At 36.8% G+C, this 72,089-nt stretch overlaps 2 protein-coding genes, 6 long non-coding RNA genes and 1 pseudogene across 9 annotated transcripts; 7 read left to right on the top strand and 2 right to left on the bottom strand.

The window, feature by feature from the left end:
• Nucleotides 1-16,831: 16,831 nt before the first annotated feature.
• On the top strand, nt 16,832-18,387 carry LOC142636769 (serine/threonine-protein phosphatase 7 long form homolog). The gene is made up of 5 exons (XM_075811096.1): nt 16,832-16,942; nt 17,046-17,809; nt 17,981-18,071; nt 18,180-18,269; nt 18,367-18,387. The coding sequence occupies exons 1-5, from the start codon at nt 16,832-16,834 to the stop codon at nt 18,385-18,387; spliced, it is 1,077 nt and encodes a 358-aa protein (XP_075667211.1).
• Nucleotides 18,388-22,364: 3,977 nt separating this feature from the next.
• LOC142622586 (uncharacterized) lies at nt 22,365-24,755 on the top strand. The gene is made up of 4 exons (XR_012841929.1): nt 22,365-22,428; nt 22,519-22,695; nt 22,802-22,887; nt 24,205-24,755. It is a non-coding gene; the product is annotated as an uncharacterized LOC142622586 (long non-coding RNA).
• A 10,268-nt stretch (nt 24,756-35,023) lies between these two features.
• LOC142607795 (uncharacterized) lies at nt 35,024-35,567 on the bottom strand. The gene is made up of 3 exons (XR_012839374.1): nt 35,414-35,567; nt 35,191-35,322; nt 35,024-35,108 (listed from the first exon to the last, which is right to left on the bottom strand). It is a non-coding gene; the product is annotated as an uncharacterized LOC142607795 (long non-coding RNA).
• Nucleotides 35,568-37,990: 2,423 nt separating this feature from the next.
• Nucleotides 37,991-38,461, top strand: LOC142608986 (uncharacterized). Its single transcript, XR_012839560.1, has 3 exons — nt 37,991-38,153; nt 38,250-38,340; nt 38,430-38,461. It is a non-coding gene; the product is annotated as an uncharacterized LOC142608986 (long non-coding RNA).
• Nucleotides 38,462-41,787: 3,326 nt separating this feature from the next.
• LOC142640573 (uncharacterized) lies at nt 41,788-42,966 on the top strand. Its single transcript, XR_012845204.1, has 4 exons — nt 41,788-41,853; nt 42,063-42,140; nt 42,710-42,829; nt 42,917-42,966. It is a non-coding gene; the product is annotated as an uncharacterized LOC142640573 (long non-coding RNA).
• Nucleotides 42,967-42,968: 2 nt separating this feature from the next.
• Nucleotides 42,969-45,228, top strand: LOC142640568 (uncharacterized). Its single transcript, XR_012845203.1, has 4 exons — nt 42,969-42,987; nt 43,119-43,211; nt 44,925-44,994; nt 45,197-45,228. It is a non-coding gene; the product is annotated as an uncharacterized LOC142640568 (long non-coding RNA).
• A 3,569-nt stretch (nt 45,229-48,797) lies between these two features.
• Nucleotides 48,798-49,194, bottom strand: LOC142640979 (uncharacterized). The gene is made up of 2 exons (XR_012845284.1): nt 49,061-49,194; nt 48,798-48,954 (listed from the first exon to the last, which is right to left on the bottom strand). It is a non-coding gene; the product is annotated as an uncharacterized LOC142640979 (long non-coding RNA).
• Nucleotides 49,195-62,317: 13,123 nt separating this feature from the next.
• LOC142636680 (mannosylglycoprotein endo-beta-mannosidase-like) lies at nt 62,318-64,822 on the top strand (annotated as a pseudogene).
• A 740-nt stretch (nt 64,823-65,562) lies between these two features.
• LOC142622038 (uncharacterized) lies at nt 65,563-69,850 on the top strand. 2 transcript variants are annotated; one of them, XM_075795447.1, is made up of 2 exons: nt 65,563-65,636; nt 68,102-69,850. In XM_075795447.1, exon 2 carries the CDS (start codon nt 68,105-68,107, stop codon nt 69,767-69,769), a length of 1,665 nt encoding a protein of 554 aa, XP_075651562.1. In that variant the 5' UTR covers nt 65,563-65,636; nt 68,102-68,104; the 3' UTR covers nt 69,770-69,850. The 2 variants fall into 2 exon arrangements, with proteins under 2 accessions (XP_075651562.1, XP_075651563.1); XM_075795448.1 differs by lacking the exon at nt 65,563-65,636 and adding an exon at nt 65,948-67,425.
• The last annotated feature ends 2,239 nt before the right edge of the window (nt 69,851-72,089 follow it).

The following is a 72,089-nucleotide window of genomic DNA, read 5'->3' as shown; positions in this document are numbered from 1 at the left end:
GGGAAACCTGTCTTGAGAGGAATTACCGCTTCGGCCCTATAGGTCATTGAAAAAGGAGTTTCTCCTGTGGACCTACGAGGTGTAATCTTGTAGGTCCACAAAACGTGCGGCAGTTCTTCCACCCATCTTCTCTTAGCATCATCCAACCTCTTCTTAAGCCCATTAACTACCTTGTTAACAACCTCGGCTTGTCCATTCCCTTGCGGATAAGCCGAAGTGGAATATCTGTTTGTAATACCCAAATCGCAACAATATCTTCTAAAGTTCTTACTATCAAATTGAACACTATTATCTGAGATAAGGGTATAAGGAATTCCAAACCGAGTAACTATGTTTTTCCAAACAAACCTTCTTGCGTTCAGATCCCTGATGTTTGATAATGGCTCGGCTTCAACCCATTTAGTGAAGTAATCTGTGCTGACTAGCAAAAATCTGTTATTCCTCGCTGTCGTGGGGAAGGGTCCTACAATATCCAAGCCCCACTAAGCGAAAGGTGAAGGACTGGATAGAGGATTGAGGACTCCCTCTAGTTGATGAATGTTCGAAGCGAACCTCTGGCATTGGTCATATTTCTTCACATATTCCAGCGCTTCCTTCTGCATATTAGGCCACCTATATCCTTGAGTAAGAGCTCTATGGGACAAGGATCTTCCCCCTATATGAGTTCCACAAATCCCTTCATGCAATTCTTCTAGAAGTAGCTCCGTCACTTCTAGGTGTATACATAGCAAGTATGGTTTAGAAAAAGAGCGCTTATATAACTTCTGATCCTCGGACATCCAAAACCAAGGAGCTTTCCTTTGCACTTTGTCAGCTTCAGATTTTTCCTTAGGTAAGACATTCTCTTTAAGATATAACACCACAGGGTCCATCTAGCTGGTTCCCACTTTGATTTGATGAACACGGACTACGTCTACATTTATCTTAGTAAGCGTATACAAATCTTCCGCTAAAATAACTTGAGGTAAACTCTGTGCCGAGCACGTTGCCAAAGTGGCTAGAGAGTTGGCATGAGTGTTCCTATTTCTGGAGATTTGCACTAAAGTGAAAGATTCAAAATTTGATTGCAAACATCTAACCTGACTCAAATATTCCCACATTATCGAGTCTCTAGCTTCTAGCTCTCCTTCCACTTGGCCTACAACCAATCTTGAGTCCAAGAAAATCTCTACATTCTTCCCTCCCATTTTTAGAACCATATTCATTCCTATTAGCAAAGCTTTATACTCAGTTTCATTATTCGTGGCCGAAAAACCCATTCTCAAAGACTTTTCAATGACGATCTTATCTGGAGTTATTATAACCAGCCCTACTCTAAATCCTCTTTGATTTGCTGCATCATCCACGTACACCTTTCACGATGAAGATCCCTTTAGGGAGATCATGCCAACTGATTTTTCATCCATGTCTGATCTCTTCGTATGCTTTTCTAATGAAGGCCCATCAAACTTGGCTACCAAGTTAGCAAGGATTTGACCTTTCATAGAGGTACGTGGCATGTACTGATGGAAAAAAAAACATGTTTGTATCTCATACAAAACATACGTAGCGGAAAAATAACGGATCTACTTCATTCATAAATGTTAACATGTACTATGTAAGTTTTAGAATTTAAGAATAAGAGAGTGTACCTTGGTGCGGTGAATTTCAAAAACGAAGATTAGAAGCACCTTGGAACACTTTTAATCTTCATTCCACTTCCACTAACGCCCAAGAAGTGTGGTATCTCAACCAGTTTTCTAAGGGAGAATTTGAGAGAGTGACTTACACTCACACTTACATACCACTTTGCAATAGTGTTATTACTTAATAAAAATTTTGTATGTTTCTCCCTTTGTATCTAACTGATTATCTAATTGGGCTGCCTTTTAGGCCTTTCCAATTGGGCTTAAGTGTGTGGCTTGGAGTGGGACCAAAAGAGACCTATAATACACTAGCTTCAATGGATCTTGGGATTTTCTGTCAACTCTTGACAAGTCCAATACCACTATATAAATATAGTTGCACTCTAGGCCTTATTAATAAATTATATTCCAAAACTTTATTGTACATGCAACCTCTTCATAAAATATTTGTAGTAACACAAAGTCATAAATGTAGATTGCCGCTTTGTAAATTACTACATCTTAATCCTTGAGTACCTGGTTTAATCCTTTAAGTTATTCATCATATATTTATGAAATCTAATTTCATAAATTTATACTCTAGTAACTATTTACTAAAGTAGTTAGGCCTAACATTCTGAATAACAAACCCATTAAACTTATCTTAAGGGAATATTTTGTATTTTCGTTAAAAGACTATGAATTCTATCTTGAGAATATATGTTCCATCAACACTAAATGTGGTTTCCTAACATATTAAGGTTTTGACCGTAACTTTAGATCTAACTCCTAATATATCAAAGCAACCTACACGTTATGATCAGGTCCATTATTCTCTCAGGATTAAGAGTTTATGCAAATATAAGTCGTGAGATTTATTATTCATTTGACAGTCGTTAGGAGAATAATAAATCTCACAGCTGTCTAGTTCAATATGTCTTAACTCTTAAAACATATCAACATACCAACTAGAAATCTCTATTTTCATCATCAAGATAAATCATCTTAGTTGATATGTTATAGTCTTCACAGATGAAATGCCCAATTTCGTCATTGACTACGAACTACAATTCTAAGTTTACAAAGAACTTGTGATTTATATCTTCTGTGACTCTTCACATAAATCACATATTATGCATCTTATGCACTATAAGATAATGTTTCAATATTCATGTTACCATTATTTTTAGATAATAATAAAACAACTTTATTAATACAACAATAAGTAATACATTAAGTCATATATAATGTCATACATAGTATCATACAATAGGATTTAATGGCACTAATCCTAACAATCTCCCACTTGCCCTAAAGATTATTGCGCACTAATCTAATTCCTATTCCCTTCAAATATGACTCGAAAGTCCTTTGAGGCAAGGTTTTGGTAAAAGGATCTGCTAGATTATTTGCACTTTCGATCTTTGCTACCACTACATCTCCACGAGCAACAATGTCTCGGATGATGTGGTACTTTCTTTTTATGTGCTTTCCTTTCTTGTGATTCCTTGGATCTTTGGATTGTGCAACCGCTCCACTATTGTCGCAGAATAATGTGATAGGAACTTGCTTAATTCTCACAACACCAAGATCAGAAAGGAATTTCTTGAGCTAAACAACTTCCTTTGCTGCCTCACAAGCAGCAACATATTTAGCTTCCATGGTGGAGTCCGCAATACAAGATTGCTTAACATTCCTCCAACTTATGGCTCCGCTTCCCAAGGTGAATACACAACCTGAAGTGGACTTTCTGGAATCAAGATCTGATTGAAAATCTGAATCTGTATTGCCAATAGGAATCAAATCCTTACATCGGTAAACAAGCATATAATCTCTCATTCTCCGTAGATACTTAAGAATATGCTTTACAGCTTGCCAATGTTTTGGTTTTGGATTTGATTGGTATCGGCTGACTATGCCAACTGAATAACAGATATCTAGTCTAGTACAAAGCATGGCATACATAAGATTTCCCACTGCCGAAGCATAGGGAACTTGTCTTATCATATTTTCTTCCTCAAGAGTCTTAGGCCTTTGGTCATTAGATAGAGGAATTCCATGTCTGAAAGGAAGTAACCATTTCTTGGAATTTTGCATGCTAAACCGTTCTAGAATCTTATCTATATATCTAGCTTGTGACAAACCTAGCATCCTATTCTTTTGATCTCGCCAAAGCTTGATCCTTAGAATATAGTTAGCTTCGCCCAAGTCCTTCATATCAAGTTGGTTTGACAACCAAACTTTAACCGATGACATTACCCTTACGTCATTTTCAGTGAGTAGAATATCATCAACATAAAGCACTAGGAACATTACTACTTTGTCTCGATGTCTTTTGTACACACATGGTTCATCAAGATTTTGTTCAAAACCAAATGACTTGATTACTTGATCAAATCTGATGTTCCATGACCTAGATGCTCGCTTAAGTCCATAAATGGACCTTTTCAACTTACATACCATATGCTCTTGGTTCTTTGCAATGAAACCTTCCAGTTACATCATATAGATTTCCTCTTCAAGATTTCCATTAAGAAATGTAGTTTTGACATCCATTTGCCAAACCTCATAATCATAATGAGCAGCAATGGATAAGAAAATTCTAATAGATTTAAGCATTGCTACTGGTGAAAAGGTTTCTTCATAATCAATACCTTCTTTTTTAGTATACTATTTCGCCACTAGCCTTGCTTTAAAGGTTTCAACCTTTCTATCTATCCTCTCTTCCTCTTGTAAACCCATTTGCAACCAACATGTTTAATGCCGTTAGGCGCCTTTACAAGATCCCAAACTTGATTGGAATATATGGAATCTAATTCAGATTTCATAGCTTTGATCCAATGATGAGCATTTATATCATTTATTTCTTCTTCGTAAGTGTAGGGATCCGATTCAGCCTCTTTTGAGATAGCTTTATAGGTTTCTCCCAAACTTATAAATCTTATAGGAGGCCGAACAATTCTCCCACCACAACGAGGCACCTGTGTACTAGACATCTTATGAGTAATATCTTGTGGTGTATCCGATACAACCGCATCTTTCCTAGTTTCATCCATTGGTTGCTCAATTACAGGTTCATTCATTTCAGCCAAAACAACTCTACTTCTAGGAGTATGATCATCTATATAGTCATTTTCTAAGAATTTGACATTTGTACTAACAAACACTTTATTGTCTTTATGACTATAGAAAAAACCTCCAACAGTTCTTTTTGGATACCCTATAAAAAAAATCACTTCTGTTTTAAACTGTAACTTGTCAGACTTTCCTTTTAACACATGTGCTGGACAACCCCAAATATGGAGATGTCTCATACTAGGCTTACGCCTATTCCACAACTTTACAGGTGTTTTAGGAACAGACTTAGAAGGTATCAAATTCAGAAGCTATATTGCAGTATTTAAGGCACATCCCCAAAAATAAATTATAAGAGTCGAATAACTCATCATGGATCTAACCATATCTAAAAGAGTCATTTTCCTTCTTTCTGCTACAACATTTTGTTGTGAAGTTCCAGGTGCAGTCAATTGGGATACAATCTCATTTTCAGTTAAATAATCCTTAAAATCCCCAAGAAGGTATTCGCCAGCATGATTAGATCGAATGGCTTTTATGCGTTTTTCCAATTGATTCTCAACTTCAACCCTAAACTCTTTGAACTTTTCAAAAATTTCGGACTTCCGTTTCATTAGGTACACAACCAAATTTAGAGTAATCATCAGTGAAAGTAATGAAATACTTATAGCCACCTCTTGCTTGGATTGACATAGAATCACATACATTTGAATGTACTAGTTCTAGCAAATCTTGGGCTCTTCTACCTTTTGCATTAAAAGGTCGTTTGGTAATTTTACCTTCCAAACAAGAGTCATAAACTGGAAAACCATCAAAATTCATGGGCCCTAAGAGTTCATCTTTGATAAGTCTTTGAATTCTGTATGAATTAATATGACCCAAACACAAATGCCAAAGATATGTTTCACTAGTAGAAGGAAACTTTCTCTTTAATGATTTCACATGTGAATTATTATCTAATTCAGAATTATATAATTCATGCTTATCAAGAGTTAAAATATAAAGACCATCTACAATATTGTCAGAATAGATAAACACTTTACCCTTCTTTATTACAACATTGTCTTTAAGGATAACTCAATATCCATGTTTACCTAAATAAGTTGCAGAAGTTAAATTCCTACGAATATTAGGTACATAAAGACAGTCTTCTAATATTAAAACCCTAGACTCAAAGCATAAATTAACAACTCCAACAGCTATAACCGGAATCTTGCTCCTATAAGCCAAAGTAAGAAACAATTCCCTTTCATTCAGCTTTCTGGTATCCTAAAACCCTTACAAAGAATTGTAGATATGATTAGTACAACCTGAATCAACACACCAGGAATCCGTGGGATTCTGTACCAAACATATTTCAAGAAGAAAGGAACTTTTCATACCCTTATTCTTGGTAGTTTTGAATTTTGGACAATTCCTCTTCCAATGTCCTTTCTCATCACAATGGAAACACGTTCCTTTGATCTTCTTTCCTTTATCAGCAAACCCTAAGGTAATTTGTTTACCCTCTTGCTTGGTGAAGTTCTTCTTTTTCTTACCATTGTCTTTCGACTTAGGTTGAGAAGTAGAAGTTTCAGCCATATTAGCATCAACACTAGAAGAACAAAGAATGCCTTCTGCTGCTACCAACTCATTCATTAATTCAGACAATGAATAAATCTTTTGGTTCATATTATAATTGAGTCTGAATTTCGAATAATTTTGGTAGTGACTGGAGTATCATATCCATTTGGGATTCTCCATCAATATCGGCACCTAAAACTTCTAGTGTATTCAGATTAGAGATCATTGTAAGACAGTGCTCCCTCACTGAACTGTCTTCAGCCATTTTGGTATTATAAATTTGCCTCATGGTTTCTTGCCTTGCAGAACGGCCTTGCTCACCAAACATCTCCTTCAGACTTAGCATTATATTCAAAACTAGTTCTACATCCTGCATTTGATGTTATAGAACATTTGAAATAGATGCTAGAATATTGCACTTGACCATCTTATTAGATTTTTGCCAATGATCACATCGCTGTTTTTCCTCAAAAGGAGCATCTAATGAAGGATAGTTAGGACACGGTTGAGTAAGCACATATTTGTGCTCTTCATTAGTAAGAACAATGTCCAAATTTCTTTTCCAGTTAACATAGTTGGATCTAGTCAGTTTGTTTTGATTAAGAATAGTAACAAGTGGGCTAAATGATGCCATGTTCAAATCTGAAAATAATAAACATGAATATGATAAGTTAACTGGACATTATTAATTTAGCATATAAACATATAGTATGGAACCTTAATAAAATCATAATATAATATATGCAACGATAACCCAATCCCATATGCAATATCTCTTAGCATAGAGTGAACATTGAATACTATGATTGATTGAAAACTATTCTCATTATTAGTGCTATAATGATAACTCTTATCAAACACTAATAATATGCCGTTTTAAATTTAGTCTTTAAGTAATAATAGTAAGAACTCAGCATAGAGGATACTATAATACTTAGTCTAGTGTATACCATTGTCTAGAATCATGTGTAGCCACATTTTTCATTCTTTTAAAAGGCTTATTTTGTAGTACTATGATAGAAACACCATCCGCATGGAATGCAACGTTCGAAACTAAGACAAGGTGTTTGATCAAACCACTATAAACCAAGAAATTCAATCTTGTAGGACCATGAAATAATACTCTCCGCATGGAATGCTAAGCTCGAGGCAAAGACAAAATATGTATTTCACACTACTATGAACCAATAATGGAGGCTGTGAGATCCAACCCTTATATCTCTCTCCCACTAAATGTTTTAAAATAAAGGTTTTTAATTTTAAAACATGCGTAAACAAATTACACATAGCCTTACTCTTTATATATGTAAAAAACACTTAGAGAGAATTCTGAATCTTGAGTTCTCGATCGATCGAGGATGTACCTCGATCGATTGAGAAAAATTCTGCTAGCTCGATCGAATCAACAGATTCTCGGTCAGTCGAGAAAAATTTTGCCAGCTCGATCGATCGAGCTTCACGAATTTTGACTTTTCTAGAATTTTTCTAAGACAGTTTTTTAACGTTTTTCATGAACAAACAACCATCATGTGAACATAATGGACGGAGATTGATATCTAAACTGAATTACATTGAAGCTATAGCCTTAAAATTCAATTTAACATACTTAAATTCAAATTTAAACAACATCAAAATATCAATATCAGTTTTCATCAAACAATAATTTCAACAACCATGCAGAAAACTAATTTCTAACAACATGAAACTATTGTCAGCCATTCCAAAACTCAAAACATGTTAAACAGATTCGAAAATGAATACTTCTCTGATACCATTTGATGGAAAAAAACATGTTTGTATCGAATACAAAACATATGCAGCGAAAAAATAGCGGATCTACTTCATTCATAAATGTTAGCATGTATCACGTAAGTTTCAGAATTTAAGAACAAGAGAGTATACCTTGGTGCCGTGAATTTCAAAAACGAAGATCAGAAGCATTTGGGAACACTTTTAATCTTCACTCCAATTCCACTGACACCCAAGAAGTGTGGTCTCTCAATCAGTTTTCTAAGGGAGAATTAAAGAGAGTGACTTACACTCACACTTACACACCACTTCTCAACGCTAATTGTAGTGCAACCTTTGCTCACTTCGGCCCATGATTAGAGTTCTCGGATAGTGGCCGAGCCACAGTCATTACCCGGGAGGGACACGAATCCGCCCTTTTAGGGGTTGCAAAGATGACGTTAATAGTGCCCAACGGAGGCCTTGAAGAGGTGTTCCCTTGAGTACCTGAGCCTGTGTGACTGAATTGCCCATTGGGCCTATATAAGAACTGTTGCAACCTTCCCTCCTTAACCAGTTGCTCCAAATAATACCACAAATTTCTGCAGTTCTCGATGGTATGTCCGCGCTCCTAGTGGTATTGATAATGAAGGTACTGATTACATCTTGTGGGGTCTCCATTCATGTTGTTAGGCCATTTGAAGTATGGGTCATTCTTGATTTTCTCCAGAATCTGATGAACTGGCTTTCAGAATACCGTGTTGACGGCCTGTGGCACAATACCAGCCCTAGTAGGCCTGGTGAAGTCTCGTCGAGGATGGTTATCATTGTATTTGTCCGACCTGAAGTCTCTCCTATCTTGAGAGACCACCTTCGCCTTTCCTTTACCTAACTGCTAGTCTTCTTCAACCCACTTATACTTATCAATCCGGTCCATAAGTTGGTGCACACTACTAACTGGTTTCCCAGTTAATGACTTCCTCAACCCATGCTTGGCTGGTAAGCCGACCTAGAAAGTTCTAATGGTCACATCATCAAAATCTCCACCAATCTCATTGAACATCTCCCAATATCTATCTGTGTACGTTTTTAAGGTTTCACTCTCTCACATGATCATGGACAACAAAGAATTCGAAGGCCGAGGGACCCTACTACATGTAATGAAGCGAGATCCAAAAGCCCGAATTCCTTAAAGGAATTAATAGACCCTGATCCTAGGCCATCAAACCACCTCATCGCAACAGGCCCCAAGCTGGAGGGGAAAACCTTGCACATCAACGCTTCATTCTTGGAGTGCATAATCATCCTTTGGTTGAAATGGCTTACGTGTTCCACAGGATCAGTTCGACCATTATACATGGTGAATGTTGGCTAAGCGAAACGTCGAGAAAGTTTTCCCTCTTCAATCTTATGTGTGAAGGGAGACTTAGAAATTTGATTCAGCGCCCTACCCATAGCATCCCCTGGTGGATGAATCCCTATTCTTGTGATTATGGGGGCCATTATCTTCATACGAGCAAGATTGAAGAGTCAGAGACGGACTAAATCTACCTCCGTCGTTCGTGGTGTAACTTTCGCTTCAAACTGTCAATTTCCAACTGCATGGCCCTGGCTTTCTCTTCATGGGAGACTCTGCTTCCACCTCGTGACTGACTCCTGCTCGTATGGGTGGTATGTACACTTCCCTCCCGATCTCCACCTTGTTTGATAGTGTGAAGATCATCTTGACGCTGAGACCTCCTAGACTCTACCTGGTGTGGACTTGAATTTGCCATAAACAGACTTTAGACTCACTAAAAAAATCCAAGATTTCCCACAGACAACGCCAATTGTAAGGACGTAATTTATGTCTAGGCCCAACATGAAGGAGGATATAGGTCCAAAGAGCCCAATACATTAAATTTATAGAGTGTGGGTCAGAAATCTTGACATTCAAATAAGCTTAAACAGTAATAGCAATGGCCCAAGATTATGAAACAATAAAGATGAACAAGTTTATAAGATGAAACTTATCCTCTGACTCAAGCCGAGAACTAAGTACTTATATTTCTCCTTACTTAAAGATTAACAATATTCAGTCTACAGTGTTTTTCTTTCTATCTCTCGATCCCTTCTTCTCCGGGGCCTCCTTCCTTCTTATACTCCATCCCCCTTTCATCCTTGCTCTCCACGTGTAGATCCAGACTGCTAACATGGATACTCGTCACATCAACACCTCCTTGAAGTCTTTAGGTAACAGTTGTAAGGCTGAGAAGCACTGTTCAGATATTACTTCCTCATTAATGCGACCAGAGACTTACGTACAAAGTATTCAATGCGGTGGTAACAACTTTCTGTGAGATATTTCCCACCTACCCTTGCTTTCTGTGCCCTTATGAAACATATCTTCATCCCCACGACCTTCCAAAATATCATTCTAGTCAACATGACATACCACCTGATCATCACTGCATTTAGCCGAGGATGTACTCCTCCTCGGATAATTTACATTCGCTTCGTCCACCATATTTGCTCTTGGGTTTGCAAGTTGGGTATCATTATTACCATCAATCCGTCTTCGGCCAAGTAAGCATCCTTGGACCAAACCTATGGCCCAAAAATGTATCTCAGGCCTTTTACCCCCACAGAAGCCGTAAATGAAAAAGTTGTGCATATAAATATATAAGAATAAACTAAAAATAGAATTATTAGGAAAAAAGATATATATCAAAAAAATTATCACAATTAACGTTTAAAAAAAAAAAACGTAAAACTCATCACTTATGATGCATGTTTATCCAAAAAGCTTGGAAGTTAGGACTTGCAGAGTTCTATTAGATATGGAATTTCAAATTATATTGAAGTTAAATTATAAGAGAAATTATTAGATGGTTTAGAATTAAAGAAACACCTATCTTATGTGAAATTCTAATCAATTATATATTGTTAATGTTTACAAACATTATTAGTGTATTTCGCACAATGCACATAATCCATGTATAAATTCCTCTAGGACATGAAGGATTATGGCAATTTTTTTTTTAAATAAAGAAAAATTATTTAAAGGAGAGAATAAGGTCACACTGCTGATTCACGTGAACACATTCAGTTGGCATACCACTGCAAATGAGCAAAATATTTGAACCTATCCTAATTTTGTGCTTAAAAAAAAAAAAAACTATGATTCACATACTTTGGTGGAGTATTGGGAAAAACAGAGGGAGAAAAATAATAAATTAAAAAAAATCTTTAAAAATAGGTATTTCTTTCTAAAATTATTTTTATCTATAATTTCAAATTTTTTAAATTTTAAATAAAATACTAATGGTTACACGATCCTAATCTAAGTAAATTAGTTTTATTATCCATGTTTCTAATGATTACATGGATAAGATGAAGAATTTAGATTGTAATTGAATTTAATATTTTTATCAACTTAGAAATTATTAGAGAAGAAAATTATCCATGTTTCTAATGTTTTTATTTATTTTTTATTTTTTTATGTGTCTTATCATTTTAACTCTAAAAAAAATGCAATATTGATTATACTTTTATTAGTAATATATAACTTTTATTTATATAAAATTTTTCTTTTTACATGTAGTGTAGTAATTAAAAAATAAGAAAATTGCTGCTTTTTCTTATAATACACTACACGTAAAAAATAAGGATTACATGGATAAGATGAAGAATTTAGATTGTAATCAAATTAAGATTTTTATTAACTTAGAAATTATAGGAGAAGAAAAATTATGTCCACTTAAAAATTATAGCTGAAGAAAACTTATATATATTTTTTCTTAAAATCTAAAAATTTAAGAAATTTTTTGTAATTTAGTGCCGCCACTTGGCTCAACCACAACATTTAAACCCAACTTTTATTATATATAATATAATATGATTTGAAGGTGTATTGTGTCTGTGTCAGCCACTAGTTTTGCTTAACTTTTGATGTGGAGATGGATTTGGTGTTGCAAATTCCAGTTTTGGAATTAATTTGGTAAACTAAACTATGATTTGAACCTTGCTTAAAATTCTCAATAACTTAGGATGAAATTTTGGGTTTTCTTTTTAATTAATCTACTATCTAAATGGATTTTTCAAACATAGAGATTAATTTTGTCGTGGCATTATCCAAAAGGTTTCGTGAGAAACTAAGGGGTGTTTGGTAGAGTAGTTTGAGATGAGATTTTTGTAGTATTTTGAAATTTATGTGGGTGAAAAAGTGTGTAAAGTTGTTTAAAATGTAAAAATGTGAGTTTGAAAGTGTGTACCAAATGGGCCATTAAGCTTGTAAATTATTTTAGAATCACTTATTTAAACCATTATGGAACAAACCAAAACAATCTAATATTAGAGGGAAAGGGCCTTTTACTTTGTGGGCAAGTGAATATTCTTCCAGTCTAGGGCTTATTTCTAAGTTTAAATATGATTAGGGCCTAAGGGGTGTCTATAGACTATACAACATAAAACTGGAGACAATAAAGCCAGAGAACTTCTAGTACTTCAATGGCGGAGAAAATGGGCAATTAGCCATATTTATGGAAGAATATAGCTAGTAGGCAGTGGTTTAGAAGTATATAGATTACTAACATCTCGACTCTTAGAGAGTCGATTTTGAGCCTATAAATCGACTCTTATATACTCGACTTCCATGGTCTGATCACATCTGATGTGGCGATTTTTCCACGTGGCGGCCACCTGAAAATCGAGTCCCTAAGAGTGAATTTATATATCGACTCTTAAATACTCGGTTTACATGTGACGTGTACAACACGTGGAAGTTATTGAAGTGTGTTGATCCACCTGGAAATCGAGTCTTTAAGACTCGATTTCTAATAGGGGTTTTTCAAAATTAAGCCAAGTCTAGCCTCTCGCACAGACCTGACCTCTCTCTCGCGCCTCTCTCCACTCTCTGTCACTCACCCTCTCACTCTCCCTCTCGCGCCTCTCTCACAAGCTCTCCACCTTCTCACAGTCGTAGCTCTCCACCCACTTCCGCTAGTGGTGCTTCTCACTGGCGTCAAAACGGTTGGTGCTTCTATTCTTTATTTCATTTTTTTATTTTTGTTTCGATTTTTATTTGTTTTCTAGACATGACCGAAACCCCTTTGGCTTGAGTTTGAAATAGTGCAGTTTGGCAGGCACTTCGGAATGTGAGGCCGTCTCATAACGGTCCTTGGGAAGACAGTATTCACAATTATCCTGTGAAAACACTAGCTGAATAGCATTTTGGTTTGACTCTCCATTCAGGGTATTTTTCTTTGGTAGCTTAACCATCCTTATTTCAACCTTTGTCAGTTCTTGAGATTGTATTTTGTTGGATTTTTTTTGTTTTTTTTTTGTTTGATACCAGATGTCAAATTGTGGTCCTTTTTACTTCACAATTCTTGTATGTTTCAGTTATGTTTCCAGAGTACTATGATTTGGAGAAATGTTGATTTTGTAATTTAATAATGCTCCAAAATTTCAACTTGCATAATCTTGTTCTTCTGTAATTTTCTGTTAATGATAAAGAGTTTTCATAAATTTATGGAATATCCTCAACTTGTATTTGAAGTCTCATATTCCATTCTTTCGATAGAGAGAAGCATTGCATGAAATGTGAAATTATGTAATACTAGAATTTAGTTTAGCCTTGTAGATTATGTTTGCTTGGCAAACTTTATTAGATGAAGTCCTTGGGTGTCCACTGTTGAAAAGATAGCTAGGTGCCAGGCCTATCCACAACTCGTTTTCTTATGGATATGTGTTTGATTTTTGTTCCCTATTTGATGAACTCGTGCTTTCTTATTGAAATTCTTAATGATAACTAAGACATCATTTATCCTCCTGTTTGTCTATCTAGCATAACTTAATTTTTAGTACGTAAGAGTTAAGACTGCATAGATATAGAAGGAACAAGTAATGTAGAAGAATTCATCTACAAATAACTTCAATTCCACATCAATCACCAATGGCAGCTTCCTCTACATCAAACACCATGAATCTACCCTTACACAACATAGCCATATCTGAGTCCCTAAAACTCGACAGTAACAACTATCTTATCTAGTCCGATCAAATCAAATCCATTCTTATAAACACAAATCTCCTTGGATTTGTTGATGGAAGTCATCCACCACCACCCACTACCATAAAATCAGCCGATAAAACTAAGTAACCAAATCCAGAATACTTGCAAGGGCAAAACCTTGATCATTTTTTCAACAGTTTCTTTGGTGGAATTGGTGCCACCTTATCCATTGGATTAGCTACACAAATTCTTGGATAGTCATCATCAAAAGCTGTTTGGGATTTTCTTGCCAATTTGTATCAACATCAACCCTTGGCAAGAAAATCTCCCTTGCAGCAAGAACTCCTAAATGCAAATAAGGGGACTGCACCACCACCAACTACGTGCAACATACAAAATCTCGTGTAGACTCGCTCACTACCATTGGTGAAAAGATCAAAGATATTGATCTTGTTACATACATCTTGAATGGATCAGGTCCACAGTTTGATCCATTCACCACTGTAATTGAAAACCGAATTGAACCCATCACCTTTATTAAAAATATGAGCTCGCTTGCTGACCCCTGAACAATGTTTAAACTACTCTCACACAACCCATGCTCCACTCCCATTGGTGAAAAGATCAAAGATATTGATCTTGTTACATACACCTTGAATGGATCGGGTCCACAGTTTGATCCATTCATCACTACTATTGAAAACTGATTTGAAACCATCACCTTCATTAAAAATATGATCTCACTTGCTGACTCATGAACAGTGTTAAAACTACTCTCACACAACCCATGCTCCACTCCCATTGGGAGATGCTACGGTACTCTATACTTCAGGACCTTTCTCCACACAAAATTTTTGGAACAAGCCTCAACAATAGTGGTCGACCCTCAAGTCCCCAATAACCATTTCATATTCTCACTCCAAATACCAGTTTTACACAAGTAACCAAATCTACAAACTGTGTGACCTTTCCCTGTAGACCATGGATTGAATCCATCGTGCATCTCTATCAAATGCCAAATATGTCACACCATGACCCACCGTAGACAAGTGTCATTATCATTATGCAGCCAGTCGCAACAGAAACCTTCATCAAAACCTTTACTGGGCTCCGTGTTACACAGTCACCACCACCTCAACCAACTCAATGCATTTCAAAATCAGGCGCCCCCTCTTATGTGACCTATGATCCCACTCTTCTTCAACATGTGCAACTATCCAGTGGCAATAATCAAGAGAAACGTTGGAGATGGTACATGTTTGCCAATTATTCATACTGGTCATAAGTTTTAGTTGTTCCTCACATCAAACAAGATTTGCTCTCTGTTTCCAAACTAACATGTGATACACAAACCTTCAATTTCAGTCAGATTGAGAACGCAGGTTGAATTGGATGGTTCCTTGATCTCCCATAAGAACAAATGCCAATGAAATACTGGCTTGGATCCTTTCCCACCGCCTGCCTCATCACCTTCCCAACAAAGTCCTTATCCACCTCTCCCTTGCTAAATTTCTTTTTGCATTTTCCCTAGATTTCTCTATCCTTCAGGTATTTAACTGATTGTTTTCCATGTTTGTGTCAATCAGAGAAGACAAACTTAGCCCCAAATCCTTGGCTTGAGCCTTTCTCAGGTATAACACCTTCCACAAAGGCTATCAGTGTCTTGATTCTCAAATAGGTTGTGATTATATCTCTCACCATGTGCTTTTCAATGATAATTAAGATGTCTACCCCTACCTCTTCACCACCACATCCTTCCATCATTTCTTTTACCATTTCTATTGCTATTGATTAGTGCTCTAATTATTGGTAAAGCTTTCAACTTCTTGACGAGCTCAATATGTTCTCTTGAAAACAAGGATTACAACTCAAGAGTCTTCCAAGGATTACCACCCTCTCGCCCCCTGAGCTGTCACTCACTCACTCAGTCTCCACTCTCAAGCACCCTCTCCACTCTCACTCATTTCTCAGGTATGTTTTTCTTAATTGTGTGATTTTTTCATGTGGGTTAGTGGTTTCTGTTCACAATTATATTATTAACCTTGATCTATTGGAACTATATTATCAATGTTATCAACTATATCAAGTCTAAGTTCTAGACAAGCTATGGTTATTCCATTAATTATGACAAAGAGCCTACTGCTCTTACCGTTTTCTGTATAAGTGTGTCAAGTTGTGCTAATTGTAGTGGTTAGTTTAAATTTCTTTAGCAAGCCCTCTTGAGTGACCCTAATCAAGTTCTCAGGGGTCAAGAAGATGTCAAATTCTACTGTTACGTCATCACAATTCATATCAAAATCCTGCAGCCAGCATTAGTTTTCATGAGAAACTGGGTACAATCTAATTCACATTGTGGGGGATAACATAATTCTCAAGGACTTGGTGGGTTTACCTCAATGAAGGGATCTTTGCATTCTTTATTACTAGAAGAAATAGATTCCAGGAATTCCTTGTAATCTTGTGTCCATCTACGGATTGGTAGCTCTGTTATCCTTAGAGTTGTCTCATTGACTTCCTCTATAGTTCCACAAATAATGTAGCTATTCCCTCCTTCCTTTGCAGCAGTTTTGTCAATAGTTCCTTTAAACCATTTATACCATGGATCCATAGGCTCCATAGAATCACCATTCAACAAGCGCCTAATATTTGCTATTATGTCTCCATAGCTCAATCCCAATACTCACCTATACAAGAACCACTACCAAGAAAGTGAACATAATAGGAACAACTTCCATTTAATTAAGAATGATTGATTCATTGTAAAAATTGAAATAAATTCCAAGTGCAGCACCAATTCATATATCTATGTTTTTCTTTTTGTTTTCAATGTCTATTACGTGCTAATTGCTTATCATTCTTGTGTAATATGGCTACTGCAAATACTGGACAGATTGACCACGCACAGCCTGGCCCCATTGACCAGTCGGTGTTGACGTTGCAGGCCAACCATCGGTCAGAAGCTATTTGGAATGGGCAGGTAAAGCACAACACTAAATATTTAACGAATGTACACGCATTTGATTCATACAATGTACACACACTTGCTGTCATATATTAATCCATGGTTTTGTTCTGTGCAGGATCCAGGGTCCCTTAAATGCCGTGTCCGCACTGAAGAGTTCTCAGACCGAGAGCCAATGGTGGACGACCGAGTCGTTGACATCATTAAGGCACTTGGTTTGGAGGGACTCCTCAGGACCCCGGGTAGAGAGATTGACCACGGCCTGATAAAGGCCTTAGTGGAGCGATGGCGGCAGGAGACTCACACCTTCCACATGCCACATGGTGAGGTCACCATCACATTGCAAGATGTGGAGGTTCTTCTCGGGCTTCCTGTTGACGGCGAGGTCATTACAGGGAGCACGCAGAAAGAATGGGAGAATGTGTGTGACGAATTCCTTGGCTTCCGACCTGTAAATAATCAGAGAAAGGAACTTCATGGCCAGAGGATTCTCATCCAACGGCTTTTGGAAGCTGTTGCCAATCCATTGCTGCCTAATGCCACAGAGGATCAGTTGCATAAGTACGCACGATGCTACATCCTAGCGCTACTAGGGGACACAATCTTCATGGACAAATCCGGCGATAGGGTGCATCTAATGTGGGTGCAGCAGTTGGAAGACCTTCGCAACCCACGAAGGTACAGCTGGGGAAGTGCTTGCCTTGCATGGTTGTACCGAGAGTTATGCAGGGCAAGCGATAAGAAAGCTAATCAGATTGGTGGGTGTTTGCTGTTGGTCCAGTATTGGGCATGGGCCAGGTTCCCATATTTGTGCCCGACAGTCACTAATGGCCCACCAGTGGATGCTTATGGTCCTCCAGTTCGTGATCCACTGTCCCTGAAGTAAGTCTCTACCTCATACACGTCATGTAACTTCAATTTATTTATGTTAAAAGCTTCTAGGAATTATTTAAGTCTATATTAAACAATTTGAAATAGAGGTTATACACTATAATTTTGTGTCAAATTTCCTAAATTATATCGGTTAATATGCTCCCTTGTTCTGGGTTGTAGGTGGTTGTGGGTCCCAAACAAGAAAAACAGGCCCGCCCACATCTTTCTGGATAGGTACCGCGAGCAAATAGCTTCAATGTTGCCAGGCCAGGTATGAAAATGCCTTATTTAATATGTTTAGGAACAAGATATAGGTTTGGTGAACTTTGCCATATAAACATTGTTGCCTAATGTGTTGCTTGTTTTTTGGCTGTCGTAGGTGGTGTGGCAGCCGTATGAAGCTGAATTCGAGGACCTTCCGCCGTGGTGCGTTGCAGGGAGGGCCGTGTGGACGGCAATGGTGCCACTTGTATGTTTCCACCTAGTAGAGAAACATACACCGGATCGTGTCGTTCGTCAATTCGGGATGATCCAAGAAATTCCCCGTAATGTTGACACCGATACAGCGCTTCATGCCATTGATTTGAGGGGGAAGGTTGGTGTTGATTGGATGCGGAAACATGCTGCGCATATTACAGAGTGGGGTAATCGCCTTCAACAGCGTTGTGAGGCAGTGCTTGGTGATATGCCTCCACAACACGAGTACTTCGGTTGGTACAAAAAGGTAACTCGGAGGTTCATCAATGTCCTCGGTGCTAGATTGATTATAATGGTAACTTTTCTATCTGTTGAATTTTTAATTAGCATTTTGTCTACTCTATAACTTGCAATTATTACTAGCAGAACCAATTCGAAACCAATGTTTATTTTATTATCGATTGAATTACTAATATACCTGGTATTGCATTACTAATATACCTTGTTTTTTCATGTCAGATTGAAGGATATGCCCGTTTGTTGAGGCGTCACCTAGTGGGCACCGAGGACCACAAGGACATTACTGATGTGCTAAATGCAGTGCAGGAGATTGGCCGTGTACAACCTCCTATCCCTGAGGCCCCGAATGAGGAGGCAGCTACTCCTGCGGCAGCGCTTACTCAAAGCCCAAGCACAAGCAGAGCTCTTGTCGGACGTGGGTCTCGTTCGTCTGTTGCTACCCCGAGAGTTATCCCTACCCCCGATCCCTACCCATCCACCCCAAATCCATCCCCTAGCCCCACCATCCCCTCACCCATCCCACATCCATCCCCTAGCCCCACCATCCCCTCACCCATCCCACATCCATCCTCTAGCCCCACCACCATCCCTTCACCCACTCCACATCCATGTCCTGGGTCTGACATCCGTCCACCCACCCCACGGTCATTTCCTGAGCTGTCACCCATTCCTTCCTTCGACCTGGGTCTTGATCTAACCCCTCCTGACATGCACCCGCAGCCACCCTCCCACAGTACATCCACTGGCCCTTCTTCGGGCATTGACCCACCCCATGTTCACGTTAAGCAGCCTGTTGGGTTACCTGCAGAGGCAGCAGGTCGGCCGAAACACATAGCAAAGGCACCTCCTTGTGGGACAGGAGGGCACAAACATGGACACAATGCTGGGCCTAAGGCATCTGACGAAGGACATGCAAGACCTCCTCCTCATTATACGCGACGGCGTAAGGTTCAAAAAAGGTAATTAGACACTGAACTGAGACAAAGATTTTGTATGTTATATAGGCACATACTTCATATATTTGTCTTATGTTTATTATTGGTTGTGTTTCTGTGTTGTGTGTGTATGGCAGGGAATGACGTGTGGAATCTAAGACACATTATGCTTACTCCAAGCGTATTTCATTTGCTTACCTTCGTATTGTTTATATGGTTGGGACTTGGGATCAGAAGTAGAGCAATTAACAAGGTTTTATGGGTTTATTGTTTTGTAAAAAGAAGCTATGTATACTTACCAAAAATATAAATAAATGGACGCATATAGAATCATTCTAAGGGACTTTTTTGACCAGTTGAAGTTGCCTTTGTTCAGTTGCTAGAAACTATCAAGTACTTTGGAGATATATAAATGGATGGATCCTGCACTTTTTGTGGAGTCATGATAGTGAGTTTTGGATGCACAGTCTCACCTTGTATTCCATCCTTAAGTGTCTTTTGAGCTAGAACTTGTTGACAACATCATTGTACACATCCACAAGATGGATACATGAAGTTCTCTCTCCCCCTCTCTCCCCCCTTTATTTCTACTTCTATTTGTTGACTGTTTGAGATTTTATGGGGGTTTACTTGATCTGCAATCATACAGCTGACCTACAGATTAGGCCTAATGAGGTCATGGAGGCTGGGGCAAGAGTTTACATAGCTGTATCAGTTTCAGGTACTTAAGATTGCTTTGCTCTTTCTCTCTTTGAAAATTTGAATGTGACAACTTTTTTTTATCTTATTTCTTGTACATGGAAGAATTTTTTGGGCCAGTTGATCAAGTGAAATAGGGTATTATGGACTAGTTTTTTGTGGGGTTTTTAGTTTTTAGTGTTTTTTTTAGTGTTTGTTTAGCTGAGATCGTTTTAAGTTTAGTTCAGATTAGAAGAATTGGAATTGGATAGTTGGGGTTTTGAATTTTGTGACTGTGGCTAGAATGTGTAGCTAAATGGTTGAAATATTTATATATATTCAAGATTTTGTTTTGGATGCAAAATTGTGTTAAATGGTGTACTGAGGGAAAGTTGACTTTGGTCAAATTACTTCTTTGTGCTTTTGGAAGTAGTTTTTGGCTATAAGTTGGTTAAAGTATAGTCGTATCTAGACCAAAAGAACAAGAAGAAGAAGCGTTTAGTTAGGATGATTACTTAATTGTTTAGTCTTGCTCACTGATTGTTTATTGATCAAGGTATGGTGGCTTGTAATGGAGAATTAAGAGGTTCATGGGTAATGTTTACAATTTGTGTAAAAGTGATTTGGTAATGGTGTGATAATTGCGTGAAGTTGAACAAGGTATTTTGAAGCCTGATGGAGGTAATTCATTACAAGCTGCAGAACAATTCGACTTTTAATTGTAATTGTCAACATACAACTCTCCATCCCATTCTGCAAGGGGAGGAAGTGCCATTTTATCTAGAGCTCATTGGTGATATGATTTTGTGTGTTTCTAATGCTCAAATGGCTTATCTGGAGTAAAATATAATTTTAAAAGATTTTGGAAAGAATAGTGGCAACATACTAGAATATCAATTAATTTATGTTCTGGTGCCTGCCAGAAATTTCTCTCATGGTTGTGTTAGCATTCTTATGGTTCACTGGCAGAATATTGGTGACATAAGAAATGGTCGAAGAACAAAAGTACCCATATTTGACTTGGAGACTGGTGCTCGGAGTGGCTTCAAGGAACTTGAAGTTTCTGAAGATTGTGGAGTGGTATGTTATCAAACTCATTGTAGATTGTTCACAGTAGTGGTATCTTAATGTTACTCTGTGTGTGTGTGTGTGTGTGTGTGTGTTTGTTAGTGCAGTTCATTCTGTGAGTTGGCATGAATATCATAAGGGATTCAGTTTATCAGGAGCTTAAGGCTGCCTGTCTAAGCTACCTTATATGACTTGAAGGTTTATGTTCATCAGATAAAGATAAGAACTTTTATTTTTATTTTAACCTACTAATGCGTAAAGATAGAGATGACAAGAAAGGAAGGGTGCAAGTTTTTCTTCAAAGCCTTTTGACATTAAAAGAAGAGAGAAGAGAAATTGACTGTATTGGAGCACCGAATGGTCTTCCTTGCTTCTTGATCATGAAAGATACAAAAAAATATAAAAAGGAAGCAGAGAACAGCAGAAAGACTGAAAGAAAAGGCAGGCAAGAGATAGTGATAAGAGTGCAGAAGTAAATAGGGAAGGTAAAGGGGCAAGTAGTTTCCGTTCTGGAATCAACATTACCATATTAACACCCACCCCACATGATTCAAAATGTAAAATATGATTTTTTTTTCTTATTCACTTGTGGTCCCATATCAGTCAGATAGCTTTCAAGGATTTGTGAATTTTGTGGTTTCTCCTTGTCAATATAGTTGCTTCCAATTTCCTGTGCTTCTGATTAATTGTGTACACGTTAGTATATGAAGAAGCTATCTGAGGGTGTGAAGAAGGCATAAAATGTCCTTGAGGAAGATAGTTTCGCTTTGTACTTTTCTAGCCATAATATTGCTGGTCAAACAATTTTTCTGCAGGAGAATCATTGTCTAATACGTGTCACAGTTTTCAGTTTTGGTATGGATATTTGATATTGCTTAAATTGAAATCCTTAAGTAGAAGTTTAAAAATTATGGAGTTATGCTAGTTTATCTTGTTTTGATTTCTCTTTCAACAAGAAAATCTTATTTGTTTAATTTGAACAGATCATTTTTGAAGGGGTTTATGCATTGCATCCTGATATCCGAAAATCACTTGACTTTTGGGGGAAATAAAATCATGTTAGCTCTGGACCAATCTTTGACAGTAACACACTTCACTTTTTAGTACTAATTTGTGAGTTTTGAGAGCTGAATTTGCTGCTACACCATGTTGCAGCTCAAAATTCAAAATGACTTTGATCCTGTGCTTTCCCCTGAGAGCTCATTGTTTGTATTGAAGAGTAATAAGCAAGTAAGTGTTTGTTTTTGTATTGTTTTTGGGTGGCTTGACCTTAGTATTGTTTGCCCCTGACAGGCTTCTGTTGTTTCCAATCAACAACAGGTGGCTTATCAAGATATTTTGAAGATTCTTGATGCAGAAAAGTTTTGCAGTTCTGTTCAGAATTTTATTGACATATATTTGAGGATTCCTGGAATTCCCACTAATGGGCAGTTGACAGAGAGCGACTGCATAAGGGTCAGAATATGTGAGGGCAGATTTGCGTTGCTTATTCGGGAGGTTTATAGTGAGATAAATTTATAATTTTTACCATAAGTTAGATTTACTTCCTTTGAAATTATTGTGAATGCGCAACTCTTATTTTCTTGTGAATTGCATTTGTTAGCCTATAAGAGAAGGGAACTTCATCATTCAACCTAAAGTAGATTTTGATATCAGCATTAGTACTGTTGCTGGTCTTCTTAACCTTGGGTAAGCCACATATTTAAGTTGTCTTGTCTTTTTCTACTAACTATTGTGACAAAAATCATCATATGTGGGTACACTCAATTCACTAATGGGATTAATTAATTCTTCTATGATGCACTAGAAGTTTTAAAATTTATACCCTTGGACAATTTACCTAATCCTATGATAACAAAAGGGTTCTATGCATTTTTTAGTTCTTTGTACTGTGGATGATGTTATTAGTTTTTTGAAATTTTGAAGGTAAGAGCGTAAATTAGTAGGGATGGATAATTGCACTTGATGATCCTTACAGTGCATTTGGATGCACTGTTGAGTGGTGGAAAGATATGAAATGGAGTCTTGTAATTGATAGTTCTCTTGTTTGGAGTTTAAAATTTGGGCTTGGAGGGCTGGTTCCATTCTGATCCCCTATAAATATTCCACTCAAAAGTGGGTGAAGCATTTTATTCCCCTCATTCATTAAGGAAAAATTACATTTTAGCCATATTTCTTTAAAACATAAATAAAATATAAAGATGTAGTAATATACATTTCTTTTTTTTCCATTCCTTTTTAAAAAAAAAAAAATTCCCAGACACTACCAAAAAAAAAAAAATCTCATTTGTTCTATTCAATTCCTATTTTATAAATTCCTAAACACACTACCATAAAGAAAAACCTCATTTCTTTCTATTCCACATTCCTTTTCTTAATAAATTCCCAACATGGTCTTAGTAACCTAGGTATATGAGGATGGGTTGAGAGGTGTGTAAAGACTTGTTAAGCCAAGAGAGAAGTAAAATATAATTTTCAAGTTAGTGCACCAAGAGTGAAGATGAGCTATAGAGTGAAGATTAGGTAATTAAAGGTGTCCTGACAACCCCCCTCTCTCCCACCCCAAAAAAATGGGTGAAAGATCTACTTCTATTTAGAGCTTAGGTTTCAGACACTCTTGATTAGATGAAAAGACCATCATCATGGAAATTAGGGTGTCTGAAGCTACAAATGCTTCAACATTTGAAATATCGATTAGCTTTAAGATCATGTGGTATTCACTATTCTGTTGGGGTTTGGAAATGTATGGAAAATGACTCTGTACACCAGTTGATGAAGTCATCAGTCTGAAAACTACAAACCTGTCTTTGTTTTTGACAGCAGCATGTGTTAAATATATACTTCATGACAAAAATTTTCTGACGAGTTTTTACTATTTTTAATTCTTGTTCATGCCTTGTAGCTGATAGATTCATATATTTGTGTGTGGGTGTGTGTGTTTATGTGTTTCTTATGGCTGTTGTACGTTTGTATTTGAAACATAATGTTATCCTGTTGTGATGTCAGGTATCAGGCTGTATCTTATATAGAAGCATCTGCATATATATACCAAGACGGAAAGGTCAGATTAAATTCTAGGAGGTTACTTTGCTGAAATATGTGTTCTGGGGTGAAGTTCGCCTGTGTTGAAACAATAAGCTGTTTCTTTTTCTTTTTTTTTTCCAAATACTTGTCTCCTTATTTCACCACTGGGATTTCACTCATTCCACTTTTTCTTTTTCAATTTGATTCCCTTAATTTCTTATAATTCTAAAACATTGTTCATGCAGCTTAATTATATATCATAAGGGAAAAAATATGCAATTTCCATGCAGTTTGGATAGTTATTAATCTGCGGTACATAGGAAATTGTGTGATAGCAATATAACTCCGAGTTTATTCTTACTTATTCCCAGTGCATTACTGAATTTTTTGGTTATTTAAATGTGGTGTGTGCATTTGTTATGGTGTGTCCTGGGCTATATGCACACTCTCACTGCTAACTACTAAGGAAAGTTTAATGATTTTCTTAATTGAAAATAGACCTTGCAGAAGCTGACAAACACCAAAGGCCATGGTGTGGATATAGATCCCTTAACGCATTCTATTTTCATTTGGAAACTTGATTTATCGGTTAGGATATGTTTTGTTTGTTTATTCTTTCAAACACAATGGAGATTTTCCCATTGAAGAAAAATATTTTCTACGTGGGTAAATGTTTACTTGATGGTATGGGCAAGGGGAGAAATTTTCACTTGCCTTCTATATTCTACTATGAATTTAGCAATGGTCTACTCTTACTAAAAAAAAAACAAAAAAAAAAAAAAACAAAAAAAAAAAAACAAAAAAAAAAAACAATGGTCTACTCTTGTTTTAAGCCAAACTAAATTCAGCCTATTAGCAACGGTCCTTCTGTTCCCAGTATGACCCTGCAAAATAGCATTTAATTTGGTTATATATTTGATTCCTTGTTTAGATCTTCTTCCAGAATGCAGTAATATAGGGTTGTCCTTTCTGTTTTCTGAACTTAAAGGAAATCTTGACCAGGGACGGGCTCCTCTCCCGTTTGTTATTCTCCAGTTCTCTCCCGTTTTAACATGGATGAATGCCACGTGGAAACAAAACAATCCAAAGGCCAAAAAATAAGCAATGAAATTCTCTCTCTTCTTTTCTCCACTCTCCTGTTATTTTCGCTTGTTCTCTCTCTCTCTCTCTCTCTCTCTCTCTCTCTCTCTCTCTCTCTCCTCTTTCTCTAAATGGACCAAACCTGAGCATCATAAGCATCAAAATGAAAGGGACAAAGGATGTGAGTTCTGTGCAACCCAAAGGAAAAAAAAAAAAAAAAGCCACGAAACAAATCTAATTTTTTTATTTGATAATTTTTCATATGGAGCTAAGTCGGCACCAAGATCAGAGCTTGCTGGCTGGAGAAAATCGGTGCTTGAGGAGACCAAAAAGGAGTTAAAGATTTCTATTCTCTCAGGGGAAGCCAAGAAAATACTGCTGTGTAAGGTGGGTGTGAGATTACCATCCTTATCCTTATACCCAACATTCTATTGGGAGGAACCAAATCTGACCACTCTTGCCAAGAATGATAAAATCCCAACAACAGCACTCACATCCTTTGTTCTTTTTTGTTTTGATGCCTCTGATAGTCTGATGCTCAGGTTTGATGCATTTGAAAAGACAGATAAAGATTATTTGTTTTTACAATATTATGATATCTTTGGATATGATGATCAGAACCTCTTAGAATCAAAGGTAACCTTACGGACGTGTTGAAGGAGTTCTTGTTATCATTAATATTTCAAAAATATATAAAAAAAAATCCATATCTTAGTTAACTTTTGCTCTTTCCCAATAAAAGCGGAACCCAATTGATGCTTTTTTAGCAAATGCCTAAAAGTAGCTCTTAACAGAAGCCATAGAAAATTTAGAAAATAAATAGTGATCTTTAGGATATACTATACATACCAGTAATTTCCACTGGCTTTACCCAAAAAAGTAAAAGAACTAAGACAAAATTGAAAAAAAAAAAAAAAACACTTAAAATGCACATCAATTTTCATATAGCCTTTTAGTTTATTACTAAACTTTAGTTCATGATTTCTCTTTAGCAATTTTGATTGGATATCAAATTGGTTTATGCCATTCTTTAATGTTATATTTCTTTGCATGGCCAGTCACGACTCACAAGTCTAGAAAGTAATAATAATAATAATAATAATAATAATAATAATAATAAAAAGACGATTGTGATACCACAAAAGTACAACTTTTTGTTCAAAGGTTTAAAACTTTTGAATTTTGACTTTATTTTGGGACTTCTAACTTGAAGTTTTGAACAGGTAATCTCTTAGACTATTAGACATAAAGTTTGTGACAAATCTAATCCTTTGTTAATATTTCTATTAAAATCTAATAAATTTAATTATATAATATGCACATGGTAACAATGGCATTTCAAAACTATTTGATTTGATGAAATGACCCCCCCCCCCCAAAAACCACAATGGATTACATGTTTTTGGTTCTAGACTTTTTCTCAAAAATAAAAAAGTTACTAGTTTGGTTCATTTTATTTTGGTTTTAATAAAATTTAAATCCTATGATTTAAGGTGGTTTGGTTTCAAAATAAATCTTACAATTGTAAATTAAACTATTTAATTCGAGAGTTTCAAATTACCCATTGAAAGTTTAAGATAGATAGGTACTATAATTTGCAATTTCGGTGTTGTTGTTCTGCGATTAAAAAAAAAAAAAGAACAAAAAAAAAACAAACCAAGATAACTCGAGTTACATTCAGTACTCGAGCTCCGTAGTAGCGAGTACGCCAGGTAGAGAGTTCAAAAATATTTACGATTAAATGCCACTGGAAAAATTCCCAGTAGAAATCGAGTGTCAAATACTCGATTTCCATTAAAGTGGTTTTTTCGTAAATAGGTCCCAAACAAATCGAGTGTTTGAAAGTCGATTTGTTCTAGCAGTAATTACCATTATGCCATTCGATTGGAAGTCGAGTATTAGACACTCGATTTCCATCAGTGGAACTCGAGTCCGGTACCAGCGAGCATGCCAGGCAGAGAGTTCAAAAATATTTACGATTAAATGCAACTGGAAAAATTCCCAGTAGAAATCGAGTGTCAAATACTCGATTTCCATTAAAGTGGTTTTCGTAAATAGGTCCCAAACAAATCGAGTGTTTGAAAGTCGATTTGTTCTAGCGGTAATTACCATTATGCCATTCGATTGGAAGTCGAGTATTAGACACTCGATTTCCATAAGTGGAACTCGAGTTCGGTACCAGCTAGCACGCCAGGCAGAGAGTTCAAAAATATTTACGGGCAAGTGCCACTGGAAAAATTCCCAGTGGAAATCGAGTCTCTGAAACTCGATTTCCATTTGAGTGGTCTTTTGGTAAATAAGTCGTATACAAATCGAGTTTTTGTAACTCGATTTGTACTAGAATCCGATTAGAAATCGAGTTTTAGAGACTCGATTTCTATGGTTTGTTTTTTTTTTTTTTTTTTTTTTTTTGTTACACTCTTCCCCTGCAGCAGTATAGCAGAAATTTTTTTTCCTTCCCCTGCAACTGTAAACCAGATCCAGAACACATCACATGGGCAATGTATACAAACATTAATTGAAGAGTACATTGAATGCAAGAAATTGGATTAAAATAGTTACTGGGCATGGGCAGTATAGTTGCCCTCTTAGCTACAGACCATACAAATTTAACCAGAGTACATCCGGCATACAATCTGATAACTAGCTATCATTGCTTCAAACAAGGCCCCTGTGGTTGAACTTGCCGAAGTAAGTGCTACTAATGCCAAAGTAGTACGGTTGCTGGCATTATAGGCAAAAGCTGCACAACGCAACTAATGTAACGAGTACAATGGATAGTTACTAGTTCAATTACAACAACATTCAGCAATAAACAAAATAACAACTAAGTCCATACAATATAGTCTACATAGTCGCCTAACACTTGTCCATACTGATACAACATGGTCGCGTAGCACTTGTCCATACTGATACAACATGGTCGCGTAGCACTTGTCCATACCGAAGATAACTACAACTCCCACGTACAATGCCATTCCAAAATCGAGCCTCCGCTCGCCTAAAAAACATTAAAATGCAGTTATTAGTTCCTAAATGCGAAGAACAAAAACCAAATAAGATTTTGAGCATATTATATCAAAACAACAAAGGCACTTGCCTAGTTTGTAGCACTACCGCCTGTCGAAGCCCCACGGGAACCGCTTGTCGAACCCCCAAGGGAATTGGGACATCTTCTGCGGTTATGCCCCTCTTCATGACACACTCCGCATCGCTGCCTCGGTTGAATCTCCCTCAAGTCCGAATCTGGGTTCCGGCTTCCCCGTTTTCGCCGTACACCATCTATTTCATTTCTTATTCTTGACTTCACAGGGCGACCTTTGGCCCGCAACAGACTTGGGTCAGGCACCCACCGTGGTCCGCAAACGTCCCTCCACAATGACTCTGACATTGGCACCACAAATTGATGTGAATATGTGTGAATGGCGTTTTTCAAACTGTAACATGGGTCAATATAGCTGGTCGCATTGAGATGCAATTGTTGCAAAACTTTAATTGCATGTGAACAAGGGATCTTAATGTTTTGCCACTTTCCACAACCACATGTTCTAGCAAATACACGCACTTCATGACTGTGGTTTCCCCCTCCACCTCTATGGTTGTTGTACGGGGTAACCACTTGATATACACCAGTTTCATGATTAAATTCCCTCACAGTGTGTCCTGACGTTTTCTGCAAATTTGTGTTATAGATCCCCATTGCATAATCACTCCACACCTTACCTTGGGAGCGATCGGAAGTAATTTGTTTATGTCGATCATGGAAATATGCAACAAGTTTGCACCAAGTGAGCTCAACCATTGCAGCAATGGGCAAACCGCGGGCACCTTTAAGTACCCCATTAAAGCACTCAGAGATATTGGTTGTCATTGCCCCGTAATGTCTTCCACCATCATGTGACTGGGTCCATTTCTCTACATCCTCACTCATTAGATATGTGTATGGCATATAGCGTTCAAGATGGGGATCATCAAGGTCTACCCTCCTCAGTACATTAATCTCGACATCCTTAATAGTTTGCATTATGGACTTAAATTTAGCGTCATGAGTCGCATATCCAGCTTTCAAGGCCAATGCCTTTAGAGTCGGGTCATCAAAGTGTGTGTTGAAGTTGCTAGCAACATGTCGAAGGCAATATCGGTGATGTACCTGTAACTTTCCATCATCACCTAAAGGCCACTCTGCAATGGCGCATTTGATACCTTTATGTCGGTCAGAAATAATGCAAATGCCCTCGTTAGGTATCACATGCCCTATCGAATTCCTAAGACACTCTAAAAACCACCCCCAACTAGCCCCTGACTCCTTGTCCACAACAGCAAAGGCGAGAGGCAAAACTTTTTGGTTAGCATCCGTTGCCATTGCAATCATCAACACCCCTCGATATTTACCATACAAATGAGTCCCATCAATGCGATCACCGGCTCGCAATATCTAAATGCAGCAATGCATGGAGCGAATGCCCAAAATACATAGCGCAGTAACGTAGTACCATCTATGGGGCTAGGTATGGTCCAATAGTTGTACTGGGTACCCGAATCCTGATCCAAGTATGCCAACAACAACTTTCGTAACTTTTGGTAAGACTCCTCCCAATCTCCAAATATCTTAGCAATTGCCTTTTGTTTTGCATCCCATACCTTATAGTAAGAGAGCTTATGATTATACTTAGTATCTATGTGGCTCCGGAGCTCATCAATACGAGCAGTGTGATTTTGTCGCAATTTTCCCACAATTTCTGATGCAACAAAATTAGAATCCATCATTTTACCGTCTCTTTGCAGGCTAAAGGGTATACAACTGTGTGGACCCACATAAGACGTGACCATCCACAGACCATTTAATTGAGCCTTCATGAATGCCCCAACGTACCACTTGCAGTTGGTGTCAATGCACGCGGCACACAATTTAGTTTTGGTCGACCCCCGGATTATAAAATTTCTATTATCCTTTGCTGCGTATATTATCAATGCACGCTTCACCGCCTCTTTATTTGCAAAAGTCAACCCTTTATTAAAATGCATCCCATCTTCCCAAGTAAAAACAAATGGTATCTGAAGACGTGAAGGATTAACCATATTTTCCCAAGTATTTGCGGAGAATGACTCGGCAGGAGGTGTGTAGGCAGTGGTCGTATTTGTAACATGCTGGACACCAATATCATCGTCCGCATCACCTTCATCATGGCACTCCATATTTTCCTCTTCAAAATTGGAAGCAAGTTCATGGTCATCCACATCCATCTCAAAGTCACCTCGCTCAATCCTCTCTTCGTACTCATCCATATCATCAAGATTTTCATCATTATTCGCAAAATGATCTTCGTCCTCCACCCCTAAATATGTCTCTTGAGGTTGAAGTGTTTCACTAGTATTGGCAGCATAATCTTGAGATAGGAATGTGTAACCTCCCATTGTAGTGCATCCATCGTCTAATTGCAAAGATGTAGTTGTTTGTTGCTGCAACTCCTCGACATCAACTTCTGCGAGCGGCTCGGAACTTACGTACAACTCAGCAGCATTTACTTGGGGCATTTTATGGATTCTATTAAACATGACCTTTACATGTTCATCTTCTTTGATCGCCATGTACTTGTAATTTATCCGCTCATGAAGGACTTCTTGTGGGTAACGATAAATAATATTTATGTCATAACAAGTAGGGCTCAAACTCAGTTCTTTCATTATTTTCATCTTCAAATCATTCAATGTCTTCAACTTACGACGAATCATCATGTAATAGCATTCGATACTCGGCCCTTGAAATGCGAATCCGTCAATCTGTTCAGGATTGAAAAGGGGACCACCGTAGTATACATTTATGTCAATATTCTTCAGAGATTGTGAACCTATTAAAGTCAAGGGTAATATGTTAGTGACATATTTTAACACAATTACAAAACATTTTTATGTACTCAAAGTAGGAAAATTACAACTTCTTACATCCAACACACCCCACATTTGCATATACTCACTCCAGATCACATACAAACACACTCAATCATTATCATTTCATACTCAAACAAATAAAAAAACTAAAGACAACACTTACCCCCACTACAAAATTTCAAATCATTCTAACAAAAAAATAATAACAAATATTAAACCAAACAACAACAAAAATAGCCATGATAAAAGCCTAACAATACAAATATATATCTTAAATATTTTTTACTTCTTATAAAAAAAAAATAAAAAAAGCCTAGCATATATACACTAACTTGTTACATCATATGCATATACGAACCCCACATTAACATATATACTCAATCATTACCATTTGTTTCTAAACCAAAAAAAAATTCATTAATCATACTCAAATTAAAAAAAAAAACTAAATGCACAAATATTCAAATCATTCTATAAAAAATATAAAGAAAAATTACAAACCAAACAAAAAAACTAATGATACATACCCATAAAAAACCTAACATTACATATATGTAACTAACAACTACCCATAAAAAAACCCTAACATTACATATATGTAACTATCAACTATTCAAAAAAAAAAAAAAAAAAACTAACAACTAGAGAGAGTGTATAAAAACCTTACTTGACATGAGAATGTGTAAATGGAGGGTGAGTTTGATTTGAAGTTTTCTATGAGAGTGAGAGAGAGAGAGTGAGAGAGGAAGAGAGAGCTGCTGGGTTTTTAGGTGTGGCAAACGGCAGAACCCAGAAAATAGGTATGTTATGATAAAAAGAAGCTGCCCTAACCACGTGGAAGAAAGGGGACCAACCATTGAAAATCGAGTCTTTGAGACTCGATTTCCCTTTTTGAAAACCGAGTCTATGAGACTCGATATCTACTTGGACTTCCCGTTCATCCAACTGGCAGCATATAATAGTATTTAATTCTTCGCATATAAATCGACTCTCTAAGAGTCGATTTCCAGGTGGCCGCCACGTGGAAAGGCGCCACATCAGATCTGATCAACCCACAAAAATCGACTATCTAAGAGACGATTTATAGGCTTAAAATCGACTCTCTAAGAGTCGAGATGTTAGTATAACATATACTTCCAAACAAGTGCCTACTAACTATATTCTTCAACAGTTATGGCTAATGGGCCATTTTCTCCTTCAATGGCTACACCCAGCTTCTCACAACAAGTGAGACCTAACAGTGTATGAGTCCCACGTCTTGTGTTGTGAGATAGCTGAGTGTATATTCCCTAAACGTGATATCATTTTGCATTTGATGATCCAAAGTCATGTTGCACGTTGGGCCCATTGTTTGTTTTTGGACCACTATCCAAAGCAAATAGTGGGATTCAAGGATTCTAGCCAATAGAGTTATGCTATATATACTCACATGATACTCACATAATGCGTAAAAATAAATAATTATTATTCATAAAAAATAAATAATTATTTTGTATTCTAATATAATTTATAATTTATTTTTTAAAATTTTTTGAAGATAATTTATTTTTTATAAAAATTAAACAATTTTTATTCGGTTTAATTAAGTCTAGTTTAGTCCCATTCGGTCAAATTAGGACTACTTTGGTTCACTCAGTCAATTTCAGTCCCCTTCCATCAATTTTAGACTAATTAACAGGGTCTTAAATTGATTTTTTTTATAGGTTGCCTTTTCAAGTTTAGCTCAAAAATTCATTTTCTTTTCTTATTTTTTGAGTTGAAAAGTATAAAAATTTAATATATTTGAATTAAAATCTATAGTTTGGAGTTAAAAAATATAAAGAAAATAGATATTAAAAATTAGAAGTATAAGCACTAAAAATGCATAATGAGCTATACAGATTTTATTTAAGGACAAAATTTAGTTACAAATTGGGTTGTAGTCTAAGGCTGTCCTTACTCAATTTGACAAATCTACTAGTAGATTACATCTTCATTTTATATCCTCTATGCTTGCAAAAATTTTAGAAACTTAAAAATCAATAGTTATGTCATTAATAAATTTTTTAAATTGTAAGTTTTTGTAGTTTAAAATTATGCATAAAATATAAGCTTATAGATCATAAGTAAATAATATTTGATTGACATAAAATTTTAAATGTGTATTAAAAAGATAAATAACATGCAATTCAATTTTTAGATTTTCAATCATTTACATATAAGTTATTAGAAGCACTAGCAATAGTGGTGCCAAATAGCTAAAAAGCTATTTTTGGCACCACTACACATAAAAAAATTGTTGCAATAGTGATGGTAAAGTTAAAATTTTTACCTTCATTGTTATAGTGCATAGCTATATATGGTTGGTCACAGAGAGCTAAAAAAAAAAAAATATTCATTTTTTATTCTCCATCCGTTTAAAATAATATTTGTTTGTTTGTTTGTTTGTTTGTTTTTTTCTATTCTTTTATTCTCCAACCGTGCAAGCCTCTGAAGACAAAACACAACTCCCTCAGACTCACTCTCAACTCGGATTTTGTTGCCATTTACCGTTAGACATCTAACATTTTCGTTAGTTGTCACTGTTCAAAAGAATGTAGGAAACTAGCATCTCGAGTTTTATAAACTCGAGATCCAAGTAAAAATCGAGCTTTTAAAACTCGATTTTCAGTGGTCGGCACTACCTTGACGTGGACAAATTTTCCACGTGTAGCCACGTAGAAATCGAGTTTATAAGACTCGAAATCTACACGCCCATTTTCAAACCCCCCCCCCCCCCTGAAACAATCACACTCTCTCAACCTCACTCAAACACTCACACTCTCTCAATCTCTCAAACGCTCTCTTTGAAACACTCTCACTAAAAATTCAAACACTCTCCCTCAAACACCCAAAGCAGTCACCCTCAACCCCTCGGCGTGACCCAACTACGCTCAATTGCCAGGTGGGTTTTTCGGTTTTTTGTTGAAATTTTGTTCCTTTTTTGTTTTGGGTGTTCAATTGTGAAGAAATGTGATCTGGGTTTCTCTTATTTTAATTGGTGAAGGTTGATTTCCTGTCTAATGTTGGTGGTTTTGTTTGATCATATGGAGAATTGATGGTTAATTTGTGTTTTATTTGGCTGATTTTTTTCTGGGTTTTGGTTGGATTTATATGAGATTGGTTTTCGTATTTTTATTGGCAATATGTTTAAGCTCTGCTATGTGGACGAAGTTGGGTGTTTGATGGATATAAATTATCTATTATGTTCAGATTTTATTTTAATTTTTTGCTAATTAGCTCTGTAAATGACTCTGATTGTGGTTTTGTTTATGTCTCCTCTATACATTGGTTTTTTCTTTGTTCTTTTTTGGACACATTAGGGGATTTATTTATTTATTTTTAATCAGATGTTTGTCTGGGATTTCCTGGTTTTGTGGTTATTTTTATTCATTATCATTTAGGACGTGCGTGGCTATTTTTCATCCAAGAAGTCACTGTATAGCTTTGAAGTGTATTTGTTCTGACTATGTGTCTGGCAACTGCTGCTTGATCCTCTTAGTTTAATATGCTGTTATTTACTTATTTTTATCTTTATTTTTAGTTCTGCAGATAGATACAACAAGAGAATAAACTACAGAACCTTCTTTTTAGTTCTGCTGGATTGGTCTCTTAATTTATTACTATTTCAAAAACCATCTTGGCTTTATATTAATTTTCCATTGGATTTTTCCCTTCGCTTTGTTATCTATTTTAGCAAGAGAATGCGTTTTTCCTGTTATGCCCCTGTTGTTGAGCTTCCCTTAGCTAGATACTATTAAGTGTGGAGTAGTCAGATGTATAGCTTTTTTTTCCCTAAATCATTTTCCAAAAACCTGCAAAAGCTGACGCCTTATGACCACCCATTTTGATTTCCGTTCAGAGGATTGAGGACGCAGAGAACCCATCATAGAAAGAAGCTTCATTCAGAAACAGAATCAATTGTCAGGTCATACTTCTCATACTCGATGATGCTAAGTTACAAGTATGTTAATGACATACCTCTGCTACTTTCTGTCTATGCTCTGCCTTTACTCCTGTCCAAGACCAAATTGCATCCAGAAGGTCCCCATGATTTAGATGAATATCACATGAATCTGGATTAAAAAAATGAGTTGCAATGTCCATTGTCACCTGCAAAATAAGCCACGATTATAAAGTAATACAAACCATTTACAGTTTCACTACGGGCACAAAGAAATGTTTTTTTATGGTGAATTCTAACCCATAAGGAAGGGGAAGGGGAGTTTCGAACTAGTGACCATCACTTCTTAGGTGTGATTCCCAGATTCATGTCAACATAAGCCATGTGTCAATCAATGGTAGTTGTAGTAAACCATGACTTTCAAATGCTTAAGCTGATCGGAAGTGGGTAACTGTCTTTCAACCTCATACTGACACCCTCCCTCCCTTATGTGCAAGCATGCTGAATAACCAAATGTGAGCATTGCACATGAAGAACATAAGAAATAACGAAATGGGGTTTCCTAGGATTCAAACTAAAGATCTATTTTTCAAACCAGGCTCTAATACCATGTCTGCTTGCATTTTTGTCTTATATGGACAATATGGTTTGAAAAACATGAGAACTTTTGAGGGTGGATTTTATTTTTTTTTAGTAATTTACACATACACATACACACGTAGTGAGTCTTAAACTCATCACCTCATCCTCTTACTCTTACAAGGATAGGAGGTGCAATTTGAGAGGTGAAGTTTTCTCAAAAGGGCTGAAACTTCAATTTTGAGATTGTCGTCTCATCAGACATCTGTTTCTGGCAACACAAACAGATGTTTTTCTAGATATTTTAGATCCTTTATCTTGCTTTTAATTCTTTGGGAGCTCCTTTCCTGTCTAGTCCATATTATCTTTTATATATATATATATATATATATATATATATATATATATATAATGAAAGGAAAAATGTAGGGACTAGTCAACCATGTCCAAAATTGTCAGGTGTTGATAGTGATTTGTTTAGGGAAAAGAAGGTTACATGAAAAATTAAGTTGTTGTATCTTTTTACTTTGGAACAGAAGCTTTTTTTTTTATGGAAACAAAATATTTACAGCCTAGTAGTGCTATTTTAAAGGTTATAAAACTCTTAATAAAAGGTTATGAACAGATAATAATGATATTAAATTTTCAATGAAATTTTTTAGAGTGGTCTCATATTGATAAGAAAAATACTACATGCATTGTATTTTCGATCAACTTGGTGTTAGTTTTGGGGTATATAGCTACTATACATAATTTTTTTCACCATGAATTCTTAGTAAATTTTTAATTAATAACATTTCTGTTACCCAAAAAAATTTAACTGATTTTCCATTCTTTTTTGCAACCCATCATGTCAAAATCAACTACAAAGGCTTTAATTATATCAGCAAAAATCCTATTCAAATTAGAATTTTCAAACTGAAATGGAAACTATAGTGGTGAATCTTTGGTATTTTTGAGTCTCCCATATTATGAAAATTTCTTAGTATACTAGGCAAGATAATTCTAACTACTCTTTAAGTTTAACAGACAACATACGTTAGGCTTGTCTGCTTCTTGTCTTCAGAAGATTAAACAAATCTCTTTGGATTTAAACTTTACCTTAACAATTTGACAATCACCTTAATCTATTCAGTTCATCATGTTGAGCTTGGTTTTCCGGTATACAGATGGGTGCATTGGTGTCATAAAACAGAGTTTGAGTTTCAAGGGCATCATAACATCAAAACACATTTCAATTATAAGTATCCAAAAACTCTTGTTTTAGCATTCCCATTTAAATCATTCCTCCCTTTGTCCCAACTAGTTTTTTCTGTATTCCATTTTGAGATGTTGCAATATATAGTCTTATTTTGAATGGATATCTATCTCATGTTTAGTCACATTTCCTTGCATGTAGAATAGCATTCCTTTGCCCCCACACTATTAATGATCTCACAGTTGAGTATCTGAATGTTTGCAGTATGGAGCCTCGGATTGATGACGAGCCACAGGTCTTGCACCCTGGTCCACTTGACGAGTCATTGTTGACGCGACAACGATATCATCGATCAGAGGACATTTGGAATGGCGAGGTGAAATATCTAGTTCTAACAATCGCTTTAATTTTTACGTTGTCTTTGACTTTTAGTTAGCAAGTTCTTTCAAAACACAATTTGTAGTTGTAATAACCGCTATAATTTTTATGGATTTTGCAGGACCCGGGCCCACTTACGTGCCGTGGTCACACTAAGGAGATGGCAAGCATTCAGATGGAAGATAATCGGGTGATTGACATTATCAAGTTGCTAAGGCTGGAAGGATTGTTTAGGGCCCCTTCCAGAGAGATAGATCATTGCCTAATTTCGGCCCTAGTTGAGCGATGGCGGCCAGAGACGTATACGTTCCATCTTCCACATGGTGAGATGTCAATCACCCTACAAGATGTGGAGGTCATTTTCGGACTTCCTATAGACGGTGAGGTCTTGGTTGGGCCGACTGCTGTGGTGGATGGGGATTGGCGAGATCTGTGCATGGAGTTGCTTGGTTTTACTCCGGCGAATGACAACAAAACTTTGGTGGGGCAAAGAATTCTCATCAGCCGCCTTGTTCACGCCATTGCAGTGCCATTGCCTCATGACGCAACGGAGATGCAGATACACCAGTATGCTCGGTGCTATATTTTAGCGCTGCTAGGGGATAAGCTTTTCATGGACAAGTCGGGAGATAGGGTGCATTTGATGTTCTTGGCGTTCCCGCGTGACCTTCGTGATCCGCCATAGTATAATTGGGGTAGTGGTTGCTTAGCCTGGTTGTACAGAGAGTTGTGTCGGGCAAGCGAGAAAGGGGCATCGCAGATTGGTGGGGCGTGCACATTGGTCCAGTATTGGGCATGGGCAAGGTTGCCATTCTTGTGCCCGAGGATAGAGCCCCCACCTGGATGTGATTATGGCCCATGGCCATATGCTCCACTTGCATTTAAGTAAGTATTTTTCTAATATTGTGTGTGCAATGTACTCTTCTTAGTAACTATAACATGGGTATTATCTTATCTTATGTTATTCGCTTCTAACTGTAGGTGGGTGCGGGTGCCAAGCTCGAAGAGTAGGCCATCCGGCATGGCCTTGATCCACTATCGCGAGCAATTAGTTAGAATTCAGCCGGACCAAGTATGGCAAACAAAAATTCTGTTTGGTTATGTTAATTTTTGTTTTAATAAACTTGATGTTATGATAATTGTTTTTTGTTTCTATTGTAGATTGTGTGGCAGCCATACGAGGCAGACTTTGGCCACCTTCCTGACTTTTGCGTTGCAGGGAGGGATACGTGGACGGCAAGGGCGCCACTTGTGTGTTTTTGCATAGTAGAGATACACCACCCAGATCGTGTCCTTCGTCAGTTTGGGTTGGCGCAAGAGCGGCCCGACCATGTTGTGTACGATGAAAGACTGCATAGAATAGACTTGCGTGGGAAGGTGGAGAAGAATTGGAGGGAGGAGCATGGACCGTATATCCTTACATGGGATGTGAGACAACAACGACTTTGCCATGCACCTCCTCAGACTGGTGAGATGCCTCACGATCATGACTATTACCGCTGGTACCGTCCAGTCACTCGAAAGTATGTCGACCGCAACAGCGCAAAATTAGATATAGCGGTAATGTGTTCTAATTAGATATATCTTAGTTGAGTATTTGGGTAGATTAATAAGTACTGTACTATATTATCCATTCTACAATTGATACGTAAATGTCTCAAATTTAATTGTACTGGTTCTTTCTCGGTTTCAGATTGAAAGCCATTTAGCGCTGTTGGAGATGCTTCCTGTAGGCAGCCGAGCCCACAACCATGTCCGACGCGTCCTAAATGATCTGGCTGGCTTGGTGGTGGTCCTGCACCAAATGGAGAGGCAAACAATGGGCATGAGACTAAATCAGCAGATATTGCAATCCCAAGCACAAGCGCAGCACCTGTACGTACACCGACCCGTGCTACTGCAGCTAGGGGCCGTGGTGGGCCTGCTACCGCAAGCCCAAGCACAAGCGCAACTAGGGGCCATGGTCGGCCTGCTACAGCAAGCCGAAGGACAAGTGCAGCTAGGGGCCGTGGTCGGTGTGCAACAACCGCTCGGGTTGTAAGTAGTCCTGAGATACCTGCACCCATCCCGCACGCATCTCTCCAGCCTGAGGTCCCTCCACCCATGGTAGATGCATCTCCTCAGCCCGAGGTCCCTTCACCCACCCCACCTTCACAGCCCAGTTTCGATCTCGGTATTCATTCTCAGTTGACCCCTCCTATGCACCCCGAGACACCCTCAAACCCATCCACTAGCTCTACTGCACCCACTTTGCCCATAGACCCACCCCGTACTGAACCCATGACAATGATCCCCACTCCTAGCCTGTACACAGAGCATCATTACCCACCTACCTCATCCTCATCGACCCTCTAGGACTGCGGTTGGGATTGACACTCTTCGGCGGATGCTGATGTACCGGACGAGCATCCCCTTCATCAGCCCTCACCCCCACGAGGTCGACCGCAACGTGCTAGAAGAGCTCCCACTTGTGGGACAGGTGGACACAAAATAGGACACAAAGGCAGCTCTATGGTACGATACCATTAATTACGATGTATAGGCCTATTTTGCAGTTCATTTTATCTTATCATTACACCAAATATTGACTGTATGCATCTAATGTCTTTGCAGCACGATGATGAGCCTAAGGATGATGCCCCGCAGCCTCCTCCCCCGCCCAAACATTACACGAGAGTTAAAAAACGCAAAATTGGTGAACCTTGAAAAAGAGGTTTGTTACAGAGGTAATGTCTAATGTGATCTTTTTTCCTGTTGGGGCTCTTATTTGTTGTGTGTGTGTGTTTGATGCTTCATATTTTTACAGCTTTAAGTTTACAATTTTTACTAGAAGTATGGCATTGGTTATTTGTTAGTGTGTTTGAATATGGTACTCTTTATAGCAACTATTTTTTTTTTAATAAACTTCTTTATAGCAACTAAGTTGAATGTATGTACGAGAAAACCCAAGTCCTTGATTTCTCCACCCTTCCTCAAAGCTTTGTTTTTGTGTGGTTCTTCTTGTTTGAATTGTTATGCTGTTTTGTTCTTTTATATATGCCTAATAAGTGACGTATACTTCTTTTTACAGTACATACATGGTCTGGCTGCTCGAGGAGTTCATTATCTACATCGGCCAGGGCCATTACTTCAGGATATTGGGTTTCTTCTTCTTCCAGTCTGTATAAATTTGTTCTCTTTTTTCTCCCGGTTTGTGTAATGTACTTCTTATTGTAGAATTCTTTTCTTATATTTAATCTTTATGTGAAAATAGGAACTTGGGAAAGACAAAGCTTATATCAGTGAGACTTTATTCACCCTCATTTTTATATCTTTCTTCTTGGTAAGGCTTTGCTGTTGTCTTTGCTATCTTGGTTATATATCTTTGTATGGCTGCATCTGTAACCATTCTTTTCCTGTTTGAAGTGCTGTATTCTAGAGTGTTGACACTGTTTCCATTGAATTATGTTCTTTCTTTGTTGCATCTGGAATTAGGATTAATGGAAGACAACATGCTAAATTTTGTACATTTAAATTCAGTGCTTACTATTTTTTGATAAGCAACTCACGTACCTCCTGCAATATGCCTTTCTCATTGCCTCCACGAGACTATTGATTTTCCTGTTGCCTTCTTTGTTCTATAAAGTTAGGCAAATCGGTTTATTAGGAATGTGCACTATTTATTTGTAAATTATACATGCACCTAATAAGTTATTTGAACCCATGACCTCACCCTTCATCACATTCTTATAGTTGATGTGCATGCTATGTTATTCTTAAGAAGCGTAGTTCTTGCTCAAAAGGTTTTGTAAAAAATTCCTTTGAATTGTTTATATAAAATACTTTTGGACATTATTTGATTATATAAAGGAGGCTCTTCTGCTATATTATTCTTTTTGAGTTGCTGTTTGGGGGTGGGTTTTCTTTGACGTCTAACAGTACAAAAAGGGCCCTCCTGGCAGGAACTTTTTTGGTTCCCCAGGGCCAAAACAAGATTTTATTCAGTGCAAAAATGCTTTCTACTTAAGATAGGATTTTGAGTAGAGGTTCTTGTTTTCTATGTGGAACATATGAGCAGTGCTATGCCTTTTATGATTTTGGAAGCAGAGGATTGGAGAATATTTTTTGGACTTGGGAAGTAGTTCTGAAGGGCATGTCTGTGAGGCTTTTAGAGTTCTCAGTGAGGAGTTGTGGTAGGGACAGAATACTATTGCTTGGAGGGCAGTGTTCCTGTTTGTGATGAGGAGCATTTGGTTGGAAAGGAATAAGTGCATGTTTGAATGCAAGGATAATTGTTCGGAGAGCTCAAAATGGGTTTTCTCCAGGAATTTATTCTATTTTTATTTTATTTTTGATTTTGTAAGATCCTCTTTCACAGCTTATTGTTCTTCTTTGAGCAATGTATGTGTCTAGGGACATAGCATGGTTAGAACACACACACACACACACACAGAGGCAGGTTCCCGCACAAACATGTGCTTGTGTGTTTCTGGGGGCATAGTATGGTTTGAACTGTAATTAAAAAATGCTTCCTTTTGTAGAGTACAGTGACGTTTCTGCATACCGCCTATCTTTATCAGAGGACACAAAAGCTCTCAATCAGCTGGTATGCACTTCTTGTTTTCTCAATTTGCTTTGTCTTTTGAAAGCATAGAAGTTATTGTCCAAGAATTTACCTTCTTTTCAGAAAATTGGGATGTTTAAATGTCAGATGTAAATGCAAGTTGAAGTCTATAATTACAATTTGATTCATTCTTCTTTAGAATTTTTCTACTATTGTCATTTTATGGGATAGTGACTCTGTAAGACGTGCAGAATGTCCTTATCCAAGAGGGGAAGGATATGGCATCTGTGCTTTATACATATCGCAGTTGTGTCAAAGCGCTTCCTCAGGTCAGTTTTGGGTTTAGTTTGTAATGCTTTTTTTTTTTCCTTTTCTTTTCTGGACATCAAGTGTATGCATGGTCATTGTTGCTAATTAGCATTATATGGAGAACTGTGCCTGCAATCATTTATCTAAAACTACTCCTTTATGCTTATATATATATATATATAAATGTGCGTGCGGCTTAACCTGAAAGAACCTTCCCGTCTGTTTGAACTTGAAGTTCTTTTACATTTTCACAAAAATCTGGTATTTCAAAATGAATGAAGTTCCTAGTTTGTATATTTTCAGTCACTTATATACTTTATCATGGCCCGAGGACTGCTGTATGGTTGGAATATGCATTGAATGATAACTATCAGCTTAGGCTTTTAGGATTGTTAGTAATTTATCATATTTGCATTGCGGGTGGTATTGATTTTGTATCTGTCTTTACTCTATACCTTCTATTTAGACCAAATAAATCTGTGTGTTGGATCCCACTCATTAATATAGAATAAAAATTAAATTTATCCTCTTCCATCAACATTGGCTTGTGGGATTATGATAATTTATAAATAAAAATCTATATTGGCAGCTTCCTGATTCTATGAAGCAAAGTCAAGCTGACTTGTATCTGGAAACGTATCAAGTTTTGGACTTGGAGATGAGTCGTTTGCGTGAAATTCAACGATGGCAAGCATCGGCTGCATCAAAAGTATGAGCTATTTGTTTACTCTTTTGTTTTCTGTTTTTAAGCTTGATTCAAACTTCCAGTTCCGATTATAGGTGTTTTGTGATGCAGTTAGCTGCTGATATGCAACGCTTTTCTAGGCCTGAGCGCCGCATAAATGGTCCGACAATCACTCATCTCTGGTCTGTTTTATTTATTTATATATTTATTTTTGGTTTGGAACTGATTCCTCGTTTTTCTGTTTTTGATACTACCTCATTTCAAGTGATGATGGCTAGTAGCTATCCCCTTAAGACATCTTTCTCTATTTTAGGTCCATGTTGAAGTTACTTGATGTCTTGGTGCAACTTGATCATCTCAAAAACGCCAAAGCAAGCATACCTAATGATTTCTCTTGGTATAAGAGGTATGGAAATCATCTTTGGTCTGTATTATTTTGCTATATCTTGGTTATATCTCCTAGGCTCCTTGAAATGGGTTTACATACTATTTCTTCTGTTTGTTCTTTTGATCATATTAATTGGGAATGCTCTTTTCATTGGGTCAGAAGATGTTCAAAGCAGAAATCTTAGGCAGGATAGACAATGAGAAAACGCACTGGAATTTTCATTTTCAGATACAAGGAAGTAGGTTTCTATTTAGTAAAACAACAGTGCTGAAGAAATGATGGGATTTCTTTCTTCCTTGATTGGGGATGCATGCTGGTTGACGGGTGCTGAAACTCCCTTTCCTTTCATGGTCTGGGTGTGCTTTTGTATCTAAAAAATAAAAAATGAATAAGGATAGCAAGAGAAAGTCTATCCTGGTTTCAAGACTCATTGGGTGTCTGTGCATGTGATGTACCAATCAAAAGAAAAGAAAGAAAAGAAGAACAAGAGGAAGCCTAAAGTAGTCACACCTAGAGTTTCCTTAGCATAAAACTAAAGAAAGATTCCACACTCTGGCTAGCACTTCATAGTTGACTTTGCTGGTTGAAAGTTGTGGACTCCAGTAATATAGGATTAGGAATGCCAAGCAGCACACACACACACATATATATAGAAAAGCCAACAGGATCTTGCAATTGTACTTTGAAGAATGAAACTGAACTTAAAGCTATTAAAGACCAACTGTAGACATTATTCTCATTCTTGTTCCTTTTAGCATTTTTGCATAGACATTCTGTTAACCTCCAGCTGAATTTTTAGAAAATATTTGGAACACCTAACGTATTCCTTATTATAATAATAATAATAATATTATTATTATTATTATTATTATTTATTTATTTATTTATTTTAATAAATTTATGCTTAGGATAATACTGAATTTGAAATTTTTTGTGCTTAGGAATACAAGATATAGCTTAAGTAAGATCGGCCTTAGTGTCAATGAAACATTATTGTAGTCCAGGCTTAGTCCTTGTAATAGAATTTGATGCCCCAATTATTCAGTTCAAAATTTCTAAATATACTTACAAGAAATTCTCCCCAAATTTCAAAGTTTGGATTTTTGGCAAGCACTCAAAAAGGCCATTATGCTACTTCTTTACAAGCCTGTGGGGTTAACAAGAAAATAAAACAAAACTGAAAAATAAAAATTCATAAAATGACAAGATTGAGTCAATGAAACACCTTTTACTTCACTGTTAAGTGGCCGAATATTTGGTTAGTTGTGTTTGCTTCATTCTAGGTAGCTTTGTTTATGCCGAAGACTACAATGGTTGCTGGAACACAAGAGTTCCAAGATATGGAAAGCGCTACCATTATGTGTATTTTGGAGAATGAGAGGAGGAATTGAACTTTTGATGGGATTGGACCCCCAAATCCGTTCTAAAGTAATTTAGTTGAAGGAAGGTATGACTGAATGACTATTTTGTGTAGTATCCTTGCATCCTCCTTTCTAGAATTTTTAGATCTTTAGAATCTTAGATTGTAATCACTTAGGGCACATTTGTGTATTTGAAGTAGTTCATCTTTTGAATAAAATTATGTTACTTATCAGAAAGAAAACAAGATTTGCTATTGATTTATTAACCCTTTTGATAAAATTTCTCCACAATTATTAGCAGTTTATTTCTTAAATTTTTTTAATTGAATATTCACACAAGTCAGCATTCAATTTATCTCTGAATATTCAGGACATTCACACAAGTCAGCATTCAGTGGCAAGACACTGATTCAATGAGGGAGGAGTTAGATGATTTACAGGTGTGCGAGTGTGGTTCCCTTTGTTTCTTTACATGTAGATACAAGATGAATTTATTGTATGGCTGTTTTTGTTTGGGAACTTTTTTTTTTTTTAACCCAGGGGGGGGGGGGGGGGGGGGGGGGGTTGGTTTTACATTCACAATTGATATTGTGCCATTCTGCTAGTGGATTGATTGCAATTATCTTCTCACTATTTGTGCAGATTTTCTTAAGCACAAGGTGGGCTATCTTATTAAATTTGCATGTTGAGATGTTCCGTGTGAACAAGTATCCTGTCTATGTTACTATTATTTTTGATATATTGACTACTGTGGAAAAATCTATATGATACCTGGAGTGATTACATTTTCCTTGTTTGATAGTTAAATTGATACATGTTTTACAACAAGGATAATAACGACAAATTTGTCTCAAAACACTGGCCACAATATTCTTCAATTATCATGGGACTGTTATTGCTTGGCATAAGTTCAGCTGCAAGTTCATGACTTAAATGTAGTTCTGGCTTGGTGCAAGTGCAACCCAGGGTTGAATAGGAGCCCTAAGGGTCTAGTTGTTGAAACATATGAATCCTTTTTCCATTTAATTCATTGTGTCATAGGGTTTGAAATAAACATTAAGAGAACATGGATTTCATTTTTTTAACAAAATCTTCTCGCTTTATGCTGTTTGATGGAATGGTTTTGCATTGAAATTTTACAGGCCTACCAGTGGAGAAGTTGCAACAGACATCCAAGTAGATGGAGCAGCCTAAGCTCACAGAATGGCCTTCTAAGAAAGACATAGGCCATATGTTTGAGTTTATAGCATGTTATGTTGCATGTGAAAGAGCTAATGTCTCAAAAAGTGTCCTGAGTCAGATTTTAGAATACTTGACATCACAAAATAATTTTCCAACTAGTGTTTCCTCTCATCACATAACTTCAACAAGAAGGGAGAAGCAGGTGCTTGCCCTTCTAGATTTTATATGGTTTGTGGTTTGAAATTTTGTTCAATTGCTGATCTCACTTTTTTTTTAGTTTGCTTAAAACAAGTGAGGGAAAGGGGGATTCAAATCTAGGTTCTCCTCGTAAAAGAGACCGAGCATATTCATTGAGCCACAAAGCTCTTGGTTGATAATCTCACATTTGGTTAAATTTCCATGATGACATCAATGAGTTATCTGCGGGGTGTTTGGGTTATAGAGACTAGTTACAAAGATTTTATTTTTTACTTTTATAATTTGTAAACTCCTTATATAGTATAAATTGCCTTAACTGGCCTGCAATGGTTTTTCTTTTGGAGATGTTTTTTCCACTTTATCATTTGGTGCATTGCCAATTTGTGGTTAATAATCACAATCTTGCGGAAGACAAAATTGAGATAAATTGATAATTAATCAATAATTTCGGTGGATTTTCAACTAAGGTTAAAATTTGTATCTTATTTAAAATTTACAAGAAAAAGAAAAAGAAAAAAAAGAAACAAAAGCACAGAGTTAAGGCGTGACGTGTAGGAAATTATTTGATTTGAGAAAAAAAGCTCGGTGGTTTAGTTGTTTCAAATGTTAGATCTGTTCAGTGGGGCTCATGGAACCTTTGGAAGTGGAATGCCAAAGGATGATCAGAGTCTTTGATGACAATGGAGATGGACGAATTGATTTCAAAGAATTTGCCAAAGAATTTAAATAATGACATTCAGTATTACGTTAGAAAAGCGAGTTTTACTCACGGAATATTGAGTTTAGACCATAATTTTCACCAAGCACTTATAATTCTTGCAAACACTAATACAAGTACATCTTTTCATAACATACCAACAACGAACAACAGGGAAAAAATGAGCAAGTGATTTCCTATAAACTTAGCCAAAAGTAATGAACAATTCATCTTTAGATTTGCAAAAGGTGCACGTACAATAGGATCATTTGCCCTCATGATCAACAACATTTTGTATTGCACAAAACGTGTAGACATCAACAACAACGTTGAATGTTCGTAGGTAGAAATTTTTGGAAGTCATCATTGCTTGAATGCGAGAAGTACGAAATGTCACTTTCATCATCTAACGCAGTAATTTCATTAATAGACTTCATGGCTCGCTCTTGCGCCTTCCCTTTTAGATGCTTCCTAGCTTTTTGGACTGCATGAAAACGGTCTAACCGCCTTTGCATTTGATTGTTCTCTTGTTCAAGGCGAGCAAGTATGTAGGCAGGCTCATCTCTAGGTAACTCAGCTGAGCGTGCCTTAGGAACTCGTAACCCGTGCCATCGACAATACACCTCCAACTCACACCTCTTCTCGTATAGGGTTGACCATGGTGGTTCTGCTACGGTGAACTCCATTGCGGTGGTATCTGTACTTAGTTTTGTAGGTTTGCCGACCATGATGTGGCCAACGCTTCCAAGACTCTCGTACGTGTATATTGGCATATTTACGAAATCTCTCTTCTTTCCAACCCATTTCCCTCCATAGTGGTCTGTGTATGTTTATAGTTGTTGATCTGCTGGAACTTGTGATAATTCATTTGTTGAAGTAGATTGAAACTTGTTTCTACGTGTACGAGATGATGTTGAGGCGTTGCGACTCATAGCTTACTCAACCTACAAAGTTAGTGGTGTAGGAATAAGAAAAGAATTGTGGTACATTTATAACCTCATTCCACTGTGTATTCAATAATAAAATTTAATATATTCAGGCTTGTCATGTCAATACAGGCTGGAAAACCACTACACGAATTTTTTGTTCAAATGTTCCCAATGTCACGGTGAGATTCTCTTATTACGGCGTAGTTGCGGTGTCTTGCCATGACTATTCAGCTGAACAGTATTCATGTGAAGAGTATTTAGCATGCTTGTGTTTCATCTGACATGAACTTGACAAGACAATACCGAGTTGTGTTAAATGCATCATAAACTTTTCAGGGGTCTTCTCCATCCTTGAAAACAGTGCATTGCAAAATGATGCAGATCTGTGTATTGACGTGAGTGTGAATGATATGACTAGATAGGGTTCAACAGTGCCGAGCTATTGAGCAGCACATGTAGCACTATGAATATCAGTGTAGCAATGGTGGACAGCTGACCCCCAAACTCGAGAATTTGTTTTAATAAATTTAGATTTTGAATAAGGGCTCTCAACCTAAACTTGTTGTCTCCAATTATATATGTAAGTACACAAAGATGGATCTTCCTGACCAAAATGGAACAAAGTGGACTGAATGGACCAAATTAGACCAAATCAGACCAAATAATTAGACCAAATTATCCAAATCAGACCAAATAATTAGACCAAAATATCCCAATCAGACCAAATCAGACCAAATCAGACCAAGTAAGACCAAATTAGACCAAATTAGACCAAATGGACCGATTTTATTTTCCACTATAACTCCAGAATTAAAGGAACTCGTAACCAAAGGAACTCAAGTTTTAGAGACTCGAGTTCCACTGGGCAAATATTTTTTCCCCAACTGCTCTGTTTCAGGCAGAGAGGCAGAGAGGCATGCCCTATTTCAAAAAAATTTGCCCAGTGGAACTCGAGTTTCTAAAACTCGATTTTCACTGGGCAAATTTTTTTCCCCAACAGCATGCTCTGTTTCAGGCAGAGAGGCAGAGAGGCATGCCCTGTTTCAAAAATATTTGCCCAGTGGAACTCGATTTTCATGGGAAAAATTTTTTTTTTCCCAAGGAACTCGAGTGTCTAAAACTCGATTTTCACTGGGCAAATTTTTTTTTTCCCAGCAGAAAATGCTCTGTTTCAGGCATTGTTTTACAATGTAAATGCACTCAAATCACAACAAAAGTCATTCTCAATATATCACCATTCTAAACATGTCCAACCACGCTTAATTTGCAATTCTAACCATACTACTCAAATCACAATCTTCATAGAGGTACATTGGATAGAGAATTACAAGTACATTCAACAACAATCAAAAAGTTCACATAGAGCCAATACAACGTCGTCCATGGAAGGATGCCTGAAAAACGTAGAGTATTTACGTTAGGAGACAAGATAGTAAACATTAGGTAAACATCGAATGAACAACAATTATTTAACCGATGCATAAATTTTTTCCAACCTACCTAGTGTGGAACATGGCCGCTTGTGGAAGCACCGCGGGACTGCGGACATTTTCTGCGGTTATGCCCGGAAGCATGACACAGTCCACATGTCTGCTTCGGTTGACTCTCTATCAAATCTGCGTCCTCCCTCCGCCATCCCGGTTCTTGATCCTTATTCCTCACTCCATCCATCTCATTTCTTATTCGTGACTTCACCGGTCGACCTTTGGCCCGCAACAATGCCGGATTAGGCAACCACTTTGGCCCCATGGGATCCCTCCATAATGACTGTGACTTAGGAACCACAAATGCATGCTCATAAGTGTTAAGGGCATGGTTCAAACCATAACATGGGTGAATATACGTGGTCGAATCAATATGTAAATAGTCACATACTCTAATTGCATGTGAACATGGGATCCCTATATTTTGCCATTTCCCACAACTGCATGTTTTTTCCCGTAACCGAACTTCGTAACTGTGGTTTCCCCCTCCTGCGCTACACACGTTGAGTTGGGTAACTACTTGAAATATCAGCTCTTCATTGCTAAATGGCTTGAGATAGTGTTTCTCAGATTTACGCTTATTTCCATCCCACGTGGATAAGGCATATTCACTCCATTTCTTACCCTCTGACAACTCATAATGGTATTCTTTGCGCCGGTCGTGGAAATATTGAACAAGTTTGCTCCAAGTGAACTCAACCAACGCGGCAATAGGAAGGCCCCGTGCACCTTTCAGCACACCATTGAAACACTTTGATATATTGGTTGTCATTGCTCCAAAACGTCTCCCACCATCGTATGACTGGGTCCACATGTCCACATCCTCGCTCATTAGGTATGTGTATGGAAGATAATCTTGATTCTTTTCCTTACCATCCCTCCCCGTCACCTTCTTCTTCTTCCTAATGGCCTCAATTTCCACCTGCTTAATAGAGTCCATTATGGTAGCAAATTTAACTACCTGACTAGCATATCCCGCTTTCAACGCCGTTGACTTTAGAGTCGAGTTCTGAAAATGGGTGTTGAAGTTGCTAGCAACATGTCGAAGACAATATCTATGAAATACCCTTGCTTTTCCATCATCCCTTCTAGGCCAGTTTGCAATGGCGTTTTTGATACCGAGATGTCGGTCAGAAATTATGCAAATGCCGTCGTCAGGTATCAGGTGGCCAATCGTTTCTCTGAGGCATCGTAAAAACCACCTCCAACTGGACCCTGACTCACAATCCACAACAGCAAAGGCGAGAGGGAATACCTTGTTGTTAGCATCGGTTGCCATTGCGACCAACAACTTTCACGATATTTACCATACAGATGGGTCCCATCAATGCGATAACCGGCTTGCAGTATTTGAATCCTGATATGCATGGACCGAAAGACCAAAACACATAATGCAACAATACGGTGTGATCTTCATCGGTGGGTGTGACACGATAGCAAAACTGGGTAGTCGGGTCCTGATCAATATACGCCATTAGCAACTTTTGCAGCCTTTGGTAAGATTCTTCCCAATCTCCAAACATAAGCGCAATCGCATTTTGTTTCGCATCCCATACCTTGTAGTAAGAAGGCTTATGGCCATTATATTTCGCCTCTATCAGAGATCTGAGATGCTTAATTTGAGTGGTGTGATCCTCAAGTAACTTGTTATGGATTTCTGTTGCAATAAAATTACAACTCATCATTCTACCATCATTTCGCACCCCAGTCGGTATACACGTGTGAGGACCCACATACACGGTGACCATCCATAGATTTTGGAGCTCGGGCTTCATAACTGCGTAGACATACCACTTGCACGACTCATGCACGCATTTCGCACAAAAATATTTCCTCGTCGACCTAGTGATCTTAAAGTGTTTGTTTTCCTTGAGGGCACAAATTGTTAATACGCGCTTCACCTCCACTTTACTGGCAAAAGTCAACCCTTTGCACAAATTCATCCCCTCTTTCCAAGTAGACACAAATGGCATCTCAATATGCAAAGGATCAACCATATTTTCCCAAGTATTTGCAGAGAATGACAACGCAGGAGGTGCGTAGGCAGGGATTGTGTTTGTAATGTTTTGGACACTAATAACATTGTCTGCATCAGGTTCACCACCGTCCAATGTCTCATCTTCATCAATGTCCCTTTCAAAGTCCCCAAAGTCCCGAAAGTCCCCTCTCTCAATCATGTCTTCATAGTCATCTTTATCGGCAAAATCTTCACCGTTAATGGCAAGATTCTCATCAACATAGTCGTCATCATCATCGTCATCATCATCATCGTCATCATCATTGTTAACGACAGTAGTCTCATCAACATAGTCGTCGTCGTCATCATCATCGTCATCATCATTGTTAACGGCAGTAGTCTCATCAACATAGTCGTCATCGTCATCATCATCATCATCTCCATCGGCATGAACATCATCATCCTCTACATGTGTAGAATACTCATATTGAGCATCCGGAAGCGCAACTTGTAAGCTTGTGGTTGTTTGTTGGATATCCTCTTGCCATCCTGCACGCGGCTCCAACTGTATGTACAACTCAATGTTACTTACTTCAGCTATACTCTCCAACTTGTCAAACATGATCTTCACATGTTTGTCTTTTTCTATCAGCATATACTTGTAATTAATCCGGTGCTTCATGATTTCATTTGGCATACGATAAGTAATTTGCATGTTGTACGCATCAGGATTCTTACCCAACTCTTCCATGACAAATATCTTCAATTCATCAAGGGTTTTCAACCTACGATCAACTTCGGCATAATAGGTTTTCATACCCGGCCCCTCAAATGGCAATCCCTTGTTCGCATTGGGATTCTTAAGCGGACCACCATGGTATATGATTATAACAATATCAGGCATTGTGAACCTGTTCAAGTCAAGTCCTATGTTAGTTAAATCACATAGTCGTAAAGTGAGGGAAAAAAGTAATGCAATCTTATCAATGAACATATTCAAGCCAGGTTATAGAGTGCCCATTAATATCTAAAGGCCAAGACGTAAACCTTCTAATCCTAGTGGATGGAGAGACGGAATTATCTATTACTCCATTGTGTGGTGACCTATAATGCCTAAAAGGGTTCTGAAAGAACTAGGTGGGTAGAGGAGCATGATTACATACCCATTCACTACATTCATTCACTACCCATTTCATACCCAAACCAATGATAAATAAAGTCAAAAAAACTTGAAAGATCATGATAAAAATAAAAGCCTAGAAATGATGAATAAAATTTTGATAATTACATACCCATTCCCATTCATTACATTCATTCACTACCCATTTCATACCCAAACCAATGATAAATAAAGTCAAAGAAATTTGTAAGATCATGATAAAAATAAAATGATGAATAAAATTTTGATAACAAAAACTATACAAATAAATACTCAAAAAATTAACACTAACAAAACAAAGTTCTATAATTCACAATATTGATAAATTAACTAAGTTATGTTAACTATCTACAAAATAAATGGTAAAACTCTTTAACCCACACCCATAGACAACATACCCAACTACAATGACAATCAAATTATGCAAACCCTTACCTTAGATATGAATTTGCTGAGAGGGAAGAGCAGTGAGAGTGGAGAATGTGGTTTTGTGAGAGTGAGTGGTGTGAGAGAGTTATGAGTGGTGTGAGAGAGTTATGGTGTGAGAGAGTTATGGGTGAGTGAGAGTTAGTGAGGGTGAGTGAGTGAGAGTTAGTGAGGCTGAGATTTTAGGTTTTCTCTGTGTGTTACTGAGCAGTGAGAGTGGAGAATGTGAGAGAGTTAAATGCCACGGGCTGAGTTTTAAATAAACATGCCCAGAGGAAATCGAGTCTATAAGACTCGAGTTACTAGCATAAAACTCGAGTCTCCAAGACTCGAGTTCTATGCGTATAAACTACATGATTTAAAATAAAATATAGTCAAACTCGAGTTTATAAAACTCGAGTTTAGGCAGACTTAAAACGAGTTTTAGAAACTCGAGATCCAGGTGGCATTTTCTCCACCTCAGCAAGCCCAAAGCGAGCATAAAGCGAGTTTTTGAAACTCGATTTATTATGCAAATCTCGAGTTTCAAAAACTCGAGTTGCTATTTTCCTACATAGTTTCAAACCATGCCTAACTTACTATATTCATGCCATCCACACCGCTAATCTGCACATTCCCCCCTCTTAACTCCCTCAAACGACTCTCTCAAACTCTCACCTCTCTGTCTCACCGCCGCCGGCCCAACTCGATCCTCAACGTCACTGGTCCATTGAAGCTTGATGTCACTGACCCATTGGCTGACCCACTTCGTCGAACTCCCAAGCCGACCTAAGCCCCAAGCCGCCGATCCATGCCTCAGATCCACGCCTTCGACCCATCTCGACCTTCACTGATGCTCTCAACTCTCTCAAACTTTCACCTCTCTATCTTGCCGCCGCCGGCCCGACTTGAACCTCAACGTCACCAACCCACCGGCTGACCCACTTCATCGAACTCCCAAGCCGACCCAAGCCCCAAGCCGTCGATCCACGCCTTAGACCCATGCCTCCGATCCACGCCTCTGACTTGACTCGCCTTCAGGTGAGTTGTCTCTGTCTTCTTCATCTTCATGCTTGGGATATTTGATTTGGGTAATTGGAATGATAAATTTATAATATTTGTGAATCTAATGATAAATCGTTGAGGATTGGAATGTATTGAGAATTTTCTGTTTGCAGGAATTTATGTTTTTCTTTTTAAATGTTAGTTTGGGAATTTTCTGTTTGTAGAGAAGGCTAATTTTTTTTTGTTTGTTTCTGTTTTTGCTTCTTGCTTCTTGCTGATTTTCTGTTTGTTGATTCTAATTTATTACAATAAATGTCATGTTGGAAATTGTTTTGGAAATTTTCTAGTTGCATGGAAGTTTATGTTTGTTGTTTCTAATCAAATCCTTCATGACTCATGAGCCTTCTTAATCATTATAAATTCCATTAAAACTCTTCCTAATCACCTATGTTGTCTCTGTTTGAAGAACTTGCTAACACTTAGAAATTGAAGTGTATGATGCTGATCAATAAAAAATGCAAACTTATTGCCCGTTTGGATCCCTGTTTTTCGGGCTACATTTGCGTTTTTTTTTTTTTTTTTTTTTTAAAGACCAGCGCTTGGTGCACTGTTCATGGGACATGAACAGTGCACCAAGGCATATAAACAGTAAAAAAAGGAGTGAACAGTGTTTTTTTACACATTAAAAAATTATTTTACTACAGTGTTTTCAGTTTTCAGTTTTCAGCAATAAGTTCTATCCAAACGGACTCTTAGACTATATATTCATCTAATATAATTTCATACTGTTAGGTCAATACTCAAATGAGCAAAACCTTCCAAAACCTCAACCATCTGTATGATGAATTTTTGATTGGTGAATCTTTGGAATAAATTTATGTGGAATTGATTTTTTGATTTCAAAATTCTTACAAACAAACTTGAGTCATGAATTCTAGTTTTAATGAGAAATTGTTAGTTTGGTTTTGAGATGCTCAAAAATGAATTTGTTGTTTTCTTTATCAGTGGGATTAAGCTACATGTCAAATTAAGTATTTAAGCATAATCATGTTCTATTGTTATACTCCTAAGTATTTTAATTTTTGATATAAATGTTAGTTTGGGAATTTTCTATGTGCAGGGAAGTTCAATTTTTTTTTCTTCTAATTTATACAGTATTGGTCGTTACTTTCAGTTTGCTTGGAAGTATATTGCTGTTTCTAATTTTATGGATTCACAACGAGACCTAACATATTACACGGGTATCATGAATGGGGATATAAATATTGACTCACAACTTTTGGAAACATCTCAAAATACTCTTATGTCAGTTTCTAATTGTCCACGTCAAGTTGAAAATGTCTCTTCTACAAAAGGAAAACGGGGCACTGACTTTAGTGTAGAGGAAGATCAAGTCCTAGTGTTAGCATGGCTCAATAATAGTGTTGATGTCATACACAATAATGAACAAACACATAATACATTTTCGTCAAAAAGTTGTGGAATACTTCACGCAGTACAATACATCCGGTACCACAGTAGTGCTATCTTCTTGATAAGTCGTTGGGCAACGGTTAATGAAAAGACAAATAAGTTTTGTGGGTGCATGGCTAAAGTTAACGCACGTCATCAAAGTGGTATAACCGAAAAAGATAAGGGATAAATTATATTAAAATAGTGTCAACATACCCATTCACCAATAGTTTGAAGATACTAATCATGTTATATTTCTTTTAATTTTTTTAGATTACCAATGCAAAGGCTTTGTATGAAGAGACCTTCAAGAAACCCTTTCTTCTTGAACATTGTTGGCTCATGTTTAGGGGCCAACCAAAGTGGGCCGATCCTAATGAAAGATCGAGAACATCCATGCCTCCAACTCCGGAGTCAACATCTATTGGCGAAGGGGATCGTGGGTTTGGACTTGGTGACACTTCCAATTTTGAGAGGCCAATTGGTAGGTAGGTGGCCAACCGAAGGAACAAAGCTACCAGAGAAGATGTAGGGGAATATTTGACAAAGAAATTGAAATTTATTGAGGAATCACAAGAACATGACAAAGAGAGTCTTCGTATCAAAGTGGAGAAGTTGCGCTTGGGAGAGTTGAGGGATAAGGACATAACTCGATTGGAAGAGGAAAAAATGTTTATTGAGAGGGAAAAACTTAGGATTGAGAAGGAAAGATGTGAAGAAAAACTTAAGGTTGAGAAGGAAAGAGTCATGATTGAGAAGAAAAAATTTGAGATGCAATATATGTTAGAGGAGGAGAGAATCATGATGAAAGATACAAGTGCCTAGATCGGAGCACAAAAAGCTTTTTGTGAACAACTCCAAGAGGAAATCATAGCAAGACGAAGTTCACGTAGGTAATGGGTTTGATTGCATTTTGGACGTAGCTTAGGTCTTTATGTATTTTGTAATGTTATGAAAATGTTGGCACATTTAGGTGATACTTTGGTAGTGGCTTATGATAGGCCTTTATGTATTTTGGTAGTAACTTATGAGAGGCTTTCATGTATTTTAGTAGTGACTTATGTCACTTAACTCTAATCTTAAACTAGATGTATGTATAAATCTTTAAATTTATTGTTCATCTTGTTTGTGTTGTGACTTGTGCGTGTGTGCTTATGAGTATAATGATTGCTTATGGCACTAAAAGTATAGATTGGTTATGTTTCTTGCATCTATAGTAATAAGAAGATGAGAGAAAGGATAGGATATCATTGTTTGGTTGATGTGAATGGAGTGGAGGAATGGAAAAGGGAGGGATTAATTTCCTTTTGTTCTGCTTTGATCTTTTTGTTTACTTTAGCATAAAAGAACTTAGTATTCTTGTCACCCTCTTTCAACCAATCTTGATGCCTAGTCTAAATTATCTCAAATTTGAATGTCATGTGGAAAACTTTCTTATTTTGCATATCTGTTCAAGGCAGGATGAGCAATGGGAAATGATTGCTTATGGCACTAGATGTATGTATAAACCTTTAAATTTATTGTTCATCTTGTTTGTGTCGTGACTTGTGCGTGTGTGCTTGTGGGTATAATGATTGCTTATGGCACTAAAAGCATGGATTGGTTATGTTTTTTGCATCTATAGTAATAATTGCTTTCCAATTGTCTTGAAAGTTGCATTCATGAATTGCTCTTTGTTTTGCAAGTTGCTTCTTGATGACTCAGATAAGGATGAGATAATCAAAGAACTTATTATGGAAACATCACAACCTAAACGTTGTCGCTATATCCGACGTAATCATTTGGCAGGCCATGAGAGGCCTTTTCTTGACTATTTTGCTTCCACACCAATATATCCATCTGCTTTATTTCATAGGAGATTTGGGATGAAGCATTCTCTTTTTCTTTGTATTCAATCTAAGGTAGAAGTTCATGACTCTTACTTTGTCCAAAAAAGAAATAGTGCCAACAAACTTGGTTTATCTTCATTACAAAAGATAACTGCTGCACTTAGAATGTTTGCGTATGGAGTATCGGGTGATTTGATGGATGAATATGTGCGGATTGGAGATATTACTGCATTAGAAAGTTTGAAAAAATTTGTTACTGCGGTAATTGATGTTTTCTCTAAGGAATATTTGAGAAAGCCAGACAACAAAGACATTGCTAGACTGTTAGCTCATGGTGAACACCGATGTTTTCTAGGTATGTTAGATTCAATTGATTGCATGAATTGGAAGTGGAAAAATTGTCCAGCTGCATGGAAAGGTCAATATTGTGGTCATATTCGTGAGTTTACTATTATTTTGGAGGCAGTAACATCATATGATCTTTAGATATGCAATGCATTTTTCAGGTTACTAGAGTCAAATAATGACATTAATGTGTCAGAGCAGTCTCATATATTTAATGATCTTGCTGAAAGACATGCTCTTACAGTATATTACTCAATCAATGGTCATGACTACACAATGAGATATTACCTTGCTGATAGCATGCATCCAAAGTGGGCAACTGTTGTGAAAACAGTTTCAGCTCCATAAGGACTAAAGCGAAAATTATTTGTAGCAGCCCAAGAGGCGTATAGGAAGGATGTTGAGTGTGCATTTGGAGTGCTTCAAGCATGTTTCGCAATTGTCCGTGAACCTGCACGATTTTTTCATCTTGAAACCCTCCAAAAGATCATGAAAGCGTGCATAATTCTCCATAATATGATTGTTGAAGATGAGTGGGATGATAATGAAGTGGTAGACTTGGATTATGAACAAATTGATGGAGTGGATTATCCTTCTATGCAAGTGTCACGTGAACAAAGTGATGGATTTATGGTATACATTGAGAGTTATGGACGCATTAGAGACTAAGAAATTCATTCTCAACTTCAATTGGACCTCATTAAACATTTATGGCAATTGCAAGGCGAGTCGTAGGAACTTCTTTTTTTATATGTTAAGAAGCATGAGTCATAGGAATTTGTACGAGTGTGTGAGTTTTATTGTAATTTGATTTGAGTTATGTATGTGAGTAATCTACGGACTACATTATTCCCGCTATAATACGTGTTCTATTTTATATGGTTTCTTATAAAGTTGCTCTATTTCATAGTTCACATTGTTCCAAGATTGCTTCCGGACAATTGAGACGATTGTTTTTGAAGATAAATTTGTATATATATAATTTGGTTTTAAAAAAAAATAATGTTGTTATACTAGACGATAATAGGTTATCATGACGATTGTGTAATTTTTTTTTTAGTCAAAAGATAAATTTGTATATATATAATTTGGGGTTAAAACACAATATTATTGTTACACTAGATGATTATTTGCTATCAAGATGATTATTTGCTATCATGATGATTGAGAAATTGTTGTAGTAAAAAAAAAATGTATAAGTATAATTTGTTGTTAAAAAAATCACTTGTTAACCTTAGACGATTATTTGCTATCATGTGGCGGCGGCAGCGGTGGTGGAGGTGGCAGTGGCGGCGGTAGTGGTAGCGGTTGCGGTGGTTGTGATTGTTGTTTATTGTAGTAGATATATTATTTTATTATAGTAGATATATTATTTTATTGTGATGTTTATATTATTTTATTATGTTGAAACTTAAAATAGATCTACTATTGCTAAATATTTTGTAAAGCAAGTAGGTAAAATAGATAAGCCAACCAAATAGCTAAAAAAAAATAGCACCACTATTTGGGATGCTCTAACTTTGGTGATTGCAACCTCTTGAAAATAGCCTTTCAGAGTTTTCAATAAAGGGCTTTAGGGGTGTGTGCAGCCAACCCGCTAAAACGGACACGACCCAACCTAATCTGCCGGGTTGGGTCGGTTTTTAGGCCTTGGTGGGTTGGGTTGGGTTGTGTTACAAATTTTTTTTTTTGATAGCAGGTTAGGTTGGGTTTAGGACATAAAATTTCAAACCTGCCAAATCCAACCCGACCCACCCATATATTTAATATATATATATATATATATAATTAATAATTTTTTTTAAAAATATCCAACTCTTCCTATCCTATATAAAAGCCAATTAGTTCACACAAACCCTAGTAAATTACTATTGTTGTTTAGTCATTAGTGTTGTTTTCCTTTAAGGAGTTACATTGATACTAATCTTTGAGTTTTTTTAATATATTTATATTTATATTTTTTTCTACTCAATTTAATAATAATAATAAAAAAATTTCTCTAAGTCATGGGTTCAACTCGACCCAACTTGACCCATGTGAGTTGGGTTATGTTAGATTGGACTTATGTGATGGGATGGGTTGGGTTGAATTTTTTTTGACCTATCGTGGTGGGTTGGGTCAAAAAATCCTCTCAACTCGACCCATGCACACCCTTAAGGCTTGATCTAACAGTGGCTGTCAATGTTCTCCAACGGGGATGCCTAACGGCAAATATCGGCGGCGGCGTGAGCTTGTGGTGGTTAAGATCTACTGGTGTCTGTTTCAGGTTGTGCTTCACGGTGTTGTGAATATGCAGTTGCCGAATCAGTGGCTTTGGGATATATGGCCTGGGATGGGTAGGCATTTTCTCTTCATTTTCTTTCCTAGATGGGTTATGCGTACAAAACTTTGTCAAAAGCTGTATAGAAGAAATGGGTTTTCTTTAAATTTTTTTTACAGTACAGAGTCTGCAGAGTAAAACGGTTTGATAAATGTGAACTTTTCTGTTGTTCTTTAATTCTAGATATTGCTGGATTTGGGAGAGAGTATTACACAAATTCTGTTTTTACAACTTTTTTTAGAGTAAGCTGGTATGAAAATGCAATTCATTGACACAAAATATGATTTTTGAGATTTTATACTAGAAATAATTTTCATTTCAATTTTTAAGAAATTGTAAGATTTTCCTTTGGTTGAATTCCCTATAGATTTAACTTGACTGTGCCTTTTCCTGCCAACCCTTTGTATAAACTATTTTCTTGAAATTTGTCAGTACTTGGGTAGTTGATTACTGTCATTGGGTCAGATTTTAACCAAAAGATGGTTTGATAGTTTGAATTTTTCCGGAAATTGCCAATGGCATTTGGGGAAAATGGCACCACCAACACCCATATAAGTATGGGTGGTGGGTGAGTAACCAAAAGGTCGTCTGATAATTTTAATTTTTCTGGAAATTGCCAATGGCTTTTGGGGAAAATGGAAGCTCCAACACCCATATATGTATGGGAAAATGGAAGCTCCAACACCCAACAGGTTTATAGCTAAATCCAAAACCTATTCGATTTATATATTTATTTCAGAATTGATTTTGGATTACATGCAAGTGGAATGGAGTAAAGAAATAAAGTTTGACAGATTTTGGAAAACATGCAATTTGACAATAATTTGTTTCATGGTAGATTGGAAAAGACGTTGCCAAACCATATGTTCAGGGTTGGGATTGGATGGATCGTTTGTTACCTTTGATCATGGAGCTGTTGTTCTTATTATTACTAATATCTTCTATTATATTTTCCCATAATGATAATTTTTTTTTTCTAGTGTATTGTTGGAATATGAGAGGCGATAGATGCATATTGATAAGGACATTATTAAAAATTTCCTGTCTGGACCAAAATGAGAGAGGTAATGTCTATGGGCGATTGAAACATATCTTTTAGTGAATGGTTTCAGTGTGATTATTAATTGAGAGATCAGTTATACAGTGGAGAATTATTTGGTTGAAAATGGGTACACATAAAAATCGCTCTTATGTAGTTTATAAAGCTCATTCATGGCAGTTCTGCACGTGAAGGAAAAAGAGGAATTATAAAACAAGGGTGAACTGCTGAAGGTATGTTTAGAAATTAGATGTTGAGCACGGAGGGACTTACTAGTCACGAGTTTTATGTGGGTTGAGTTCCACATTGAAAAAAAAAGTAATGAAAGTGAGCAGTTAATGGTTGTAGTTGGGCCTAAATCCTTTGGCTTAAGTTTTTGGGTTAGAGTGGTACCTCAGTACATATCAATAGATACCTCAATATATATCACTAGGCTCTTGGTGGACCCCAGCGGCACTTCTCAACCCAAAAAAATGGTATTAGAGTTATGGTTCAGCCTTTTTATAAATGAATGTCTTGGTTTTGATGCAGTTGGTGTGCATTTGGTGATCACTGCATTTAGTGCAACTCTTATCTGTGTGACACTCTGGATTTGCGAAAGACTCACACGCAATGGGAAGCTAGCTCGATTTGGTAGAGATTCGCATGTGAGGGGGGTATCTATTGTGAGTTCATGTGTGAGGGTGGAGTCCCATATGAAGAAAAAGTAAGGTTAGTGAAGTGTTGATAAATATAGTTGGCTTGATTTGAGCTTTGAGTTAGAATGATGTCCTAATATGTATATCAATGGGAAAAATCCAGGAACATCAAAGTTTGCTTTATACTGAGGGTATTGTCATGGAATGCTTGCAGCATAAGATGCTGGAAATGCCAATTGCCAAGACTACATTGATGCATCAGTTTTGTAGAGAAAGTTCTATAACTGGAAAAGGCTAACTACTATACTCTGCTAGTCGGCTGTACTTCTGCGATAATGATGGTGTTCCTGTAACTATATAAGTTGATGGTATGTAAATTGCTGAAATCAGTACATGATGATGAAAATTACCCTAAATTTTGGCATTTTTGGTTTTTATAATGCTTTTCAAAATTATTAGGGTATTTAGTTTCTCTGACCTAAATTGTCCACAAAGTTTTTACCTTAAACTGTAAAAAAACTGACAGAGTGGCAATAGCGTGTCACAAGCACAAACTATTTCCCTTCTTATGAAGTGACAAAAGTTGATTTTAAAGCAAGTAGAAGTCATGTTGTGGGAACAAATTAAGACATGAGCAAGCCTATGCTTGCTAGAAAATTCTTTATTTTCTATGGTACAACTCAACACTGCTTGATTTCTAATTTCTCAGGTCAGATACATGGATTATTACTATTATCATTATTATTTGACATTGACCTCTATTTTGGGCTAAGCGCTCTGTTAGACAATTGCCTATTTTATCTTTTTTGACTGCCTCTGCCATAGACCTAATATTATTATAAGCCTCCCTCTTGTTCTTGAGTGCTTTGAAACATAAATAATGTACTCCTTGCTAGTCAGGTCAGGGGTCTTTGTTTACACAATTAAAAACTGTCTTAATCAAATTTTCTATATCTTGTCCTCTAAGCTACGTCTAGATTTTAGTGAATGCATTCACTCTGTATTCTATCTCGTATTGCCATTATTAACTTATTCAACGGGGGGCATGGACTCTAAAATTCTAAATAGAGCTAAATGGATATATGATCAATGTAGGATTTGTATGGAAATATTGGACTCTAAATATGGCTCTGTTGAGTTCAGTTGTATGTTTTTAATTGCCATTAACCCATCTCAGCGTTGTTTTTCTCAAAATTTGACATTGTCTGCTGTTTGGTATATTGCATTAGGATTCTTTGGTACTTTAAATTTTGGTGCACTTGATTATTTAGTAAATGAAGCCTTAAAATGTTGTTACCAAAGTGAATTCTGCATTGCAATATTTTGATTGATTTATCCTCCTGAGACCTAATCCTGTCTACAGGGTTAATCAAGGCTCGTGGCTAACCAAACCTAAGGATTCCAATGTGCTACTTTGGATTTAATATTCTAAGTTATTGCACTATTAAATGACTTCCAAATGGCTGATTTGATTTTTGTAGGTGTGGCAAGAGTTTTGGATTACTAGAGATGTCAGATGAGGTGATCCGGTATCGAATACAAATGGTCCCCTGGATCATGATCTTTTCTTGCTATATGCGAGAGAAACTGTAATGCTTCTAAGGAACCATCCTGGTCCTGGTCTTTGGTTAGGTGGAAATGAACAAGTTCCACCAGACGACGTCAACAAAACTTTGAAAAATGACCCAAGACACCATACTTATTTTACAAATTCCAATGAAATCAGCATATCTTCTGAAGATTTATCTCCAGTGTCGAAGGATCCTAGACACGTTTACATCCAATGTTCCCTGTGGGATAGGTTTCCAAATGGAAAAGGGGGCTTTGCTGATGGCCCTAATGAAATCCAATATCCTGAAGCGTATCCTAAAAATGTTTTTACAGCTGTGGATTCAATCCTGAGGTAGGTTCTGTTGGGATGCCTGTTGCAAATACTATTAGAGCAACAATGCATCAAGAAGGCTGGCAGATTCCATTGTTTAAGAAGCTTCCTAGTGGGTACACAGAAGAAGTTCTAAACCCTGTATGGAAAATACCATAAATACATACCCTATTCGAAGCCAGAAAAATCTGTTGATCAGATTGAACTTTATAGATTTCCAGAGGATCTTGATGATTTTTGTTTAAAGGTAAATCAAAATATTTTTCTATATATTCTAGATGCCTTATGCATGATCTTATTTCTGTTTTTGTGGTGAACTAACTTGAAATGATCAACAAGCCCTTGACAACATTCAATGTAAAGCTCCGCTGGAGGGTTGGACTTCTCGAATATGGAGTAAATACAATGGCGTCCTGATTTGGAAGACAATAATCCCTTGGACTGGTCTTATAGGTCAGTTTTATGATCATCTCCCAGACTGAACGGCAGGTTTCTATGGCTGTTGCTGCGCTGTGGAACAATCCATGTCTAGCTGAATCTTTGTACGTATTTTATAGAGGTAATTTCTACACTAATAAGAGCTCTAATTTGTGAGTTTGGATTGGAATTTAAAACTCAATTCATTATAATATCTGATGGGATGTTTTCATAGAACACATATTGAGCCGGAAAAATCTTGAGTTAAATAAAGGAAATTGAATTTTCTTTTTGACAGTTTTTTATTTGTCCACAACCCTCCCCCCCTTTTTTTTGGTGTGGGGTGAACAAAGGGGGAGAGAGAGAGGCGAGTGGAGACGGGGGGGGGGGGAGGGGGAAGGGACTGAAAACTACCTTTTTGTTTATAATGTTTCAGAAGAGAGCACATAAGAAACTAATTCATCTTACATTCTTTGTACTTTTTGCTATTAAATGGTATATTACTGAGAAATTTTTTTCTGATCTTGCCATTAGCAGGTTTTCAATACTGCATCAGAGGAACTATCCAACATAGCTATTGAAGCTTCAGTCTGGAATCTAGAAGGTGCATATCCGTACTACAAAGTGTTTGAAAAAGTCTCTGCTCTGGCCAAAAAATCAGTGCCCATTGTGAGATGAAGTATCCAAAGTCTAAAAACCCAAAGCCAGTCTACTTTTTCTTCCTCAAACTCTTAAACATGTCAAACTGTGGTATTTTACTTAGGAAATTTTACAGGTTGTATCCGTCTGGTGGAGATTACAAACTGCTGGAGCCATACAGAGAAAAAAAAAATACCCTTCAAGATTACATCTAAGGTTTTAATCAAAGGGTCTACTAATGAAATTGAAATGCATGTTGAAAACATAGCCAAGAAAGCTTTCTAGAAGTTGTTACTATATGAAAAATTTCACGGCTAGGCAAAGGTATTGTTGATTTTGATATGGCCTCAGGGGAACCTGCTACTAGTGGGACAGACGAAAAACATGAGGTTGGTCTGTTCCAGAGGATCTGCAGATGTTTCACAAAGTAAAATGATAGTTTTAGAGTTACCAAAGTAAATGGGGGCCAATGTAGGAGTTGCTTTCTTCCTTCATATTTCAATTTATGCTAGGAAGATAGACCACAAGGAAGTAGAGGATACGAGAAGCTGCCCTGTTGCATTTCTTAGCTTAAATCGGATTGGCTTTGAGTTAAGCTTCCCTGCTTGGATTTACTTTTAGCCGTAGATTTTATTGGATTGAATTTGTTGTTTTAAGTTGCATTGTCTTACCTTTCTAAAAAAAAAAAAAGTGGCATTGAGTGAAAGTTTGCATGGAGAATTAACCATGGAAAACACAAAAGCAAGCTTAGCTATGCTCTTTACTTGCTATCACCTTGTTTTTGTGTAAAATGAAACTTGAACTTCAATATGAACCTCAGTTCAGTTGCTTGTTCTATTTGAAAAATGAAACTTGAACGGGATTCAAGTTTGGGTCTATTATTAAATAGGTTTGGAGTCAGGCACACGTATGTTAACATGTTTAGAAACAAAAAAGAAAAAAGGAAAATGTTAGTTTGTCTGGACATGGATTAAATAGAAATAAATTAAAGAGGGTACACAAGTCGAAGTTGGCAGGCAATCCCTTGCTTGCTTCTCTTGCTCTACGTGACTTTTTAAGTCTAAGCTGGCAAGTAAGCAATCCCTTGGGTCTATTTTTAAATAGGTTTTGCAGTCAGGCACAAGTATGTTGCATGTTTAGAAACAAAAAAGAAAAAAGTAAATGTTAGTTTGTCTGGACATGAATTAAATAGAAATAAATTAAAGAGGGTACACAAGAAGTTGGCAAGCAAGGGATAAATTAAAGAGGGTACACAAGTCGAAGTCGGCAAGCAATCCCTTGCTTGCTTCTCTTGTTCTACGTGACTTTTTAAGTCTAAGCTAACAAGTAAGCATAAATGCTTTGTGTTACTTATTTGGTTTCTCTACATTGGCGTGATAATCCTATATATAGTAGGAAGTTAGAGATGAGTTTCACATGAACTTAACTTCAACAAAATTGAATTTGAGTTTAATTTGGAAGCTTTTTTAAGTGTGTTTTGAAGTTAAAATTGAATTCTTCTTACTGTAAGTATTGATAATTGTTTCTGCAAATTTGTTTATGTTTATTTTTCTATTGCTATTCATAAACAATAGATTGTTTTACTTGCTTAAATATTGTCATATAAATGTTAAATATAGTAACGTTTTATTGCACTTGAATTAACACAATATTTATGCAAGATATATTATTGCTAAATGGTTTGGTTTATGTTACATTTAATGTTGCTTTCATAAACCTCACTCATTTGCTTTTTATAATCTGTCATTTTCTTGAATCCATGTTTTTATCTCATATCTATTTTAGTTTTATTATAGGTCAAATACACACAAAATTTCAAGATAATTAGTTGCCATTTATTGTTAAATTTATAAGATTAGCCTTTTACTATAATTTCCCCTTGAAAAAAAATCTTTCACGATATTTAAGAATAAACTCTATAAGAGCTCTCCATAGATTAGTGAATTTTTAATGCTTAATTGCCCCGAAATTCTGAACGAATAATAGATTACCAAGTATGATAAGTTGTAAGAAATAAATTTATTCCAAAAATGAGTTTAGAAACTATTATTATGGGGAAAAAAAAAAAGGAATGGAGCAATATAAGATTTGTAAATGTTACCCAAAGTCTAATTTGAACCTAATCTCTAGAATAAATTCATTTTGTCTCAATAGTTAGACAGCTTACATTCTTTTACAAAAGTTACCAAACCCTTTTTTCTCCTATATATTACATGCACGGAGGAGAGGATTTGAACCTAAATTCTCTTTATGAAGAAAATTTGGCAATGCCATTGAGTTAAATAACTTTTGGCAAAATATTTAGAAACAAAAAGATTAAGGGAGTGATAGATCCAGCGTTAAAGAAAAGAAAGATTTAGAGAGTGGTTGAATGAAAAAAGAGACGCATATGCGTGGCCTTTATTCAATTAAACTATACAAATAAAAATAAGATACTACCTTGTTGCATTTGTCATAGTTAAATTGGATCAACATTGAACCATGCTCGTGAGGTTTATGTGAAACTCTAAAAGACTATACTCTTTTATTCTGGCATTCCCATACTACATTTACTACTAAACTTTCTATGGGAGGTTTTGTTGGATTAGCTTTGTTGTTTTGAGTTGTAATGGTTGACCTGAATTAAGTAAAAACTTTCATTTTAAAATTAACCGTATCAAATATAAAGGCAAACTTAGCATCACTCATCACTTGATAAATTGAATAAAAACAAACTTAGATTTGGGTTAGATACTTTTTAATAAATGAAGACAATTGATATAAATAGAAGAAAGTAAAACAAATTATACTTGAACTAGTCACAAGAATTGGGGTCCAATTATAGACATGATTGGAATTTTTCTTAATATTTATTCTCATATTGTTAGGTGCATTCCCTATGAAGATGACATGTATTGTCAGTTGCAATGCACATTATTCTCTTAGAATAATTGTATACAATCATTTAAGTGTAGTTAGTAAATCATGTATGTTACACATGATAAAGACATATGTCATTTTCATATTAAAATCAAGTTTGTAGTGAAATTTTGTTCAAACAAAAAAACAAAAGTATCTATGACAACTAAATCAGCCGACAATAGTGAACAAATCCACCTCTTTTAACAACCCCATACCTTTATACAATTTTGCGTCCAATTTTCATTCTAAAGTCCATCTATTAGACCCAAAATCAAATTCCCCTGCTCACTCCCAAATTCTCTGCATATTCTTCAGTAACCGTATGAACCCAAAAAAGCCTTTATTTGCAATTCTTTAGGTTAAAGAGGATGGGCTGTCAAAAGTTATACGAAGGTTAGACTCATTAGCACTTGCCTCTACCATTGCTTATTTATCCCTAAGTGTTAATTGTAATTTTCTGCAGTTGTTTTGGAGTTGAAACGACATTGATAGTTTATTTTATTTTATTTTATTTTTTATAAATAAAAAACTTTTATACTTTGGTCCTTCAAATCCTTTAAAGATCTAATGTTTCAGCAGTTCTACTTTTATCTTTAACTGATTCCTAATTCCGTTTGAAATAACCCTGCTTTCTTTTCTCAACCATGTGTGCAATGTTTTTGACTTATTGTTGTTATTTTTAGTAACCCCACTATCTTATCTTAACTGTGTGCATTGTCACATTTTCTAATTTTTTATATCATTCTTGCCCTTGGTTAGTTCATTACACTTGCAGCTCATTTTTGTACCTGTCCAAAAAAAAAAAACCTATATAGTTTTATGGCTAAATATAGATTTGATTTTTGCTTTTCCTAGTTTGAACTACTTGTTCAATGTCTTTTTACACATTTTCTGCCTTTTGGGAGAGGTGGTAATTTTTTGTCTTAATTCATTATTCTCTCACATCTTTCGTTGTTAGTTTCTTCTGTAATATAAATTTGGGTTTTGGGTTAGCACACAACCCTATTGTATTAGGACCTTTAATTTTTCTAAGCAAATTGCATGTTGTCTATGACTATGCATGTGGTAGAGGATGGAGCTTCAACATTTTTCCCATCCTGACCATCCGTTGGTCTTCAATGGAAATGAGAGAATGGGACATCCTTGTTATGGGTGCGGAGAACCGGTATTCGGTCCTAGCTATAGTTGCATAGAATCAAGATGCAAAGAAATGAAGTTTTACCATCATAAATCATGTGCAGAGCTACCCCTTGGGTTATACCATCCTTTGCACCCTGCTCATCCACTTATTCTCTTTGATGAAACGACATGCTATCTCGAGAAAGAAAATAGCAAATGTCAAGTTTGCAAAGAATTTTGTTGGGAATACAGTTATCGTTGTTATAGTTGCGACTTTAACATTCACATCAAATGTGCTGTTTTACAACTTGAAGCTGAATTCCATGACCATCCATTGACTCCCATATGCAAATCAATCATTTTCACTTGCAATGTTTGTGGCAAAGAAGACAAGGGTGTGCCGATTATGTGTTCCTCAATCTCATGCGGTTTTTGGATTCATAATAGATGTGCATATTTCCCATGCAGAGTCAAAGTTGTACGTCATAAGCACCCCCTTGACCTCACATATTCTTCTCTTAAACGTCATCAATTTGACTCCCAATTTTGTCAACTCTGTGTTAAAAAAGTTGAAACGCATTATGGGCGTTATTGCTGCTCTAAATGTGATTTTGTTGCCCACCTCGATTGTGCCATGGACTTCAGAAATAGGGAGGACATAAATTTGTCGGAACTTAAAGATGAGGAAGAGCTCAATGAATTCGTTGACTCAGCAAGTTTTGAAGTGAAAAAAAGCATTGTGGGGGAGGATGGAACTCAACAAGCCATAGAAATCATTCACTTCAATCATAAGCTAACTGAGCATTACTTACAACTTACTCATGAGATTCTACATGATGAAAAATGTGACGGGTGTGTACAAGCCATTCTTCCTCCATTTTATAGTTGTGTAAAATGTCGCTTCTTTCTTCATGAATCTTGTGCTAAATTACCCAAAACAAAGAAACACCCAATTCATCGACACTCACTCACCCTTGACTCAATGAAACCAGGTGAACATTTTATCTGTGATGCATGTCATTGTAGATGCAATGGCTTCACTTATTGGTGTGAGACATGCCGCTATTTTGCGCTTGATGTTCAATGTAGTTTGATCTCAGATATTCTTACCCACCCTGGTCATAAGCATCGACTTCTTCTCTCCTCTAGTAATGATTCTTGTCAAAATTGTAGTTGTTGTGATTCTGAAACTTACTCAATATTTCGGTGTACCAATTGTGAATTAACCGTGGACTTCAAGTGTGCTGCACTACCACATTCTACAAGGTATAAACAACATGAGCATAACTTCATTCTTTCTTATACTCCTGAAGATGACTCTGATGAATATTATTGTGATATCTGTGAAGAAACACGAAACCCAAAGCATTGGTTCTACTACTGTGCAGAATGCAATTATCCTGCTCATCCCGAATGTATTTTGGGGAAATACCCAAATTTGAAGTTTGGAGATGCTTCTACAATTAATTGTCACCCACACCCCCTTACTTTCACTGAGAAAACTGAAGACCACCCTTTATGTAACAAATGTAATATGTCTTGCGAAGAGTTGATCTATCAATGTGCTCAGTGTAATTTCTACATTCACACTATTTGTTTATTGGAAGGATATATGTGATTTTAGTTTTCTTTATATACTAGACTTAGTTCACAGAATTTTTGGTGCATGAAGTTTTTGTGGAATGACAATGCAAAAATTCATTTGAATGCACTTTCTTGGCATCTTGTTTTAGATACGACATAAATACATTATACCAACTCTTGGTTGTTTGCTTTTGGTTGTACCTTCTTTCCTTGTCCACTTTTGTTAGAAACATGAAGCTTGTAGATAATATGATTGTTTAGTTTTTAATGTTCTATGATAGTACATTGTTTAGTTTTTATTCTTAGCCAAAAAAAAAAAAAAGAAAGAAAGAAAGAAAGAAAGATATATAGTACATTATTTACCAATGGAAGTTGATGATTTGTGTAGAACATTAAGTTCAAGGTTGATGAACAAATATTGGAACTAAAAAGCAATCTATAGGTGTTTTATTAGTTTTGTATGATTACTGCTAGAATTATGTGTTGGGTTATAGATTGACCCCAGTTAATTAATTCAATTGCTCAAGTTGATTAATTAGGTCAAATTACATGCAAACTGTGAAGGTACCAACAAATCACCAAATAAACTAGTATGTAGCAGAAGTTAAATGACACGGTAATTTGTTAACGAATAGATAAATTTTTTTCTCAACTTGGATAAACAAATATTTGTTGGATAAACACATATTCTCTCAGTGGAAATTTTATTTCTCCAAACCAAAGAAAAATATGTAGTGGAAATTATGACCCTAACGTTATCCATTCTAAAACCTAAAAAATATCTGTAAAGTTGTGATTTCCAACTATATTCTATTGGCTTTAATTCCATACCAAATTTGATTGTAATTTTTTCAATCATTTTCCTTGTATGTATGTGGATTTATTAGTAAGGGATGAGTGTGAGAGATTGGTGAAGAATCAAAATTTAAGAGTTGAATAAGTGGATTTCGCAACTGGCTCACCAGTAGCTGGCGAGAAGCAACCCGCGAAAAGGTAACGTGTGGAGCACATGACTGGAAGGCGAAAAGTCGTGCTAGGCTATCATTTTTGCAACTGTTTCGTGAGAAGGGACAATCCGAGAAGGAACAATCCGAGAAGGAATCGCGAAAGTCTCAATTTGGCAAAAAGTTGTGTTTTGCTTTACCTTTTCTTTACCCACACTATATATACCTCAATACCCATGAATTGTAAGGAGTAATTGTCAGAGAGAAAACCCTAGAAAATACACTTGAGAGTTAGAGATTGTTATATCCACAATCATCTACACATTTTCTTGTGGTTTTCCTCAACTCCTACCTCTCTACCTCTAAATCCTTGAGAGGTTGTTAGCCCAAACACTTACCACACCCATTTTGAGTGTAAAGTGAGATTTTGTTGCTATTGGGAAGTATTGGAAGGAGCCATTCAATGGCGGATGCAATAGTGCTGAATTGCGGGGTTTGGAAAGCTAGGGAAGACAAGGCTTTGAGAAGTCAATTGGTAACAGGAGCTTGGAGGGCTCAAGTACATGGGGTAGACTAGGCTTGGAGGGTCTTTTATTATTCATGTACTCCAACTTTATTCTCTAGTGGATAGATTGCGAATTGGAGGGTCACAGAGAGATTTTTCATAGAGTTCTTTGGTTTCCTTTTCGATAACAGGTCTCAGTGTTATTATATGTTTGCATCTCTCTTCCCTACCCTTTAAGCTTTTACTTTATTGTCATTGATGGATGCATATGGCTTAGGGTAGAGTTATCGATTCATTGCGCTTACTTACTCTTATTCCGCACTTAGCCTAAGTTAGAGTAAAAGCAATCTAGCTGTAATTTTCTTTTGGGGTTTGAACAAGTTCTTGTGTTTCAGCACAAATCTGAGCTTTCAATTGGTATCAGAGCGGGTACACTTGTCAGCTTTCAATTTCCTAGTGTGATCCTAGACCCCATGTGAGATGGATAGATCTCAATCCCTTAATGCACCTCCTTACTTTAATGCGAGTAATTATGCCTTTTGGAAAGTACGTATGCGTGCTTTTCTTTGTGCTATTGATGAGACGGTGTGGGATTCTATTGAGAATGGATATGTAAGACCCACAACAGCAAAATCCGAATGGGATAAGGCTACTCTTGCATTGGCAAATGCCAATAGCAAAGCTATTAATGCTATTTTCTGTGGTGTTTCTACTGATGAGTTTCACAGGATTTTGCATGTGAAGACTGCCAAAGAGGCATGGACCATTCTTGAGACAACCAATGAAGGTACCAAGAAGGTCAAGGACACCAAGCTTCAAATGTTCACCACTCGGTTTGAGGAAGTAAAAATGAGCGACTATGAGTCATTCGATTCCTTATATGGGAGACTCAATGAGATAGTGAT

This window comes from Castanea sativa, chromosome 1 (assembly GCF_040712315.1).
Source record: "Castanea sativa cultivar Marrone di Chiusa Pesio chromosome 1, ASM4071231v1".
Taxonomy (NCBI): domain Eukaryota; kingdom Viridiplantae; phylum Streptophyta; class Magnoliopsida; order Fagales; family Fagaceae; genus Castanea; species Castanea sativa.
The sequence above is the reverse complement of the archived record's forward strand: the minus strand, read 5'-3'. Positions and strand labels throughout refer to the sequence as shown.

Bases quoted from the DNA above. Each gene is read 5' to 3' on its own strand.
- LOC142636769 (XM_075811096.1), top strand. From the start codon at position 16,832: ATGGCTACTGCAAATACTGGACAGATTGACCACGCACAGCCTGGCCCC. The intron at 18,072-18,179 runs GTATGAAAATGC...TGGCTGTCGTAG, and splicing joins CTTCAATGTTGCCAGGCCAG to GTGGTGTGGCAGCCGTATGA. The intron at 18,270-18,366 runs GTATGTTTCCAC...ACACCGATACAG, and splicing joins GGACGGCAATGGTGCCACTT to CGCTTCATGCCATTGATTTG.
- LOC142622038 (XM_075795447.1), top strand. From the start codon at position 68,105: ATGGAGCTTCAACATTTTTCCCATCCTGACCATCCGTTGGTCTTCAAT.